This window comes from Pelmatolapia mariae, linkage group LG22, assembly GCF_036321145.2.
Source record: "Pelmatolapia mariae isolate MD_Pm_ZW linkage group LG22, Pm_UMD_F_2, whole genome shotgun sequence".
Classification (NCBI taxonomy): Eukaryota; Metazoa; Chordata; class Actinopteri; order Cichliformes; family Cichlidae; genus Pelmatolapia; species Pelmatolapia mariae.
Genome location: NC_086245.2, coordinates 30,377,110 through 30,439,661, shown reverse-complemented (window position 1 = coordinate 30,439,661; position 62,552 = coordinate 30,377,110). Strand labels below are relative to the sequence as shown.

At 39.6% G+C, this 62,552-nt stretch overlaps 1 protein-coding gene across 6 annotated transcripts; it reads left to right on the top strand.

Annotated features, from left to right (window-relative positions):
- Window positions 1-4,190: 4,190 nt before the first annotated feature.
- On the top strand, window positions 4,191-38,677 carry phactr4a (phosphatase and actin regulator 4a). 6 transcript variants are annotated; one of them, XM_065471307.1, is made up of 16 exons: window positions 4,191-4,525; window positions 5,344-5,403; window positions 9,122-9,233; window positions 12,382-12,423; window positions 22,225-22,395; window positions 22,481-22,561; window positions 22,639-23,832; window positions 26,655-27,023; window positions 30,415-30,991; window positions 31,526-31,758; window positions 32,960-33,119; window positions 33,371-33,426; window positions 36,507-36,568; window positions 36,676-36,813; window positions 37,333-37,409; window positions 37,557-38,677. In XM_065471307.1, exons 4-16 carry the CDS (start codon window positions 12,411-12,413, stop codon window positions 37,570-37,572), a joined length of 3,147 nt encoding a protein of 1,048 aa, XP_065327379.1. In that variant the 5' UTR covers window positions 4,191-4,525; window positions 5,344-5,403; window positions 9,122-9,233; window positions 12,382-12,410; the 3' UTR covers window positions 37,573-38,677. The 6 variants fall into 6 exon arrangements, with proteins under 6 accessions (XP_065327379.1, XP_065327378.1, XP_065327380.1 ...); XM_065471306.1 differs by lacking the exon at window positions 5,344-5,403; XM_065471308.1 differs by lacking the exons at window positions 5,344-5,403; window positions 9,122-9,233.
- The last annotated feature ends 23,875 nt before the right edge of the window (window positions 38,678-62,552 follow it).

Below are 62,552 nucleotides of genomic sequence, written 5' to 3'. Positions count from 1 at the left end.
ATGTTGTTGATTTGACCTTGTGATACAGGAATAAATAAAGGATCTCCAGAGTGACACAGCAATACTCTAACAGGAGGCATGCAGGTTGTCAAGCAGGACGAGGAAGACCTGGTGGTCACGGGAATATCAGGGGTCATCACTGAAGATCAGATTTGTTCCATGAGTCCACCACATCTGTGAAATACAGTGACATTACAAGTAGTACCATGATGAAACACACATACGGTACTACAATATTTAATGGTTGTAGTACCAGCTGTAAAACTGGACAACTAAAAGCTATTGTTACCTTTTGTGTAGGTGATCTAAAGAATTGTCTCAGTGATTCTGTAAGTCTTCCTTAAAGTTACAACTACAAAATGCAATTTTAGAATAATGAACAGGTTTTGTGTCTAGACTTTTGAAAAATGACATCCAGTTCTAAAACTAGAGTCAGAGTGGTTGTAGAAGTGTAAAAAGAGATTTAAAAGAGCTGAGAGAGTTTACTTGCCTGAGCTCTTCAGACCGGGAATCCCACAGTCGTTGTCCTTGAGCTGCAACTATAACCTTTAGTGATCAGATAGTCTTTGGAAACACTAACAAGGCCTTGCTGGAAAATCTCCTGCAGGGATCAGGCTCATATGGAGAAGCCTAACTGTGTAGGGCTTTAAAAACAAGCAATAAAATCTTAAAATTGGTTCTAAAACTAACAGATAGCCAGTCATGAGCTAATATGACTGATGTAACTTCATCATAATGCGCATGACAGCTAAAGTCCTCATAATACAGCTGAATCTTTTACTACATGTTATGAGCCTGGCAGTAGCATATTGAATTAATTGTAGCATGTGGTGACTGAGGACTGATGTCAGAGTAAAGAGAATTACAGTAGTCAAATCCACAAGAAATAAAAGCTGGAATAAGACAAGAATGAGTGGATTTTACATATCTGTCTGAGGTGAATGAAACAGGACTACCCAATTTCAGATACCAGCATATCGAAAGAGAGGTAGAAGTTAAAGATTACCCCTTGCAAACCTCTTTCAAACATTTTTGTAATTTGAAACCTGGACAACAGGAAAAATCAATAGAAGAGGGTGTATCATCCCTCACTTTTAGAATCCTACAGCTTTAGAAAACTGTTGCACATCTTTTGCTAAATAAGACCAGTCCTCTATGATATGACTTAATTTGGTGGGTTTTTTTAGAAAAAAAAAATTGCCCAACTCTTCAGGAGCTTTGGGATACCTATTTATATCAATGAATTACATCGGGAGCAAGTCAGGGTTCAGTACCTTGCCTAAAGATACGTTGGCATACAGACTGGAGCAGCCAGGAATTGAAGCGCCAGCCTTCTAATTAGTGGATGCATTGCTCTACCTCCTGAGCCCCTTGCATAAGACATAACTACATATTTTATAACAAAATATATAAAAACAGTCTGCAGTGTGACTGTACGGTATGTATTTCTGTGTGACCTCAATTACTCTCTGTGAAAAAACAGAGATAAATATCACATTTCTAACATCACTTCCTGTTACCTTACATATCCCTTCATAAAGTCCTCTACAAGCTACCAACACACCTACACACATCATCATTTACATGTTCACACTATTGCTTACCCACACACATCACATATGGATGGACCTTAACTGACCTCCACCACTCTTACTTTACAGGTAACACTCCCTCTCTCTCAAACTCAGGGTCTTGGCTCACTATACACCAGGGTGGAAAATCTGGGGATCTATGCACACAGGAAACACACAGTCAGAATCAAGAGATGTCAGAGGCAGCACAAAACACACAGGAAAGCAAGTGCCAAGGTTTAACTGAGTAGTTTAACAACCCAGTGAAGAATGACCCTGCTTCATGGGATAATCAAGAACAGGTGGTTGACTGTCACAGGTGTGTTTGGTCAGAGGAAGCAACCCACGATGAGTCCCATCCATGAACACAAACACCAACAAATGGGCACAGAAAGAGAAAGAGGAGAAAGAGAAAACCAAGGGAGAGGGACAGGAAGAAAACAAACCTGGAGAAGACAGCCTGGGAGCACCGAGGGACCATGACAGTCAACAAGCCAAAAAATGCTGTTTTGATAAATGAAATAAAAATGTGTTGTTAAACAATCAAAAAGACTTCTTCTGATAGTCGAGTTTTTTTAATGCACTTTTTTCAAATGAAATATGCATGATACTGATATGCAGATTTGGTTCCTAAAAGATGAAAGGGCAGAGTCTATTCTATTCATCATTTTACTGAATAATGTGTGTCTTATGAGAATTATAGATCAGCTGAAGGCTTTTCAGGGAACTCTTAGAACAACCTGATAATACTGAATTATAATAATACAGCCTAGAAGTTTTTACAAAAAAATGTAAAAAGTAATACTAAAAAGTTAAAGATAGTTTTTTTTTTTTAGCATTGGCGGTCATCCAGACCTTTATGTCTTTAACATAAGTGCAACATTTAAACATTTAAAACATTTTCAGCTATTTTCCAACTTCTTCTTCTGTTTCTTCTATGTAACCTGTGTTTTCAGGTTAAAACTTCAATTTTTTTTTATCTCATTAAAAGTTTTTTTACTTAAAATTCAGCAATTAATTCATTTCAGTGCATACATTCAGATTTAAGCACTCACACTGCAGTTTCTTCAAAAAATGCATTTTCTAGTTGGTGGTTGTGATCTGGCTTCATAGATAAATAAAGTTGGGTGTGATCTGCAAACCAATAAAAATGTAAGATGTGCCAAAGGGAAGTATGTATAATGTAAATAGAATGGGTCCCAGCACAGAGCCCTGTGAAACTCCATAATTAATTTTAGTGTGTAAAGTAGACTCCCCATTTGCATGAAAATATTGGTAGATATATTGAAAGATATGATTCAAACCACTGCAGCACAGTACCTTTAATACCTGTGGTGCATTCTAACCTCTACAATAAAAGTTGTTCAATGAAAATTTGATCTTTGCTTCATCTGTATTGTATCAAAGCAACTGGAAAAATTGCTAGTATTGAAAAATGTGCAATCTTAACTTACTGTACGTGGCACAGATGTTAAGAGGTTCAAAAAGTAATCAGTAATATACAGTTGTTACAGCAAAATTATCATTACATAGTTGTAAATGTACATTTCTTTTTTCCTTTTGTTTTTAAGGAGCCAAACTGTTTGTTTAAGTGGTCGTGAGCAATAGATATAAAGGCCTTTCAAAAAGCCTTTCACAGATTTTCTTTGGACACTGAATGCTCTTTCACTCATTATAAGTTTAGTCCTTTTACTCATTTTCATTTCATTGTTGCGTCTTTACATTTATGCTTGCACATGTTTCAGTAGATTGATGCACCCATTTCCCATTGTCTTGACAGAATGCAAAGAAATGAGGTGTAGCTCAAGACTTTTGCACAGCACTGCATAACTTACCTTCCCCTTGTTGTTCTCCCAGAGACACTGCTAGCTTACCACTGCTAGCTTCAGCTCTTGCTTGTAGTAGGTACCCAGTGCCTGTCTGTTTTTCAGCAGTAGCTGGGCCATGCTGTATATCAATAATCACGACTTAACCTTCTTACATTTTTTTAACTAAACCCACTTGCTAATTTGAGCAAACCAGCCAACTCTGGTATGTCTCTCATAAGAGTTGTGCTTTTTTGAGTATTATTATCTTCTTCAATACTTGTTGGGTGCCTCTTCACTTCTCAATCAACTCTGAGCCACGTGTGGACATTATGATTAACCTAATGTTAAAAGAACATATGAAATATTCTGATATCGAAGGTAAATAAATATATAGTGACCAGGTGTGCAAATACTTTTGCTCCCAGGTATTTAAAGGCTGTCCAGAAAATATAACATATGCTCAATTTTCAGTTTCACCAATTTCAATAATTCACAGGCAAGTATTTAAGGATTTTAAAATTACGCATATTCAAGGCAGTTATACAAATAAAAAATACAGTTGTTATTATTGTATTGTATTATTTAATCTTTAATTGTTTGAAAAATATATATTTATGTTTTCTTATCTATGGGGTTATTTTGTAGTGAAAGCGTTTCAGTTCCTAAACCTGAACCACACTTTTTCAACTTTCTCCACAAAACTGACCAAACCAGCCCCGAAAAATCACGTGGTTTCTGAGGTTTGCGTCTGCCTTTTTTTTCTCTCTGTGGGAGAGCGATCACCCTTTGAAGAGTTGCGCATGCGCGACAGTATTTAATCTCCCTTGCGAGTTAACGTGCAACACCTTTTGGCAGCAAAGTCTTAGCAAAGACCTTTCAAAAGTATTATTCGGCATATCTTAGCACTTGGAGTTAAATTCAGGCGATGCTTTCGTGCCGCATGTGTTCTGGAGCGAAAGTTAGTTTTGGGGCTCGGGTTGGTTGCAAAGGTACTTACTGGAGCTAGTTCCGCCTTGCTCACTCCCCTGTGATGGACAACAGCGACAAGTGTCAAAAGTAAGAAGGGTTCAATCAAACAGAACAAAAACGCAAAAATCACCAGCCTTTTGGATAAATACCACCTAGGCTGACCGAGTACGGGAAAAGGTGAGTCACCCTTGTACAACACATTGTATCGGTCTTTAGGAGCTTGAGCAGCAACTGTAAGCTAATTTACATTAGCTAACAAAGCTAATGCTACAGTAGGAGGACAGTAACCACCTGTTGCTGGCTCTTACTTAACTTTAGTTAGCAGCAGCCAGGGATTAGCTTTTATACAGGTGCTGCTGTGATACGTTTCTGTTTCATGGGAACATACCCAACTTTTGGTTGCTCAGGGTGGAAAGAAAAAATGCAATAGAAGACAGAAAACAACGTAAAGGAATGTGTATCGAAATAGTTTCACAGGACCTTTCCCCCAATTAGCTTCTGTTATGTAGTTTCCTGTACCTGCCTGGCGTTTACTGTACACGTAACGTTGGCTAGGGCGATGCCAAATAGCTGAAAATAACCTTCTAATAGTTTCTTTTAATGCTACTTACATGCCGTTCTCAGTACAGGCAGCCACTACTACGCCATTAGCATAACCTGTGTTTTTGTATTTTTTTGCCTTACTTTTGAATAACTTAAAAGAGATCTTAAGAAAGAAGATTAAGAGTTCTGAGTTATTATATCGCATTATACTAATGTCCAAATGGGCCCTGTTGGTCTAGGCTATTTGATTTCCATAGAAGTATTTCTCTGCATTCCATTCCCACGTCGGTCTACATGTCTTGACAGGCACCCGGTGCCTTTAGACCTGTTTGAAAACAGTAATACGCCCTGTAGGAGCCACAGTTTGTTTTTGTGCTAGATAGGCAGCTGTGCATTGTCCTGTTGTTGGGATATGCATTCAGATGGATGTTATGGATTTTTGCATTTGACAGGGACCACACTCACTGAACAAGCATATGAGAAAAATTCCATGAAAATCAGACTACCTAAAGGTATGTAACACTATGAAGTGACGTTGAGAGACTTTATAGGATAGGACTTTTTGAAGGTACAGATTTTTCAAATGGTGGGAAAAGGGATAACCACCTAATTGTTTGCCATGATTGATCTTTTGGCAGATAATCAGCTATCAGTTTTGTCACAGTTGAATTTGTCACAAAAGTTTAAAAGTTGGCTTTATAGAACTGTAATCCCTTTTTAATTTTGCCCTCTCCCCACCTTCTTGTAATTAATGCAGAGCAAGAAAAAGCTAGAGAATATATATATATATATATATATATGAAAATATATATAAAAAATGCTTTAAATTATTTTTTTTTCTCATGCTGTGAGAGATATTCTCGAGCCTTAAAAAATTGCATGCAAGTGTAAAACAGGCTAGTTTTGTAAACAGTTGTACATAAGGGTTAGTGGGATATAAATAGCTCAAAGAATGTGATTATTTTAATGTTGTGGAGCTGTGGGACTTAAATTCGAATGCATGTGGCACCATGAGCTGATGAAAGTGTTTCACTGAGAGCTACGCAGTTACTCATAGCTTCATTTAGTGATCGCCAGGCCTGCACAATAAAGGTAGCACAATGGCTGATTGTGCGCCTCTCAGCTCTGCACAACCCTGACCCTTTTTCCATGAGCTGAGAGTGAGCTAATTGGGAGCTTACAGTGAACAAACACGATTGTGTGAGGAAAAAAAATGTACGAACTGCCAGTGCAGTACAACCGCAGCATTTCAGCTAAAGATTGACTTTTCGAAGGAATCACGCATTACTAAAAAGTGCTAACAAAAACATGAAATGACATTTAAAGGAAATAATTCAAAAAATATCTTTCATTATGCAATGGGTTGCAAGTTTTTAACATAATCTGCCATCATTAAACATTGCTTTGGTTCCATTAAAATAGAGTCAGGTCGACATTTAACAAAGTATGTTGACAGCTTGAAGTGCTAACTTTATTTTTTAAGGAAAATTCTTGGACCTGGTTTATATTCATGAGAGTAATCACTGTGGATTGGGTGTGTGGAGCTGTGAGAGTCTCATGATGTGCATTTTATGAAAAGTGACAACCAAATTAGATACAAGTCTAAGTGGCTCAAGGAGTAATCTTTTTTTGTTGAAGAAGGATAATTGACACATTGAAAAAAGGCCATGCTCTTGCCTAAAACACATTTAAAAAAAGAAAAAGCCAAAAGTGGAGAGTTTTGCTGAATTTGAGATCATTTTAGGTGTTTGGAGATTAAAAACTACAGTAAACAAGAGGACAATAATATTTTGTTACGATACATTTGATATGATATATTTCAATGGTTCCTCCAAACTATAACACAATCTTTCCAGAATCAAACTTTTCCACTCAGCAACCATCTTTGTGAAGCCTTCAGGTCACTTTTTTCTGCAGTTATTTTGAAGCTTGTTTCCAAAGAAATTTTCAAATGCGTCTGGCCGGCATGTCTTTGGAGGATGCTTGAAACGTCTGTTATGAAGGAAAAGTCCTTCAAAATTTATGACTAATTGGCACAAAGAAGCTCCATAAAATTACTTGTGTAGTCACATCTGATGGAAAACTGTCAAAGTTTTACAAATTTGCTCCAAAATAAATATGTTTAAAAACAAACAAACAAACAAACTCAGAACCCTAAAGTTACATTTTTGCTTCACATGGATTTTTTTGTATAATTACGTTTTCATTAGCAACTGGCATTAGCAAAATGTCTGTGTTGCTAAATAAATGCCATGCTAATGGATTGATACCGCAAATAAAAAGTACACTTACTTTTCTACTTAAACTTTATTTTATATATATATATATATATATATATATATATATATATATATATATATATATATATATAATATTGTCATGAAAAGAAAAAAGAGAAAATATACTGCACACATTCAGAAAAGTAAATTATCTACTCTTAGGATCTATTAACAGAATGTAATATTTGGGCTAAATATTGTAGATGAAGTATTTAACAATCTGCATATTTTTCTTTTCCTTAGTTGTACTGCCACTTTTTGTTAGTTGTAATGTTTCCACAGAGTAGCAGTGAAGTATGGCTTTAAAATAAACTCCTTTCAGATTTTGTTCCACAAATGTTTCTGTTCTCAGGTAAAAATAATTGTTAGCCTTAATTAACATGTTATCATTACCTGGAGAGGCCTGAGCCATGTCGCCACGTCACAGCTCTGGTTTTGGTCACATGTTGTTTTGTTGTTTCTGCTCTCTTTCTTTTATCCTCAATTAAATTGTTTTAAAAAAAATTCATATCGCACTTGAGATTAGGTACCTCTAGCATACCACTTAACACTAACTATCTTGGTAAGGGCTGTACACAGTATTATCTAAATTAACTTCACTGGTCACTGGAATATAAAAATTGGATATACAGAATCACCAGTAAAAATGTTTTTCAATGAAACTTGATTTTAAAGTCTGCTGACTTTTCCACAAAAATAGTTTCAAAATGCTTTTTTTCTCCCCCTGAAAGTCATGCGACTATAATACTTGCTTTTGTGGCATTATCCCCCAGATTTAAATACAAGATTTTTTGAATACCATGCTTCTGAAAAAATCTGCTTTTCACGGGAATGTGAGGACATAACTTTGTTCCTATTACCAGACCTGAAAATCTAGCTGCTGTTTAAGTTGTGTGATGTGGGTTTAAGTCAGAGAGCTAACATGGAAGCACTAACTGAAAACCAAGGTAAATCAGAGGCTGGGCTATCACCTATTCAACCTTTGGTTGTTCTGTAAAGCAGTGACAAGATTGTGTGCGTGTGTTTGCACATGTTCACGTGGTGTCCCAAGGCCTCAGTCCACTGGCTCAGCTGTTCTGGTTTTCACACTCTTGTACATGCACATAAACCGGTGCACATTAACTCACCTCTTTGTTTGCTGTGCTGCCAGCCGGCACCAGTGCTCAGAGGATATTTGAGAGCAGAATTGGGTTGCAATGGTGCTGAACTTGATCTAGTGAATTATTTGTGAGTGTAACTGTGTATCAATTTCTTTCTTTACCCATCAGTTGGAAATAAAGCTTTATCTATTTATTATTGCTTATCAGGAAGAAAGTAATAAAACTATGCATCGGTATTGGGTCAGATTGAACAGATTTATTAGTAATTATTATAATAATATTATCATTTGGCATGCAGTACCTATTTTTGCATGCCATTTGCACACATTCTTACTGTTAACGGTGTGCATCTATTTATATAGTGGACGTCAGTGTTTTGAGTTAGTGCACTGTTGCGGATGTTGGGCATTTTGGGGAATACCTAGGAGTTACGTGTTTAAGTAAACATATGCTTAAGAGAAGTGGAATAGCTGAAGTGAAATACAGCGCAGCTACAGCTGTTGAGCATGTAGGCCAAGACTTGTCAAACCAGTTGGACTGAACCAAAATGGTTGAGGCAGAGGGGTTGGGCAGTTGCTGTTAGAAGGCTAAACTCAAAGTTCAAAAGCGGAGTTGGTGCTCTTGTTTCAGTGTGAGGTAATGAATGTTTTATCGTAAATGAGCAACTTGTGTTTTCCTTTTTTCATCAGTGGTGTTTGCGGGGGATCTCTGCTACAGTCCAAGGAAATGGCACAAACTAAAACTGTATCTCATAAACGGCTTACTCAGCAGGTTTTCAAAGCAGCTCATCTACAAGGAAGTTCACTTTTTGTGTCTTGCCTTATGTTCCTGAATGTTTGTATACTTGACAGGATCATTTTGCTGCTGAGGTTTTCCCCATTGGAACCAGAAGTCAAAGGAAAAACTTCAAGGTCGCTGTTTCTGGGGGAGCATTTTATTGATAATCAATGACCTTCAGTCAAAGTAAGTTGACTCATAACGGCATTTTAAAATAAAAATCTCATACAGATAACAATTATTGGCTTATTGTACATTTTCTTCATCATGACTGCAGCTGTATTCACATAGAACATGCTGTGCTTCATCAAAAGAAAAGTAAAGAAAAGAAGGTCTAATTCTCGCCTACCTACACTCACTCTTTTATTTTGTAATGTACACATTGTTCAGTCACACGGGCGGGGTTATACCAGTTTGTTCGCAGGAGACTTTTGACATTCCAAAGTGCAGCATGATACTGCTGTTAGGACCCACCTCTGTTAATGTCACCATGTAGCCGCACCCACTGTTTCTGACCAACTGGCAAGCGGGGAAATGCTGTGAATAGCTCCTGTGATGCTCCCTGGGAGAGAAAACACACATTGTCAGTTTGTCAATGTCAGCTGCTTGTTTGACCTTGTCATCTGGAACTTAACTATGATCAGTCACCAATCCATCCAGCTGCTTGGTCTTAAAGCAACATGACATTAACAACAGTGATTTGCTAGCCTGGTGACGACGATGTTGCCATTAGTCCCTTGAAAGCAGTTTAATTACTTTTTGATTTTGAACTATGATGTGTCAGCCATGTTTGAACATTAACAAGAAATGTCAAAAAAACAGAAAAGGTTTTTTTTTTTTTTTTTTTTTTTAAGACTTAAAAATGTTCAGTGTGAGTCTGAACAATAATCCTATAATATTTAGTCGGCTGTTTGATAGTTTGGTGTTAATGAGATTTAAGTAGAGCTTGTTCACATTTTTTGCACTGATACGTTTTTGTGGTAACTCATACGGGGTTTATTTAAACCTCCGGAAGATTTTCGTGAAAATACATATTGGCATAACATGCTTCACCCGACTGGCCAGCTTAACAAGTGAACTGTATATAGGTCTATATATAGGCACAGTTTTCGTCAACATCCCTTTTTTTTCTGAAGAAAACAAGAGGATGACTAAATAAAAACAAGATGAAAATGTTCTAGTGAAACAAGCTCCTATTGGATTTAAGTTGTGTAGAGAGGCGGGCCAGGTTTGGAAGTGAGCCAATCAGAATTAATCTCCTTGTGCAGCAAGGTTAGCCTTGCAATTTGACGTGTCTGTGACAAAAACAGGATGGGAGGGGGGAGAAGCTCCCATGCGCTCTGTTTTCATAAGAAAACAGGAAGAGAAGAGTGGACATATGGACACATTCACATTTGATATCAAGGAAAATAAGACACTTTATAAGCCATGTGGCACAACTTTTACCGGTAAAAACATGACAAACACTTTATATTTTACTCAACTGTGATAATGTTATGATTTTTAGCCAAATTAAAACAGGGCTCAATCTAAAAGAGTTACGATGCCTAAAATAGGACTAACACAAAATGACGTTTTAGTCAAAAGACTGCCACTAAAACAAAATCAAAATTTGCTGTCAGAACAAACACTGATACAGATTAACTACACATTTAGCTTTCGGCTACATTTAGCAAGCTATTTTTATTCAGATTTATTTTGTAGCTATTATACTTTAGAGAGCATTAAAAATATATTCAGCTTTTTAAACTTTATTTAAATTTAAAATATATTTATTTTTTAGAACTTATTCAGCTGCTTTCTTTTACAGAATTTTAGTTGTTGTATTTCATTAGGGTCTTTCAGGTTGGAGTAGTTCGGCTTGCCACTTTTATTAAGCTATTTCGTTTTTTGTGAGTTGATTACTGTGTTTAGCTGCTGTTGTATTTCTGTAGGAATTTCATATCTGCCTTTTGGGATAAATAAGGAGCATAAGTGCATTTTATTGTTTGGAATTGTAGTTGGACGGTGTAAAAAAAATAAATAGCTTGCTGGGACGACAAATGAACAGACTTTGGTAGAATGTAAAGAAATGACAACAAATGTTGGGACACCTGTTTATATTTTGTATGACTGTTTAAAAAAAATGACCAAAAAACATTGCACGAGATATCAGAATATTCCATTTTTAAATCACCAAGTATCAGTATTATGATCGGTCTTACAAATCTCACATTGGTCAGGCTGTATAAATTTGCTCCTATTATGGCAGTATGCTGTAGTGAAATGACAGCTGCGATGATGTCATTAGTTTTTCAGACTATATTCACAGCTCAAGTGTTATTGCAGTAATATTATACCTTATGTAACTTCCAGTTGGCACTTCATCAGCTTCCTCTTAAACAGAGAACGATTTATATTTATAAATTTATATTTATAAATCGCTTGTATGCTTTCAAATTCATGGTTGGATTGTCTCAGGTGGTCCTCATGATTGAAAATGTTAGTGATTGTTTTTATTACCTACACCTTACACCCTTCATTTTACATGTAAAACTTTGAAGTTATATGGCATCAGTTACATTGCATTTTGAAAACTGCCCCCATTATGCCTTCTTAAATTATACATGAGATTATGAACTCATTCAGTGTCTCACTCTGTCACACAGTAACAGTTTTTGCTTGGTTATCTCAAAGTGCTTATGTGAAGTAAAGAATTCCAGATAACTTCTCAGCAACGGAGAAAAAAGAGTATTTTATGTCAAAGGCTATTTAGTGAGCATTTTTATTTTTAATATTTGTGCCTTAGTTCCTGGGAGAGTGTGCACTCCCTTTCTCTGCAACACTACAACTGCCTGATACTCTCTTAATGGTGACTTTTTTGTGCCTTTTAGGCTTTTAGAATTGATTTTAAGTCAGTGTTTGAGTTCATTAATGCACTATGTTGTCTTGGCTAAAAGGAGAGCTTTTCTTTAGCTTCAGTGTTCTCCCCATTAGCTGCAGAGAACATCTAATCTATACGAGCAAACAGTAATTTACTGATATGCTCAGTAATAATGTGGAGGTTTCACTGACTGCTCTCACCCTGGTGTTTTTTTTGTTTGTTTGTTTTTCCCCCTAAACAATGGTTTTATTTGTTTTGGAGCTTCATATTTCAACAAAGAGGATATTGTTTCATTTTGGTTTTTTTTTTTTTTCTGAATCTCTTAAAACTTTTTAAACAAGAAATAAAAGTTATAAAGTCTAACATTTTTTTTAATGTTTGTGAAAGAAGTAAATAGAACATCTTATAATAAATAAATCTGTTATACTTGTTTAAAATGAATATTAAATGCTTAATACTTATTTGTTTCAGGAGCTGCTGACTGCTGAGTTTGCACAGTGATGGAAAATCATGGTAAGAAAACCAAATTTTATGTTACGATTAAATATTTTATTTGTTTGACTAGATTAATTTGTGTGGAAAAGGTTTACAACAAACACAAAGAAAAGCTTCTGTAGTTTAACAGAAATGCCATCTGATAATATGAGGATGCCCATATAGGGACTGTCCTTGTGACGCATAGCTCCATTTATCAGTACAGCTATCTGATTGGCTCATACCCAGAAGACACACCCGTAGGTGAGTCGGTTTCACTCACTGCAGTGTGGCCTTGTGTCTATTTTCACCACTGATCGTTTCACCCTGTAGACGTCTTAGTATCACCATCCGATTCATTTAGCCCCGAGGATCTTTTGTTCTAGACGGAATTGTTATTCATCTGTGAAAACATAGCTGGGATGGCTGTGCAGTCTGAATATAGTTGTGAGTAAACTTTTTTTTGTCTATCACGTTGATGGTAAATGCTGTTTACCTTCCTTCAAACAAGAATGTGTTTTCTGTACTTTCAGTATATCTTGTGTTTATGTTTTAGAACATTTGTGGCCATATTCTAAGAAGTAATCTCATATTACTTTAATTCATTGAAGTGCCACAATATTGCACCATGGCCCAGCTATCTGGGCCATGGTGGAGAAGATTAAGGAAGCTCGATCTACTCATCCCTGCCTGGCACTGTGGCCAAGCAGTAAAAATAAACTGCACTTCCTCCTCAGGTCTGCTCTAAAAGTGATGCTATTGAGCAACTGAAACGGCTCACGTGTTTTTATGTTTCGATCCGCAGAGCTCTTTCATCATGATGAATCATTCTACATGTTTGTGTTTTGGGGTTGTCATTGTGACAGCAGTGTGGTTTTTTTTTTTTTTGAGTCATTGAGTTAATATTTGCTCAATTTTAAAGCTTCTTGAAAACCCAAAGTGCTTGTCTCCATCTGCCACTGTGCTTCTGAAAAAGTGGGAAGTATTTAAGTACCATGATAGTACTCTACAGTAATTGCCAAAGGTGTGATCATCCTGTTTGTTTTGTTAGGACAACAATCCTTGAAATCCTAACTACTGTCCTTGTACCAATAAGCCCACTTGTGTTTGTGCATTCCACGCATTCCTGTGTCAGAGTTGTGTTGCTGCATTTTGACTGTAGAGGGAGCTACCGTGTGGGCCACATCTTGAAGTCAGCTTCTTTTGAAGTTTGTATGTCCTTAAAACATACGGATTGTTCTCTTGCTCCTCTTCACTTTAAATATTTCTTGAAAAAACTCAAGTTTAAGCTTGCTATATACAGTAAAATGGAAGTAGCGTGCTATTATTCCAATGCAGTTTTAACTATTCTTATCTCCCTATCCTCATTATGTTTGGGTTTTTAAAATCATGAACATGTTACAGTAGACTCTCTGTTCTTTGAGTAGACTTCCAACGACTTCTGCCAACTAAACTGTTTCTGAGTCACAGTAGAAAAAGTGAACATGCTTTTTTGTAATGTTTATCTGTCAGCTTGAAAGAGGGAACTCTACTAACTCTCACACAATGTGTAGTTCAGTCATGCTTCCCCATCTGGCACTTATGAGGATGGATGTGAGAGTAATGTCCTTAGACAGCATTCACTGGATTTTAATAAGAGGTGTAGCATATTAAGTAAGAAGCAAGTGCGAACTCTACATTGTTTTGTTTTTTTCCTGTAACCACCTTTGATTAATTTGAAACGAAAACATTTGCTCTAGAGAGCTGTTGGTGTGATCATTGCTTTAACGGACAATCCACAGGGAGTTACTGGACACCTGCACTGTGCCACTTCCTCTACTCTGCCACTGAGCTCCACCTTGGCTCAGCTCACCTTCCACTTCTCAAGTTACCTCACCCTGCAGATCCCGCCCCCTTGCCCTTAAGGCAGTAATGTTTTGTCACTCTGTAAATTGGTAGAAGTGGGTGGTCCCATTGCGTTTGAAATCTCTCTAGCCTTGATGTCTGATCCGGCCAAGCTTCAGAGATCTCCTGCTTTGAACTTTGCCCTCAAAAAATCAGTTGTAAGGAATGAAAGGCACTCCAGACTGCTGGATTACCTTATTGGTGTACCTTATTTATGAAGTCAGTGCTCCAAGAAGGGAGGGACCAAAGAACTGAGTGAGTGTGTTTGTGTTTTAAAGTGAGAGAGAAGGAGGGAGGGAGGGTGTGAGAGAGAAATAACACAAGCTGAAGGGAGGGCAAAGACTGTAGAGACTGAACGACGCAAGTGAGCAGTCAAGACAGTGTTGAGTTACAGGAGCTCTGTCTGTTTGGAGGAGAGCGAGGTGGCTTTAGGCTTACTTCTGCTGCCGCTGGCCTCAGGAGAGGCAGCGCCTGGCAGCCCAGGAGGGACAGAAGCCATAGCATGGGACACAGTGCTAGCAGCGAAACTGTGGCCCAGCAACAAGCCCAACACAACACGGGTGAGTCCAAGGCCAGACGCTCAGCACTTAACAGCTGTCATGAACATATCTTTGACTAGTTTTAACTGAGGAACAAATCTGGCAGCCAGAGGATATCATGTTGGATAGAGTATACAGAAACAGGTGTCTTCAAAGCAGAGAGAAACTAAAAGGCAGCAGGCACAGACAGGTGTAGAAGTATGCATGCAGATGGAATGTGGCGATTGTGAAATGTGCAAGCCACACAAACCTCTCTCTGTCTGCACTCATCTCCGAGTGGAACCTTATCTGAAAACCGAGATTTGGGGGTACAAGGCACCAGCTGACTCCGGCTTGCCGCATGTTTTAACTCAAACGACTTGACTCCTCGAGCCTTCCTCGAGACTTCACAAGTCTACAGGAAACCATAAGTCTGTCTCTTTGGTTAAGCAAATAGCAGATCAAACACTGTGAACTGGTTTTTGCTGTTAGTAGGAAAGTCTGCATCTGGACTCACACAATTCTTACTAACAATGCAGCTCATCTTTTTTTTTTTTTTTTTTTTTTCTTTTTTTTTAAATCGAGCATCTGTATACCACTGGAGTGTTTCCTTTCTTTTGAACAATATCTCAAAGCAGTGTGTCAGTCCTGGTCTGATGTGATGTGGTATGCTGCTGGATAGTTTCCCTTTAAACATTTTGTAACGCTCGTTCCTCTGCAAAACAAGTAACACGAGAACATCTTCTTTGCTACATATTTGCTCTCCATTTTTGTCTCTGGTGTGCTGTTCTGTGGAGTTGCTATTAGTGTGTCATATGACTGGCATGACTCATATGGATAGCTTGACTAGAGAACTACAGGGTATTACCTCAGAGCCAGCTAGTTAGTACAGGTTTAAGGCTTTTATAACTCTTTCAGGTGACTGGGAAAAGCTTTACTGTTCATAGCTGGTTTATTAAAGCAAATCGGTAGCTTGGACAGATTCTGACTGCTCGCTCAGGGAGCGTTAGTAGCATGCCATTTTTCCTCTTGACTGTGGCTCTCAGAGGTCACTGCCTTTAGTTCTTTGCTCACTCAGTGAGAAGCAGCCTTGTCCAATTGGTTTGCTGTAACACAAGGTCAACATGTCATATTTCTGACCACTTCAGTGATCTCCTAGTTTACTGCCACCCTGCCCCTCCTATTGAACTCCAAGTGTCAGAAATAGCTGTGAGAGCAAGCGATGAGTTCAGAGAGCACATAGGATAGGATTCCACACATCCATCCAATAGCCTGGTCACAACATACTTATCGAAATATATCAAAAGAAACAAAAAATGTATTCACTTATATTTTCAATAATTTAAGTTGTGATGACTGTAATGACTGCTGCCTGACATTTTAACTTCAAATGTCTTGTTTTGTCTGACCAACAGTCTGAATTCTGTTATTTAAGAAAGTCAAAAAGAAAATAGTCAGTCTAAAAAGAAAAAGAATATCAATATTATCCAGATTATCAGCTGGATGTGGGTGTTACTCCATATTGGTCCTGTTGAATAACTTGTGCAAATAAGATGACAGAGTGATGTCATCAGCTAGTATTTAGCTGCTGTGTCACAAATTAAAAAAAAATGGATAATGGACACAATGAAGAATAAATAAAACTGCACTGGTATCGGCGAAATGAAATGGTTGCTGTCTTACTATGATGTCCTTACATGCAACAAATGCAGAGCCACACGGTGTCACCGATGTGACTTAAAGAATGCTTGTTAATATTACTGTACGACTTCATTTGAGTTGGCTCTGTGAAGCGAAGTGTGAGAGGAAAATGCTTCTTGAAAAGGGGTCACAGGTGGAATGCTTTCCTGCCTTGTGATGGATGACACAGTGTAGTGTGGGAATATGTAGCATTGAATTAATGTTGCGATTGGTGACAAATTGTATGCATAGTTGTATACATATCAATGTAGAAGTTACTCAGTATTACAATGATTAATCTAAAACTGGTAATGTCACTGATGCTGGAAATGAGCCACTTGAGTAATTGCTGTATATATGCACCATTTGCTGTCAACAAACATTGATCCATGATTTTGTCTTATGTAGTCTAATCACATAATGGAGAATTAATAGGCTGCTCTGTGAAGATGCAGATTTTAACTTGTATTAGAAATGTCAAACCTGTGATGGCCCTACTTTCAGACTGTTGGTTGGGACTGTTATTTGAGAAAATAAATGTCTATTTTGAATTTAAATTTGAATTTTGTCCCATGATTTGCCAGAAAACCTTCGAGCGTGTGCTCAGCCTGATGAGCTTATTGATAGTCAAAAGCAGGATAGATGGGACTGAGCATGGGAAGTACTTGGAACATTGAGTTGGGTTTTGTTTTATGAGTAAAAAGAACTGTAGTAGACCAAAAAATGCTCCTTCTTGACTCAAAGCCAAGAGATGAGATATGGAAATCTACTCAGTGTGTCCAACTATTGGCTCAAATTGTAGCTGCCCACGGCACACACACCATCGTTATTCTGATGGTCAAACAAGCAGCCAAAAAGGATGGTAGGACTCTTCCACAAAGAGTGCGCTCAAGTATTCACCTAGTGAGAATGAGGCCCTCTACAAGATACAGAATGACACAATAATTACTAATGCAAATTAATTAATGCGTTATTTATAAAAGTTACACAAAATGCTCTCAAATAATGTGTTCATTTTTTCTTCTAAAATATCACCGTGGCAGAGTAGACACAATTTTTCCTTTAGAGTGGAGTCATTGACTTTGTAAATGGTAAATGTCAGTGTTATGATAACATAATATATTCTATATGAATATACAGCGTACGAAGTTTTAGCATTGAAGTGCAGTTTGATTTGCATGGAAAAATAACCTAAGAGCTTTTATTGGGAATTATGAGAGTTTCAGGATGACAGACACGGAGCATCCCCATGTTGTTGTGGTTACTCATTGTTACACATACCACAGTCATGCATATATGCCACAGTCTCTGAGGAGAGTGAGACACTGTTGTCTAAGCCTGACATTACTCTAAGCAGTATGCATGATTTCATGTCTACAATGTTATTTTTCACTGTGATCATCAGAATAACTTTGTTTTAAGTAATGACTTTTATTTACATTTTTTCTGGTCTACATGGGGAAAATTATGTGGTAAATATGTGAATCTGTGGCTCAGTGTGTCAGAGATGAACATTTTAAAAGCAGCGGCAGATTCAAATTCACCAACCTGATGGGGTCATTAAGATGTGATGGGGCTTGATTATTCAAGGCCTTGTTTGGTCAGAGGGCCCGGTGGCGCCAGTGACCGGCTGCCTCGCCTCTGTCAGTGCGCCACAGGGCAGCTGTGGCTACAATGTAGCTTGCCATCACCACTGTGTGAATGTGTGTGAATGGGTGGATGACTGAACGTGTAAAGCGCTTTGGGGTCCTTAGGGACTATGTAAAGCGCTATACAAATACAGGCCATTTACCATTTGTTTGTGAGGAGAAAGATTTTAAATTTAATTCTGGATTTAACAGGAAGCCAATGAAAAGAAGCCAATATAGGAAAAATGTGCTCTCTCTTTCTAGTCCCAGTCAGTACTGTTGCTTCAGATTCTGGATTGACTGAAGGTTTTTCAGGGAGTTTTTTAGGACATCCTGATAATAAAAAATTACAGTAGTCCAGCCTAGAAATAATAAACTAGTTTTTCAGCATCAGTCTGAGACGGGATGTTTTTGTAATTTTAGAGATATTGTGCAAATGGAAGAAAGCAGTCATACATAGTTCTGTAATATGTGCATTGAAGGACATATCATGGTCAAGAATGACTCGGTTTTATCAGAATTTAGAAGCGGTCTCTGCTGCAACTTCTATGCCTGTTCTGGTCTCCTCTGTGCCTTTCTCATGTTTTTTTTTTTTTTTGTGAAAGGGCTTTAGCTGAACTGATAACTAAGGGTGTTATCAGACTGGCCTCCCTACTTCCCATTATGAATCCTATTGAGCATATTTGGGGCAGTGTTGCATTTTAATGCCTCTTAGCATCATTAGTCACTAGGTCAACCTGCTCTGCAACAAAGCTGTTGGAAGCCCAGATATTTTTCAATGAATGCTGTTTGTCAATCCCCCATCAATCAACACAGGCAGCTTACAGGTGTGTTGGGTTGGAGCTGCTGGAGAGAGTGTCTCCTGTGAGATTGTTGGGTGGTCAGAGATGGGAGAGTTTCAGATGTGACTTGGCCTTTGATCAACAGTGACACACTGATGCCTGAACACGCCTGCCCCTAATAAACAATTCTTTCATGAGATCATTCAAAAAACATCTGGGCTCGAACCATGGATGACCAGGGTTAATAAGATCCCCCCTGAAGATTTGAGAGACAAATGGGGGGGGGGGGGGGGGGGGTTGTTCAGTTAAATGCCATTTTGAAATATTCTGTCAGTTAACAGTTTGATGGATGACCCTGCAAATATTTCATCGTTATAAATTAAATGCATACAGATCTGTGTCAGCCCTGTTAGTGTGGCTGTGGTGGATCAGGTTTTATTGATAGCTTGTGGTTAACACCAACACTAGGGCTGGGCCATATCATACAGTTCACGGTAATACTAGTATAATCTTGGGCAACGATAACAAAATGAAATATGGCGATAGAATATGGGTAAAACGCGCCTTTGTTTTCATACGCACATGGCGGTGACGGAGAATGAGAAGGGCGAAAGCGGATCGTTGAATGAAACGGATGAACTAGAATATGTAAAAATGCTGCAACTTCAGTGGTGTGGAACTGGTTTAGCTTTCGTCCGTCAGATACACAACAAAGCACTATTTTTGGTAGAGCATGCTAGCGGGCCGTGGTTATTACAGTGTTTTTTGGAAAATACGGCACACTTAAAATCAATCCTTTGATTTTTCTGAAAATCGACAGTGCCCCTTATAATCCCGTGTGCCTTATGTATGAATTCTGGTTGTGTTTACTGACCTCGAAACGATTTTATGTGCTACACGGCGCTCGAAAATCTGTCAAATGTTTTAGTACGACTTTGCTAAGCTACGAACCCGCACCACTTGATGGATTGTCGGAGCATTACGGCTATCGTAGGCAGGAGCCTCGCGGAGTGATACGTACTGTGCTTCAACATAATATTACCGTATTGTGTGTGTGTATAACCTCTTTTTAAGTTTTGTTGATATTATACATGGTTATGCTGAGGATATGTTGGCCAATTTCCACTGGAAATGCCTTTTGGTTAAACTGTCAGCAAGGAATTTGCATTTGCACTGTTAAATTTTTATATAAATTTAATGCACATAAAAAACAGCTGCTTGTTTAAGTGAAAATACATTGATGTTTGTTTTTTTTTTTGTTTTTTTTTAGCACTAATAAAGTTGTGGAGTTGTAAAGTATTTTGTCTAGTGTCAATTATATCGTCAGCTATATCGTTATCGCAAATTTTCAAATGTATATCGTGATAAATATTTTTGGTCATATCACCCTGCTCTAACCAACACAACACTTTAATTATAAAAAGAAAAAGTAATTTAAAAAAGTTAATAGTTTGTCCAGGTAGCTGTCTCTGCTAATCATAGTATAAACCCATCCAGTACTGTGCCTGGACTTCCCTCCTATGAAACAATGTTATTGTTATACGTACAGTATGTGCTGCTGTCTTCCCTAAGAAAAGACATTGTCTCGATGCGATCATACGGTGCTCAAAAACCTGTGTGTGTGCTTTTTACCATTGAAGGTGCCTTTCCAGATCTGCCAGTTTTATAGACACAAATAGACTGAGTGCTAATAACAAGAAGCATCAATGTGTTCCCAAACCATTTTAAAATTTTCATTGGTCTTATGACAGAGCAGTTTTTTCCACTTTGCCTCGGTCCATTTTAAATGAGTTTCGGCCTCAAGAATACTTTGGCGATTCTGGATCATGTGGCTTCTTCTTTCCATGACAGTGCTTCAAATTGAGGATGGCATGGCAAACTGTGGTTAGAGAGTAATTTTCCTGAGCTGTTGCAGTGATTATCGTCACAGAATCATTTCTGTTATTAAGGCAGTGGGCCTTGGTGCCCAAAGATCATGGACATCCAATACTGATTTTTCTGCATTATCCCTCCAGGATTTTATCCAGATTTTCGGACTTTTTGTCTTTTATTCCCCTCGGGGGTGGAGCACAATGTTCTGAGGACTCTGACCAGTGGCCACATTTATCTAAACCCTGTGCCACACCGGTCACAGCTCAGTTTCTCACTGTGAGGCATATTGAGATAAGAAAATTATAAGAATTTTGAATTAGTGACTAATGACTAGTTTGCCGATCTGTTAGTTTGACCTTTGCCCGGTCTGGCTGAGTATGAAATGTAACCGAAATGCTGAGTATTGCATTTTTGAGAAAATGCGATACTTTCTGGACTTGTTCCTGAAGGAACTTGTTGGGTATGTCATTGACTGCCAAAATATAAAATGAACTCATTTATAGTAGAGAGGGATGCATAAAATGTGTAGTGTAACCACTACAGCTAAATAAGCACATTTTAATATTCCTTTCAGGGACATTAAACATTGAAATGCCACAGGACTTCCTGTCACTGTCTGCCATGCTCCAGTGCAGTATTGTGTAACAGTTATAACTGCTGCCGACTCACCACCTAAGAATTATAATGGTAGATTCACACCCACTTATGGCTTTCTCTGGATTTTCAAAACACCTCCTCTGGAATGCTCCTGTTCTAGAATTGGGGTGGCTGTAGCTCAGGTGGTAGAGCGGTCACCTACTCACAGGAAAGTTGGTGGTTCGATTCCAGGCTCCTCCAGTCTACATGCCAAATATCCTTGGGCAACATACTAACCCCATGTTGCCCTCCGATGCATCCATTGGAGTGTGAATGCGAGTGAATGCTAGATAGAAGCACTAAAAACCTTAAAGTGCTTGTGTGAATGGGTATGATTGGGTGAATGCACAAGTTGTATAAAGCGCTTTGAGTGCTCAGTGAGAGTAGAAAAGTGCTATATAAGAACCAGTCCATTTACCAATTCTGACTCAGATATGTACCTTTTTTTTCCCCCCTTAAAGCCAAGAATATTTCAAGTTTTCAGTTTGATAGTGGTGGTGTGACAAATGGAGGAGATACCACATGGTCTTGAGTCCCCACTGTCACCTTAGTGGCAAAAAAAAATCACATTAATTCACACCACCCTGTAAATAGTAGGAGGTGGAGGAGTGGAATTTGGACTAGACTTGTTCAGAGGTTAGTGCTTTCATTATGGCAGTTAATAAGGCGGCCCTGCCTTACATTTGAAATCTAACTGCACTGGTGCAGCCTGTAAAGACTGTTTAGTTTTTACATTAGACGGTTGTATGTTCTCAAAATAAGGGATGAGTGTGACACTGGATTAATGTGTGAGGGTGTTGTCATGAGTTGAAATTGTTTTTCTGTGTCCTGTTCATACAGATGATGAGGTTGACCTACAACAGAGCACAAAAGGAGGTGAGGAAGGCAGCTCTGGTGGAGGAACGCCTCCAGCTAAACGCAAAGGCAAGTTCTCCAAAATGGGAAATATCTTCAAGCCCTGGAAATGGAGGAAGAAGAAGCCAAGTGACAAGTTCACAGAAACATCCATAGGTATGCTTACTACAGGATTTTGTCACGTTTGCATGTTGTGTAAATCATTACATCGTGCTTAATGTGTTTTTACTTTTTGTTTTAGTTTTGGAGAGGAAGATTTCAGTTAGGAAAAGCCGCCAAGAGTTAATAGCAAGAGGCGTTCTAAAGGACGACCCAGAGAACGGTAGGTAGACCTGTAATATGCATTCTGTGGCTAAACTGGATCCAACTTTAATGACACTTGTTTTACTGTTTTGACAGAGAGTAACGAAGTGAACCACTCCAAAGCTCCACCAGTTAAAAATGGTCACCCTGTGCCAATGGATGTGGACAGGGTCTCAGAAGCGGGGGTGCGAGTGTCTCGAGGGGAGTCGGACATTAAGGTGAATTCCAGGCTACCCCAACTAGATGAACGTCGTAACAGAGTGCCGTCTGACGCTTCTCGAAGTAACCGGGCACCGCTGGATGTGGACACTCATGCACGGCTCGCTGTTGATGTAGACAAACGAAGCCGTCTGCCATCAGATATTGATAAGAAAGGAGGAACTCTACCTCGAGGGTCTCAACAAGATGATAGATACCGTAGAGATGAGAGAAGAGACGGCAGAGATGAAAAGAAGGACAGGGAAGAAAGAGATAGGCGAGAGGAAAGAGAAAGGGATGGTGGAGTTGACCGGAGAGAAGATAGAGACTACAGAGAAAGGCGAGAATGGAGGGATGAAAGGACAGATAGAGACAGAGAACGGCGGGACAGGGACGAGCGTGAGAGGCGGGACCGGGACGAGGACAAGAGGCGGGACCGGGACGAGGACAAGAGGCGGGACCGGGACGAGGACAAGAGGCGGGACCGGGACGAGGACAAGAGGCGGGATCGCGACGAGGACAAACGGAGGGATCGGGAGGACCTTGAAAGGAGGGATCGGGATGAGAGGGAGCGTCGAGTACGCGAAGAGAAGGACAGGAAAGACAGAGATGAAAGAGAACGACGAGAGCGGGATGAGAGGGACAAGAGGGATAGGGACGACAGGGAAAGGAGAGACAGGGATGAAAGAGAACGCCGCGAGCGGGAGGACAGAGAAAATAGGAAGCGTGATGAAAGAGAAAAAAGGGATGACAGAGACAGGAGAGAAGAGAGGGATCGGCGTCCCGAGAGAGACTGGCGAGAGAACAAAGATGACAGGGACAGAGAAAACCACGAGAGGAAAGATGCTCGAGTAGAGAGGGAGGACAAACGGGATAACTGGGCCAAAAGAAATGAGAGAGAGAGGCCAGGACCCCAGCGGTCTGTGGACAACTTTCAGCCTATCATCAGGCCTGCCTCTGAGATTGACTTGAGGCCTCCTCTCCAGAAGAGCTCCTCAGAGGAAAGCAAGAAAGTTCGCCCTGCGTCAGAGTCTGACCGAAGGAGCACCCTGCCCAGATACGCAGCCCCTGCAGAGTTCAGAGAACGATCAGGTGAGGTCTCTCTCGCAGAAGCCTTTAGTGATACTAGAGCTGGGCGATAAAACGATAACGATATGTATTGCGAAATAACTTTTTCTCGATAGAAAAAATAAACTATTGCATAGACCTTGCTCTCTTAAAAAAAGAAAAAGAAAAGAACAGCCAATCCAAATTAAGTAGCGCAGAGCCGAACCAATCACAGCCGCAGCGTCACGTCACGTGACTTGTTACGTACAGCACAAGTGCCAAGCCGCACATGTGTAGTTGTTGGGAAGCAGCCAGCCGGGCTGCCTAGGTAATGGAGGAAATGAGTGTGCCGACTAGAGAAAAATCAACCGAGAGCGTGGGTGACCAGGTTACCGAAGAGAAAAGAGATGATGGTTCCAATGCCGGAGAGATTGTCGAACGGAAGGGCCATAGAAGTTCCGTAGTGCGAAGATATTTCGTAGTGATGTGTCCGTCGCGAACGAAATGGCTCTAGAGCCGGATTTTTGACGTGAACGACGCGAGCCAGCTCCTTATCGCGAGCCGTGGGGTTTTTTTTTCTTTCCTTCTCTCACCCTCTCTCTCGCACTTTTTTTCCGCTTCACTCTGCACGCGAGCCTTGTGCTTTGCGCTGGGAAGAGGGGGGAGGGGCGGGGCGGTAGTCGCAGTAGCACAGGAACAGAGCGGGAGGGAGAGAGAGAGAAAGAGAGCCAGGGACAACAACGTCACATTAGAAAGGTATAGTAATCATCCACAACTATTTTCAGTTGCAGATGATAAAGGATTCAGAAAGTTCAGAAAGCTATACAACAAGGAGAGATTGAAAATTTCCTTTTAGTTCTCAGTTTATTTGATATTGACAAAAGTTAGTCAATTTTGTCTGTTCTTCTGTAAAACAAACTAAGATTTATTTTTAGAATTAATATTTTGTTTCTAAGTGGAATTGACAATTTAGTAGTCTGTTTTGTTTGTTCTATTTTGAAACTTAAACGCTTTAGCGGCTGCCTTTTGTGTAGTTTGCAATATTTGCCTTTATTTATCTGAAAAAGTCTCATGTTCCTTAAGTACATCTACCCTGTTGAACTTATTATGGGAAATAAATATTAAAATCAAGACAAGCTGCTGATTATTTCACATTTTACTTGTGAGCAACGGCACATTTAAATCTTACAAATATAGTTATTTGGCTTATATCGTGATATATATCGTTATCGCCTGAAATGAAAAAAACATATCGTGATATGAAAAAATCTTATATCGCCCAGCTCTAAGTGATACCCAAGTTGTTTGATCTGCTTTTTGATAACTCACTGAAGGAAACTTGAAAAAGTGCATTTTGGACAAACTGAAAGTTTGTCTATATCACCATTTGGTTTAGGTGGCTGGCCAGAACATGTTACAGTAAACGGATGGTTTCCTTTTAACCTACTTTTTGATACCAGTCTCGTCTTTCAGCTTCCTTTTGTGTCAAAATATATTTCTTACATACTCACCAAATGTTAATTTGACCTTCTACTTGCTCAAGGAATGAAAACCACAATTCAACACAAAATATACTAAGGTGTGGTTTGCAGGTTTAATTTCAACCTTTTGTCATGTTATGAGCAACATGGTCATTTTTGACAATTGCGATGTCATGAAAATGTGACGGCACTAATGTGCTTGAGCTTTCTGTGTCAAGTAAAGAGCAGTCACTCTGGACATGAGCCAGCACACAGTGATCTGATCATGAAAGGTTTACCCACAATGCATCTTTTGAAGTTGTCTGCAGTGAATTATCAAAAATACATCCTGAAATTGTGCAGTTTTGCAGTACAGATGCTCAGCTTTCGATGAAGTTTTGCCTTTTTTTTTTTTTTTAAATATACTAAAGTTATTGTAAAAAAGACAGCTGATTCACGTTGTAGGCATAACCCTGTAGGCCTGTGAGTGAGTAGCTGTAAGGAGCGCAGTAGTGTGCATAGCACACGTTTGGATTTCACAAGCCGCAAGTTTTCCATATTGTGCAAGAACAACGATTTTGCTTCACCCAGCCTTATTTCGTCTTAAACAACTTTTTGCTTCTGCATCAGTGTAGTGGCACTTCCAGAGCCACTGTATCTGCATTTCATGGAGGGAAAAGGAGTTACTTACTAAGCTTGTAGTGACTTAAATGTTTCAAGTGGACTAATACCAAGGCAGTTTATTGTAATCTAAGCATTTTTTTCTGCAAGTTAAATTATCTGTTAAATATCTGTTGGTCGATAACAAAATATCAACCAACAGATACGATTCTAATTTGCTGTCGTATTTGTTGTTTACCTGTTTAGTTGGTGAAACCAATTTGAATCTGCGATGTAATTTCTTGTGTCTGTGCCTGTTTTCTTAATCAGTGGATGCTTAGCTATGATGAAACCGCTGCTAATCAGTGTCCTGATGGTGTTGCGAAGGCATTTTTAGTAGATGACTAAACCTTCATTTTGATGGGCTAATGAAGATGAACCGGTAAATGCTGAGCTTTGATACATGAATCTAGGTGAACACGAAAAGCGGGAAAACAAATCATTAAGACCCCTCTGTGCATCTTTGATCCTCCTCCTTGTCTGTTGTGTGTGATTTTTACATCATGTGATTCACGTTGCCTCTCATCCTCTAATAATTGCAGAACCTTGATCCGAGTTGCCCTCCCTCTGGTTAAGCTCTCGGTATTTTATAAGCCTGACTCGGGCATCAGCTTCTCCTTCAGCGTTCCCTTTCATGTTTCCTGTTTATGCAGCAGCATTTTGTGTTTATGCAGCACCTTATTGTGACCTTATCTTTAATGTGTGTATGTGTGTGTGTGTTTGTGTGTGTGTCTACCCCCTCTGTAGAGTCCGCTGGTGTCCGCTTCACCCCTGACACTCCTCCAACACAGGACTCACAGCAGTTGCCTCCCCCACCCAAACAAGCTTTGCTCCCCCCCAAGTTCCTCGCTAGTCCTATCTATGAGTCCACCAGGAGTCCGACCCCCTCCTCGTCTTCATCCTCTTCGTCTTCCTCTTCCTCCTCCTCTGCTGCTGTACCTATAGCCAAACCCCCAAGGACGGTGTCCCTAATTGTAGATGACGCTTCCCGACCTTCCCTCACTGCTGCTTCCTCAACTGACTCTGACACACCGCCCCCCATTCCTCCCCATGCCAAACAACCTCCTGTCCCCCCACCCAAACCCACCAACCGCAACAGCAACCCTGCACTGCTTGGTGAGTTTGTTGCCTGCTTCTGCAGTTTTACATTGTTTGTTTTTACAGAATTCATCAAACAAAATCCCAAAATGGCCTTTTTAGGAGCAAGTACAAAGACAACAGAGGGAAGATGTTTTGGTTTTATAGAAACAGAGGCTATTAAATGACATTTCAATGCTGGGTTTAAATTGTCGCTGACTGTAGTAGTGGTAATTCTGGTGGAAAAATAGAATAATGGAAAAATTTTCTAATAGAAAAGCAGGTGCAGGTGGACATTGTTCCTTAGGTCATAGGTCAAACTCTGGAGATCAGTGAGTGTTTCAGAGTTTTTCCCCTGTTGTTTATGGGAAAGGTATGTTATGCATGACCAGATAAGTCTTTCTGCAGACTTCAGCAAATACATGGTGCTGGACAGTTTTAGTTATTTGGAATAGGACAGGGCCCAAGTCTGGTTTTTTGCTGCTAGAAAGGAAATGTTTGCAAAGTCTTTGTTTAATTCATCATATTTACATGGAATATTAGGTAAATACTATTTACCTTAGTAAAGGCTCTGCCTTCATAGAACCAATCTGTCATTAAAGTCATTATTACAACTGTAGTTCACATTAAAATAGATGCTGTGAAAAAGGCCTTGTTCAGTGAGTTGTATATGAATAACAGCGTGATTATGACTTTGTTTCATATTTAGATCTTGCAGGTTTGACTATTAGAGAATTCAAAGACATTGTGATTCTATCTGAAAGAATTGAATAGAATAATCCTTTAATTGTCCCACAAGGAGAAATTTGGTTGTAACAGCAGCAGAATAAAAGCACATATACAAACAGAACAGAAACATACACAATTTTTACAGAAGAAAATATTTACATCATGGACAATAGTTACAAAAACAGAGTACTGTACAGTTTTTAAGATTAAAGTATAGGTACTTTTTTATATATGTATAAACTGAGAAAAGTAATAAGTAATGTGGAAGTAAAAATAGTCCATATAAGTAGACAGAAGTGCTTTTTTTTCTTTCTTTCTTTCTGTTTTGGTCCTTACAGAAAAGGTTAGCTAAGCACGTAGCCAGGCCAGCCTAGAGCCAAACCTCTTGCTGCAACAGAGAGCTACAAATAAGGAAAACTGTCTCACAGTAATCACATGCTCATCCAAACACTGATTGTTGTTTGGCAAGGTCATTCTTGTTGCCAGCTTGACTTTGACATTCAAGATCACACAAACACAAAACAATACCTGATCAGTGATCTGCATACAGTCATGAACAGACATGTTAGTTAACTCAAATTATTCCTTTACATCTTTAGTTGTTGTTCTGAGCTGCTTGTCTGAGGTCACAGATCAGCTTTGTGCTTCATCCCACTTATACGAGAATGACCACAGAACTAAGTTGTCTCCATTTATAGACATATTTCAATGGGCTGAATGGAGACTGATGACTTCAACCTTTTCCAGCTAATTTCTCTCTTTGGTGAGGCATGCTTTACATCAGCAGATGATTGTTGTTAATGTATTTTCTAAGTCAGAGCAGCTCTAACCCAAACCTCCAAGTCTTGTTCCATTCTTTAGACGCCATATTTGCTAAACCCTTACTACAGTCAGCTTTTGTTGTTATTGGCCAATGGGCTCGCATAGTTCAGAATCAGAAAGACTTTATTTGTCCCCAAGGGGCAATTAAGATAGTTCACATAGTGATATGTGCAATTAAAGATAAATTGTGACTTAGATACAGGTGTTTCAGACTTCATTAAAAGTATTAAAAGCCCACAGTAGTAGAATTGCTCTTTAGTGGATTTGAAGTTGTAAATATGCTGCTTTTACTTGTCACCATTTGAACATGATGTAATCCTGATATACAGAATATCCATACTTGTTCACAGATGTCACCGATGTGTGTGCTTTCCAGTATGTCGCTAGTTGTGAAGTTTCGGTGTTTCCGCCACTCTCAGTCGAGGAGACACGCACGAGCTTGCTCCTTTTATGCAGCATTAGTAGTATTGCACTACAAGGCAGATTTATGGGAGGGGGAAAAAAAAAAGGATTGGCTTTTAGTATTAATCTCTTTGTCCCAGCATGCCACAGCTGCTCCTGTTTACAGCGCTGTATCTGAAACTTGCTGATTCTCTGTGGCAGTGACACATTCCACTGCCTTTTGTCAAGCGTTGCGCGTTACTGCAGTATATGATTGTGATAAAGAAAAGGTCTCATCTTCTGTTTTCAGTTTTCATTTCTGTTCCCTCCATGATACTTTGTTCCTACTTCTAAACTTTTTAAGGCTGTGTTATATTAAAAACTATGCTGTGTGATGTGTAAATCATTTAATGACCAGTATTGTGCATTTGAGACTGATACTTACATTTGGGGTTTTAATTTAGACCTGCAATAAAAAGGCTAAAGGAGGATAATAATAATAATAATAATAATAATAATATGTGAGTATGTATATGTGATTGTAGCTGCTGCCGATGGGCCAGCCAAAATGAGAAAAAACATAATTTCCCTGTGATTTAATTCCCTTAACTGTCAGGAATGTGTACCACACCACACTGTAGTGTTTTTTTTTTTTAATGTAACGAGGAAAGTGCTTATCTTTTGCTCGGAGATATTTTTCCACAGAAGTTGTTTACTGTGTAATGATGGATGTACACTCTGCTTCTGGCAAAGTAAAGCCAAGAAACCATTATCTGAACCCCCTCCCTCCCGTATTCATCTCTCAACTTGGAATGTAAACCCAGCCATATCCCTGACATCTCCACTCATTTTTGCCAGCTTCCACATTGAACAGGGGCTCTAAGGTCAGACAGCCTTGTTACTGGACCAGCTGGAGACGCCAGAGTGAGCTCGGCCTCTACTTTTCTCTACCCTTGTACCTGCGTCACAGGGCTGGCCAGTGCTGCTCAGGTACCCAGAGGGGCGCCACAATCCCGGTCTGTTGTAGTAAAGCCTGGAGAGAGGTGGAATAGAGCCACAAACTCAATACAACAGGGAATACCTCACCTTCATTTAACCCCAGACCTCCATCGCATGTGTTTTTGTAGCGGTTGGAGTTGTTTTTTGGCTCCGCTAATGTATGGCAAAAAAGCTCTGCATGGAAATGTGATGGGCATTTTATGTCTCAAAATGCCCTAAGCGTGTTCATCACACTGGAATGTTCATTAAAAGCCTGCTGATACAGCTAATACCTGTGTGTTACCCTCCACTGACTTGGCAGCCAGCTCTGAATTAACAGGAACATCTTCTCTCCCTCACTAAAAATGACAGATTTGCTTTTTGTTCATTTTTGTTAATAAAACTAACCATACTCATTTACAAATTGAATGTGCGTCTTCACCTGCTCATGATACGTTGTATATGTTATCATCATGCTTTATAACAGGTACTGACTTGTTGTTGATTCTCTTTTTAACAGCAGAGCTTTCACAGGCCGGCTCTGGTGTAGGTGTTGTCCTGGCACCAACCAAACGCTCTCCGCCAACCCCACCAAAGAGGACAACCCCTGTCATCAAGCACCTTTCTGTGGATCCTTCTCCTCCCAGTCAGACCCCAGAGTCTCCCACCCGTGAGCCCTCCCCCGCCCCCATTCTGGTGCCCCCTGCTGTCCTGAAAGGAAATAACACAGAGGAGAAGACAAATGGAGCAGTTCCTGAGACCTCCACTGAGCCTCTGCTTTTACCGCCCTCCCACATACCTCCATCTCCCCCCAGGGTTCAGTCGCTCCAGCCACCCAGCATCCCCTCAACAGGTCCCATCCCCACGACGCAAATTAACCCCCCGAGCCCAACCACCGAGCCACCCAGCCAGCCTCCACTCCTCCCTCTACATGTTCGCATCTCTAGGGCTCTGGCCAGTCCCGGTCCACCTCAGCCAAACCCAGACAGTTCCCAGAGAGCCCACTCACTTCTGTTTGAGATACCACCAGAGATCCCCACAGAAGTGGGGGGTAACTCACGGCACTCTCTCCCCGTCACCATCGAACCACTTAGGCTGTAAGTGCTCCATATGCTTCACATTATGCACTCATTATATAGTGACCAACACTGGGTAGGCACAGGAGCATTTGTTGTTGTTTTTGTTGTTTTATTTTTATTTATCTATTTGAATATGCAGATGCATAACAAATCAAGAGGCACATTTGGCTTTATTTTGGAAACATAGCTTCATGACAGAATAGTTTGATGTGGGTTAATGTGCTTAAACCACATCATAATAATAAAAAAAACTATTCAAAGTTTGAATGAGCTGCTGCAAACATAGTGTGTGGCTAAACTGTTATATCAAAATTTAACACCTTTGAGTCTTCTATACAAATCGGTACAAACAGATGTTGTTTGATGGAGGCAAACAACCTGTTTTATTGCCTCAGCTGCGCACCAGGGGTGGGCATTTCAAGCAAAAGTAGTTTTCAAATTCACAGCGAATATTTTATAATAGCACCCCACCCAGTTGCTCCCAAATGCAGTGTGCAGATTTGTGACAGGGTGGGTTTATTGCTCTTTAACAGCTGCTGTGTTCCTTCACAGGCCAGAAGACGATGACTTTGACATTGAAGAGGAGATGCGCAAACTTACCCCTAAGCCGTCCAACCAGCCGGAGCTGGAGCCGCGCAGCAGGAGAGGTTTGATTGGAGACCCCAGAGTGTCCGTCATCCCTGAGGGTGGAGGCCCTGGAGACAGCGAGGAGGAGTCGGACTCAGACGGCCCCATCCTGTACAGAGAAGACGAAGAAAGTGATGAAGACGAGGAAGGCCCTCCAAGTAAGTTCCACTTGTAAAGCGACATTTAAAAATCCCACTTATGCATTAAGATGAATAGAAAATAGTTTTCACCTCAGCTCACAGCCAAATTAGTGTCTCTCATTTCAGGAAATTGTTGTTTTCGATAAAAGCAAGGAATGTGACTTTGAAAAATCATAAGAAGAAAGTGTACATGAAGCAAAGTCTCTCTTTTTTTCCTTTAATATTCTCTTCTGAATGCTTTGCTTTGCACACCATTTATTCTAGTAGTCTTCAAGGGCTTTTTACATACACGGAGCAGTGATTGGCTGCTTTGCTTTCACTCTATGTTCCAACTCACCACACTGGCACAGTTTCCTGCTTTAAAACTAATGATGATCTCATTAAGGTCGAACCAGCTATTAAATCTGGTTAGATGTTTCCTTGAATTCTGAATAAATTTTCCATGCCTTCTCCATCTATCCACTGTGTTAACCACACACAGTTACCATCCAGTTATTTTTTTTTCCTCTTTAGAAAAAAAAAACTATAACCAAAATTCCCACATTCTTACTCATTAGTCCATATTTCTAGTTGTCAGATGTCCTGAGGTGTCTCTGCTGCTTTGACATCTTAGGCTGACAATTTAAATTAATTTAAGCAGAAGGAATTTTGCTTTTCCTCTAAAGACAGCTTCAACCTTGACTGTATTTGAGGAAACATGAAGAAGTTACTGGACTTTTCTTCATGTCTTACAGTACAGATGGACCAATAACAGTTTTCTTCGCTGATTCAGATTCCTTAGATTTCTTTTGTCTTTCTTTTTTTGGGGGGAAATCATAGTTTTGTCGATTCAGATTTTCTTTCTAAGAACTTTGACTGACAGAATATAAAACAATATCATTTTGACAATAAAAAAAATATGATTAATTGTAAAAACTGAAAAAATTATCTGTCGCTTGTAGAAATTTCCAACATGTTTATAAATTCACCAGGTAATTGGAAATGGATCCTTTTATCTTTTTGGGGAAACTTGTCTCCATAATTTTCCTTGAAACTGCTTTGATCCTTTTGCTTCTCACACCGAGGATACTGGCTCTGAGCTCTTACTAACTTTAGCTTTAAGCACTTGGTCTTTATTAGCTTCTTTGAAATGTCCATGTTCAGCTGTGTAAAGATGATTCAGGTGTAGGCATGTTGGTGTTGTTGTTGGATGTATAAACATGTCTCTTGTGTGTAACAGGTGGGCTGGCGAGTCGAGTGAAGAGGAAGGACACGCTGGCGCTGAAACTGGAGCGACAAGAGCGGGAGAAGGAGAATCAGGATAACAATGATGGCATGAGCTGGAACAATAAGGAGCAGTGGGAGGAACTGAGGAACAAGATCGGGACCACACTGACACGGTAAAGGTTTTTAGGCACTGAGAGTAAAGTTAAGACAGTTTTGGGAAAAAAATGGCCTGAATAGTTTTATTTTTCGGTTGGCTTCACATTAACATGCAGCAAACTCAAAAAAGTAGACTGAGATCGATATCTGCAGCACTTCACTTTCTTCTTCAAAACACACCCTCTCTCACTTTCCTGTCTACTCTTCACTATTTATCTAATGAAGGCAAAGAAAAATATGCTCTGTCTGAAATATTGTCTTCCCTCAGGCGGCTGAGTCAGAGACCCACAGCAAAAGAGCTGGAGCAGAGGAACATCCTTCCAGGTGAGCCTATTCCTCCATTTATTGCTCTCTCCATCCTTCACGTCTCCATTCAGCTGTGTGTTTACTTGCATCTCATTCATCGGCGCTGTAATGTTAAGAAGCCCACTTTCTATTTTCTCATCTTTGAAATCAATAGAGAGCATTAGTCATTCACTCATTTGTAAAATGTTTTTCCTTTTTGCCTCAGGCACCACGAGTGTCACTAAACACACAACAGTTTGTACGTTATTGGGTCTGAGGGCACTTCATTACAAGTTTGCGTGTGATTTGAATAAATACACCAGTGCACGTTAGAGAGCCTGAATCAGTTATTTATCCAATGTTCCTTTAGGCTCTTCAACTCGGCGCGTCTGCTTGGTGTCCATATTGATGTTGAGTCTAAATTACTCATTACCTTCCAGACATGGCAGTGAACATGTGCGATTAATGAGTCACAGCCACTACATTTACTATATCAAGTCCATCTGTCTCATGGTCAGTCACCAGGCAGCTCTGTCAGTGCTGCTTAGGGATGGGTATTGATAAGATTTTCACAATTCCGATTCCATTTTAGATTCTGTTTAACGATTCGATTCTTTATCGATTCTTATTTTTAAAAAAGGAGAACACTAAGGTCGATTAGCTTAGAACTTTGTTTTATATCTTCTCTTTGAACAAGATAGAAATTTAGGAGTAACATGGCCTTACAAACCCAACAGTGAGATCTTAAGAGATCCACAGCCTATGGCTCTTCAATGGGGTGTCACAGGGTCCCCAGGAAAAAAATTGTAAATGTAAAATAATAAAATAAATATTCTTCTGTAGCAATTACACAAGAATATCCAGTAATGTCCCTGCCTACAATTAAACACATTCACTTACCGAAAATCGGGGGCATCTGCTGTGGCAAATGGGTGCAAGCCTTTTACCACAAACTTAGTCACTGCTCGGTGACACTCGTCTATCCTGGCCTGAAAGGAGACGCTACCGGTAGACTGCAGCGAGAACTGCCAGCATCTGAGCCAGCCAGACTCTGTCTGTCTCTCTCATCATGGTCACCTAAATGCAGCGCACAGTAATGGCAGGTTTTGTAATAAGGCAGATCGCGCTAACATAATATGCACTGTTAGTTGATTATTTACCTGCCGCATTAACGGGAGAGGACGTGCAAACGTTACCGCTGCTGCTGCGTTGAGATTCACGAGTCCGGAGCGGAATTAAAAACACGACATTCATTTAAGGTCATTGCGTGTTTTGTGAGCAAATGCTTTTGCATAGTCATAGTGTTTCCTCCCTTAAATGAAATATCTACTTTGCAAGTATTGCAAGTTGCCCTGTTGCCATCCGTTCTCGTAAAGTATAACCAAACTTTTTAGCGTTTGAGCCGCCATGTTTCCTGCCAGGTAAATGACGCTCCGCAACGTGGTGACGTCATTTGGGGCGACTGGAATCGATAAGGGAATCGTTTGCAAAAATGGCAAACAATTCCAAGGAATTGAAACAGTGGGAACCGGTTCTCAACAAGAACCGGGTTTCGATACCCATCCCTAGTGCTGCTGCTCTGCTTTAGTTAAGAGACTGTCGGAGGTATTCAAATTCAGGCCTCAAAGCAGATACTGAACTTATTAAGGACCTCGGGTTGCTACCACATGTGATGGAAATAAATTAAATTCTCATTTGTTTTTATGGTTTTTTCCCTCTATGTTTACTTCACAAAAATAACATTTTGTGTTCAGTTCAGATGAAAATCTGTAGATGGAGCATTGTTGTTCTGTATGTTATTAGCCCATCATTCTGTGGTTGATGCCTTCTGCTGTGTAGTTCCTGAATCTCTGGGCTGCAGTACAAATTTGAACAAGCTTACCAAGGACTGTGTACAAATCCCCACTCTTTGTTAAGAATTTAATACAATCTGTCCTCGTTATCCAGAATCTGTGCGATGGGAGAGAAATCGCATGCAGTAGTGAAGTAACTGAAACACGTGCAGTATAGCTGCACAGCAGAATTCCAGAAGCTGTACACAGTGTGTTATTCCTTTTAACCATTAACCTGAAATCAAAGTGATGGACTTTCAACTGCCGGTGCTGGAAAACCAATGTTCTGTAACCGGCATACATACTGATATTTGTTGATTTAAAAAAAAAAAAAAAATTTTCAGACAAACGAAACAAACTGAGATATTTGAGTCCTTAACTACGATAAGATGATACTGCAGTTTAAAATAATCTGCTCTTATTGTCACAAGTTTACAAGTAAATACTTGTTTTCACTCTGCTCGGATCAGAGGCCTGTACTATGAAGCAACTTCAGTATTCCTAGGGTATCTTTTTGTTATCTAGATTCACTCACTCTTATGTTGGCGAGCTGCAGCACTCACAGGAGTCCTGTCCTGTGGAAGACAAGCTATAGGATCCGTGAAAGATTGGTCAGATGCTACCATCACCACGGCTTCATGTGAACATGTAGGGATTAACCCTGGGTTAACTTTGAGAGTTCATACCTCTGTGTGACTGCTTGTCCTGATCACTACTGTTAGCTTAAATGAACCCAGAGAGCCGATCGATGCCCAGAGCCTAGTGAACTCAGTACAGGCCCAAACCTGTGGTGGTTGTTCCCAACAGGGATGTTGTAGAGTGAGTGCTCTCTGATGGACAAACTGAGGTCAGCCGCTACCCTCAAGTATTTCAACACTTCTATATTTTTTGCCTGAATTACCAAATATATAACCCAGGTTTCTGAAATAAGAAACCATTGCTTACATGTTAAAACACAAGAACGGAAAGTTCAAAACTATGAGGAGCAGATTATCTGTGGTAGATCACTGATGCAGCATCACTGTGATGCTGAGTGGGATTCCAGGTTTAATACTTCTCAGAATCTGTCAGCAAGTTTTCAAGGATTCATTCTGCCCCGCTGCAGCTCGCTTGTCCTCAGATGACTCTACAGAACTGATGCTCCTCAGCGTGCTAAAAACAATGCAGTGCCTTGTGCAGAGCCAGGCAGTGATTAAAGATTCCAGTGAGGGCAGTGTGCCGACAGCAGCTCAGGTGAAATCTATCTGTAGCGTTTCCCTCTCATGGAATGTGCTCTCCTCCCCACAGCCAAGAACGAAGTGGACCGACGGCTGGAGAGAAGCGAGATCAAGCGGAGGCTCACCAGAAAGGTTAGGATACAATAAAGTGACTTTATCTTTAATGTGACAGCTTGTTTTTGTTGCTGCTGTTGTTGTAAACAAGAAACTGACAGCAGCCTTGTCCATTCTACCATCAGCTGTCTCAGAGACCCACAGTGGCCGAGCTTCAAGCCAGGAAGATCCTGCGTTTCCATGAGTACGTCGAAAGCACCCACGCTGAGGACTACGATCGCAGAGCAGACAAGCCGTGGACGAAGCTAACACCTGCTGATAAGGTGAGAGACTTCACCTTCTAACGCATCTGATGCCTCTCTTTATCGTAACAGGCCTCCTGTGGTTTGGAGCTTCTTAGCAGTGGGTAGCTTAAACATTGCACGTTTATAACAGTATTTTACCACTCTGAGAGGATTTGCATTCCAAGCAGATTTGGTATCAAAGAAGGATCCCTGGAATGCAGCACAGGTACTGCATAATGGCTGGGTTTAGATTTACCAGGTGAATTACCGAGCCAAGTGAAGCTCATTAAATGTGTAGGAACAGAAAATAATGCATGTTAGGGAGAGAGGGGAAACTGGAATATGGCATGATATCAAATACAGATTGAGTTTGTTCAAAAGGGCAAGTGTGTGTGTGTGTGTGTGTGTTATGTTTGTGGAGCATTAAGAGTTGAGGAATCATCAAAATACATGAAGCTTTGATCCGTTGCTGCCTTTCTTCTCCTGTGCTCTACTGTAAACGGATAAAAGCTGTTCCCACTGAAGCGCTCTCTCTTTCATGTCTCCTCCTCTTCTCAGGCTGCTATCCGCAAGGAGCTCAACGAATTCAAGAGTTCAGAGATGGAGGTCCACGAAGAGAGCAGGATCTATACCCGGTCAGGCTCATATATAGCTCTCATTAAACATTCATCCCAGCTGTTTTTCGGCTTTATTCAGCACATCATCAATTCTTTATGTGCTATTTGCTATTTTTGAGTAGCGTCTAGACTGACCTCTTGACTTTTCCTCTCTCTTTCCTCCAGGTTTCATCGGCCTTAGTTCTCCGTGCCGACCAGTATAGCACTTAAACTGGGGGGAACGAGGCGGTACAAACCCCCACCTCCCCCTTCTCACTGCGAACTGAATATGTGGTCCCCTTTGGTCCATTTTATGTATGTATATCTTTTTTAAAATCCATGCCTGCTAACCTGCTGAAGACGGCGTCACTAAATGGAACAAGGACTTAAGGAGCCACACATCTGTTCACCCACAGTGAGGTCTAAGGCAGATCTGACACTGTGGAATTCAGGAAAGGAGGAGTTTGTCGGTGCATCCATGTTGGAGGCGCACGGTGCCAACACTAAAAAGGGCGAGCGCCACGTGCGAACATCCCCATTGTATTGGGGACTCAGAGACTGACCTTGAAGGGGGTAAATCTCTTCCTGATGTCTTGCCTTCATGAATATATTCTCCCTTTCTTCCAGAACAGAAAGACTGTGCACACAAAGCAGTTCATATTAGCACTGTTGATGGTACCACTAAACTGACTAGTTTAAAAACTGTTTATTTGAGTGTACTCAAAGGTGCCACACAGCACCTGCCTTACTACTGAAATCATCAAACACCTAAAATAATGAAAGGCTCAGACAAAATGTGAAAGACTTCTTTACAACTGAGTCGTCACTTTGTTTGAATCAACAACATACTGATACTTACTGACAGTGACACATAATATCCTAACGTGTGCATTTTACTGTACTTTGCTGATCATGTAGTTGATTCTCATGGGACATATCCCTAGATCATTTTTTAATAAGGCACCTTATGTTCCTTAATCAGGTATATAGAAAACTATAAAGTTTTTGAACCTCTAATTAAACTATGTTTATAACTGAATTATTCACAGCATGAAAATGTACATATTTTTATTTTCCTGGCTGTTTTATGGTACTTTGTATATGCCATAGGTGGCTGCTATTGTATAGATCAATTGTGTAGATTTGATTTACTTTGTATTGTAAACTACTGACATGCAACACTGACATGTTTTAATTCTAAAGTATTTCTCAGATATTATCTCCTAGTAGTAATGGTACTTTTTTTTTTTTTTTTTTTTTTTTATACAGAGACTATTAAACTGTTTTCCAACAACACTGAATAACTGTACAATCTGCTCAGAAAATAAAATGTGATTTTTCATGCAGTCCAGTGAGATTATTTAAGTCTCTTCATGCCTCTGTCTGCTGATGACATGGATGCAAATAAAGCAGAAATGTGTGAATGGGAGGGATATAGCCTTTTAAAATGACCAGATGAGGGCAGTGTTATAAAGATGTGGTATATAAATAAGTCACCACCATCTGAGCCTAAAGACAACAGACAGTTAAGCCATGATTAGAATATTTTCTTCCCTCCAAGTAGTGGATCTGTCTTTAGAAAAGTGCAGCTGATGTCTCTTTGACAAAACACAATTATTTGTCTCTAACCCGTGATAACACCTGTGATAGCAGTTTGTAGTAAATGGACAGTCACAGTAGCAGCTCTATTCTACAGTAGAAATACTGAGTGATTGTCAGAATGAACTGACACAGTAAAAATCTCTTGTTTCCAACAAAAACAGCAGTATATCCTACTTAACAGTAAAATGTTTTCATGTACACAGGATACACTGATCAGACATAACATTATGACAGGTGAAGTGAATTACACTGATTTTCTCTTCATCATGGCACCTGTTAGTGGGTGGGATATATTAGGGAGGAAGTGACGTGCTGGAAACAGGGAAAAATGAGCGAGCGTAAGGATTTTAGCGAGTTTGACATGGGCCAAGCTGTGTGACATCACAGTTTATTGTGTTGGGCATGTTTACATCAGAACTGGACCATGGAGCAATGGAAGAAGGTGCCCTGGTCTGATTAATCATGTTTTCTTGTAAGTGGATGGCCAGGTCCATGTGTATCCCTTACCGATGGAAAACCTGGCACCAGGATACACTATGGGAAGAAGGCAAGCCAACAAGTGGCAGTGTGATGCTTTGAGCAATGTTCTGCTGGGAAACCTTGGGTCCTGCCATCCATGTTGATGTTGCTTTGATATAGGTGATACAGTACTATGAGGTCTTTAAGGTAAGATGGGGCCTGATTATTCAAGACTTTGTCTGTGAGGAGAATGATTTTAATTTAACAGGGAGCAAATGAAGAGAAGCCAATATGGGAGGAACATGCCCTCTATTTTCAGTCCCTTTCAAAAAGAGAAACCTACTTATTCCATATTGAGTTATCTTCTCAGCAGAAGGTGATGTTATTGTTGTTATAAGTTAAAAGAAAACCACATTATTGTCACACATTCTTTCATCATGACTGCACAGAAATGAGATTAAAAGTGCAAAGTCATTTAATGTATACAATATTCAGTATGCCTGAATAGTTAAAGTTGCAGTTAACTGAGTTCTTGATTCTGTCTCTGACAGAAGACTCGGGCCAGACGTAACCAATCATTTCAATGTATCTTTCACATACGGCCCTATGAAACCACAGCTATCGCCCCCTGGTGGCCATAGTAAACTATTGTGTTGTTGTTAAGGCATTCAACTTTTATACTGTCTACAGCAGGGGTGTCAAACTCAAATACACAGTGGGCCAAAATTCAAAACTGGAACAAAGTCGCGGGCTAACGTTAATATTTATTGAAATATATTTATTCCTCCAGATATAAGAATGAATCTTTTCTTATGGACTCAAACACGTTTTGCTGAAAAACTGAATATGGAACAAGCAAAGCTTAGTACTAAACAATATATATATTAGCTGTATAATACCAGTAGGCCAGCTCTAATAGTAATTTGGTATGGCTTCGCGGGCCAAATGTAATTAGGCTGCGGGCCAAATTTGGCCCACGGGCCAGAGTTTGACACCTATGGTCTACAGTGTTGATGTTGCTTTGATATGTACCACCTACCTGGGTATTGTTGCAGACCATGTACACCCTCATGGAAACGGTATTCCCTTCAGCAGGATAATGCACCCTGCCACAGAGCAAAAATGATTCAGGAATGGTTTGAGGAACACAACAGTGAGTCTGAAGTGCTGACTTAGACCCCAAAATCTCAACCGTAGAGACCTGGGGATGAACTGGACAAACAAGGCTGATCCATGGAGGTCCCACCCTTCAACTTACTGGGCTTTAAGGATCTGTTGCTAGATATCACAGCACCCATTCAGCACTCCTCTATGGGTCTAGTGGAGTCCATGCCTTGACGGGTCAGGGGTGTTTCAACAGCAAAAGGGGCACCGACACAATATTGGGCAGGTGATTCTTTCTATGGATCTTCTAACCTTGCCAAAAAGTACAGAAATTTGAATGCATGCAATACAACGTTTTGCTAAACATTGAACACATCAGTACCAAATAACTCGATACAATATGAGCAATATTATCATATTTGGACCACAGATCATATAAAACGAGGAACGCAGCCACCCATTGGTTGGTGAATTGTTGATCTGACGGCTCAAGCTCAGCATTTTCACTGTCCCCATCTTGGTGTTTCGAAACCGGGTGTAACATAGAAGCATCTTATTGCAGGCTCCCTGGCAAATGATTTATCAAATCAAGTCATTTGTCAACAAACATACCCTGGATAATCCTCCTTTCTGACACTTACAATAACAAAATTTATAAAATGATGTTTTTATTCAATCTGACCTGAAATGACTGAACCCATCAGGACTGAGGTCAAAGTCGAGGGCTGTTCTCACACTTCCATCAGACTGAAAGTCTTATTACTCTAGAGTAAAACAAAGATAGCAACCTACTTGTAAATAAGAAAAATTGGTGATTGCACTGAATTTTTCTGTTACTGCTTTTGGCAACCACATTGCAACCCTTGGGCTATCGCTTTCAGTTTGTGAGGTAATTGCACTGTTCACTTGGTGGGAAGCAATCTGTCTTTAGACAATCACAGACCAACTTGGACTGTCTGCAGTTAATCACAGACAGACTGGCAAAAGTTTGCAAATAATTGCTTTCTACCTTACTGCAGAAAAACTGCCAACACATGAGTTAATCACTCTATCATCACAAACACATTGCATTAACTGCAATGTGTTAATGCAATATACCCAAACTATATGCTTAGCTCCACCACACAGTCACATTATTTTGCCTAGTGTGACTATAGTGCACAAATGTCCCTGCTCTGACTTGGGAGGTATAAACACAATAATCAAGCAGACCCAAAGGACCTCTGCATCACTGGCCATGCGCTCAGCACACGCTGTTGGTATTCCTAACAAAGCGATTGCAGAGCGTCTCAGATGTAATGCAGTTTCTTGTGACTGAGTTATCCCATAAACAGTCTGTAGGTGTTATTTCCTTTGCAAGTTTAATTAGCGTGATCATGGTCACAAGTAGTTTCAAATGCTGAGAATATATCTCTCATTAAGAAAGAATATTTACTGTAACCCTGATATTATATTAGTAAGATCATGTTTAAGTATTAGTTTAACTGCAGCACACATACTGTTCTGCAATAATTCTACCCAGATGTATTAAAAATTAGTCAAAGCACTAATTTTTGACTATTTTTTTGCTCTGTAACTGTTGCTAGTTTTGCAATCTTTGTGCCATACTATTAGCAACCCTGTAAGCTGCGAGCTGTGGATGCAATTCAAGGTCTACACAGACATCTTGTGAACATTCAGTTCAGTTCAGTTCTTTATTTATTTATAACGTGCAAAATCACAGCAACAATCACATCAAGGTACATTATACTGTAAAATAAACCCCAATGATCAGACAATCTGCAATGAGAAAGCACATGGCGATAGTGGGAAAGAAAAACTCTCTTTTAACAGGAAGAAACCTCCAGCAGAACCTGGCTCAGGGAGGGGCGGCCATATGCTGTGACTGGTTGGAGGTAATTCGAGGAAGATGGGACAAAGATGCTGTGGAAAAGATTAATAATAACTAATTATTAAATGCAGAGAAGTTTATAAACACAATGAGTAAAAAGGGTGAGTGAAGGAGAAAATCTCAACATGCTGCATCATGGGAAGCCTAGGTCTTTTTGCAAAGTAACAAAGGGATGATTCAGGGTCACCTGATCGAGCCCAAACTATATGCTTAGACATCTTAAAAGTAGAGAGTGTGTCTGTCTCCCATATTGGGGTGATACAGTACTATGAGGTCTTTAAGGTAAGATGAGGGCTGATTATTCAAGACTTTGTCTGTGAGGAGAAGGATTTTAATTTTAATTTAACAGGGAGCAAATGAAGAGAAGCCAATATGGGAGGAACATGCCCTCTATTTTCAGTCCCTTTCAAAAAGAGAAACATACTTATTCCATATTGAGTTATCTTCTCAGCAGAAGGTGATGTTATTGTTGTTATAAGTTAAAAGAAAACCACATTATTGTCACACATTCTTTGATCATGACTGCACAGAATTGAGATTAAAAGTGCAAAGTCATTTAATGTATACAATATTCAGTATGCCTGAATAGTTAAAGTTGCAGTTAACTGAGTTCTTGATTCTGTCTCTGACAGAAGACTCAGGCCAGACATAACCAATCATTTCAATGTATCTTTCACATACGGCACTATGAAACCACAGCTATCGCCCCCTGGTGGCCATAGTAAACTGTATCGTGTTGTTGTTAAGGCATTCAACTTTTATACTGTCTACAGTGGCAACCCCAATAATCACATGAACCCACTCTGTTGGCCTTTAAGCCCAAATTCTCTGTATTAGCTGTTGGATACCAGTGCTGCTGCTCTATGATTTGATCACTCAGCACAAAAATGTAACTGTCATTTGCTGATTTGGTATTACCTTGAGTTTTTATTTGCTGTCACTGCCACAGAGAGTGTTGCTGTCATTGAGCCTCACACACTGGCTAATAGCAACGTCTTGCTTTTGTGAGGGAAGGCTAACCTTAAATCAGCTGTAGCTAAAAATCTTCAGGTTCAGTTTACTGTTCCACTCTCAACACTGCCAATGCATTTATTTATTTTTATTCCCAGAGCAACAATTTACAGACAATAAAGTTCCAGAATGTCATTCTACACCAAGCCGGCAAACAGCACACTGAAACAGTTAAAGACTAGCTGTTGTGAACATTGTGGAGCATTTATAGGTAAAAATTTCTGTGCACATAAGAATTTCATAAAACAAACAGTTTGATCACCTGCTAACTCAAAGCATTCTTTTTCATTTTAGAGGCAGCTGGTTCGATGAACACCGCACAAGATAGAGCTGAAAGTTCTTTATCAGTTAGTAAGTGCCTCTGTGTGCTTTGACACAGATCAGAATATGTCAAAGCACGGGGACAACGAGTCACCCTGTGGGTTTGATAAGTCTGCAGTCCTTTGCAGGAGGACTTCAATAAATCCTCTAAAGACATTAGCCTTGAGCGTGTGGGTCCTTATCAATAGGCTGTCATCAGTAAATTGCTTAGCTAGTTACCACAGCGTCAACCTTTGTGCACACTTTGACGCCATGGCAACTAGAGTGTGCATGCATAGGACTAATTAATCTGCTGACATCTTGGCCAGAGGTCAGAGAAGAACAACAGCAGTATACTGTTGTTGTTGTTGTTTTTATACAGCCATCATCTGTTTTCTAGCTTCATGGGATGGCAATGAGTCGTCTATGAAGCACTAATGTTCCCCAAAGAACAGACAATCTCAAATCTTCACTGTACTCAAAATGAAGGAAAAAGTCTTTGCTTGAAAATTTTATTCAAAAAACATAAACAACACAGGCTGTTGGTTATAAACAGCTAATGCTACCCAGTCATAATGCCAATGCTGTGGTTGGCTTTGACATGTCATTATCATAATTCAAGCCAATCTTGTCCAGTTGTATGAAGCAATAATATTAATAATAAAGTAATAATAATAGTACAATCCATTGACACACCTGGGTATTGGCTGACACAGCATTTTGGAAACCCCGAGCTACAGAAGAGTTATATTTACCATTTAGTAAGTATGAATATTTAATGACATCTATTTTGCTTATCACAGTCTATTATAACTGACTCCACTTTCCCTATAGAAAATAATAAAGTGAGAAAATGGGTTTTATTTATATATTATTTCTTTATTTACATATTTATTTATAACTGTACATAATCACTGTAAATGGAGAAAACTGTAGGAAGCAAAAATAATGCATCTTGCAGCTGCTGTATTTCTGAATAAATAACATTACATTTTAAATGAGAAGGTTTGTTTTCAATCTTTATATTATGATGATTATGACAATTCTACCTGAAACTGGTGTAAAGCAATTTCCATATATTAGACTGGATAACCTTTATTGTCTACCTATCTATGAAGGGAGACAAACTCTACTTCGTTTTTCAGAAAACAGTGAATGCATAATTAGCTGGAGCGCTGGCAACTGTTTATTGCTGAGTTATGATGCGTTCATCTAGACTTGGGGGGAGAATGAGCTGAACCTGTCCTCCTCCTGGATGATGCTAAACATGGCTGCTGCAGGGACTATGAAAATGTCCAGTTTTGTCTTCCTGGGGACCAGTCGAGGCACTGAGTTATTTTGGCAAGCAGCAACATTTAGACAAAGGGACAAGTCATAATCTAACCACAGTCCTAGTGCATCAATGTCATCTGGTTGGAATTAGTTTTCAGTACGGGATTTGGGATCTTAAAGATGAAAGAGATTATTTTTCATTTATGCCCCAGATGGAGGCTTCTAGCTACCAAATCCCAGGTTCTTTCAGCAAAGGGCTCCATCCTGATCACCTTGTGTTGCTGCAGCTGACAAATCATAAATGAGGACATTGCTCAAATGACAGTAAGGCTGCTGAGAAGCTGATGGGAGGTAATAATTACATTTTGTGAAAAATAACAAAGCCTCGTGCCACTCTCGGTCACCTCAGCAGAGCTCACAGTGCTCATGGACATGGATCATTGGGAAAATGTGTTCTGTGGTATCATGAGGTGGAACATTGAGGCTGAACAGCAGCACATTTCTGTAAAACATGCTCTTGGTGTCTCGCAGGTAGACTATGCAGTTCTGACCAGGATGCACTTTTACAACCTCCAAGGTTGTCTGACCACACTGATTTCTGATGATGTTCTCAAGTCCAGTGCTGATCTGTGCAAAGTGGGAGTAAGAAACTCAACAGATGATTGTTACCACCTTAAACCACCTTAAAAACAACGCAAAGGGGCAAGAGTTGATCAAACCTTTTTCTTGTTTCAAACCCTTGCGTGCCAATGCTGGTGTTACCTGTTTTCCAAAGGTCAAATTTGTACCTTAGCTAGAAATCTGGACACATGATACCACTGAAGTGCAAACTCACCCATCTGTTGTCAAGAGCAGTGAATGGGGTCGGTCGTAGATAAAAGCAAAGCGCTTACAACCTCTACATTTTTGATTTGTGTTTCTTGACTCACACCTTCCCATTATTTTTGTATCCATAAACTTGATATTTCACCTCTTACATACTTATAGACAATAAATATTTCCTTCTGTTAAAAGGCGAAAGATTTGGAGGTTGAGAGGGGATTTATGGTGGAGGGTATAATTTCCCAACTCTCACCAGAGACACATACATCAATAATGTATGTTTTTAAATTTATTATCAATTCAGAATGTTTTACCTGGTCAGGTTTAGGCACTAAAAACAATTTGGTCAGAGTGAGGAAAAAGTCAGGATTTGCCTTCAAGTGGCTGCTACTTCAGTGGCACGTCCCCACTGTGGAAAACATGTGTGCTGCAGACATGAAATAAACTTCCTAATGACATATATGAGTTCCAATTTGTGCAGACTCATTTTCGCACACATCCTCATACACCTCCCACTCACTCTATAAACAAAGTTGACCTTGAAGACCGTGCTGGATATAAAGCAAAATTTAATTGATTGTTAACACGACCCCACTCTACACCCTACAAAGTTATATCTCTTTGTATTATCAGATATCAATCCATTCTGTCTGATAATATTTAGAAAGTACATGGTGAATACAAAAGTACAAAGGAGTATTAGGGCCACATTAAAGAAAAAAAAATGCATTACACTTAAAAACAAAACAAACAAAAAACCCCATTGTGACAATAAAGCACCAGTTCACAACAACAGTTACCTTGAGAGGCTTTGCATTGTAAAATAAGGAACCTCCAATCATAGAGAGAAAAGCCCAAAAGTCCGATGGTTCCTTGTGAGTGAGAAATTTGCAACGGCAGAAAAGAAGAACTCCCAATCAACAGGAAGACCTTTGTCAGGAAGAGGCTCAGGGAAAGACAGCAGCAGTTGCATTGTTATTCATCAACTCATGTAATTGACTCTTGTTCATTCACGCCACATTCCACTGTGGGAATTAGGCCGATCCTTAGAAATATCCTTTTCATAAAAGAGAGGCACACAATCAAATCCGACAGTGCTGAAAGCTTTTTCTTATCTATCCAGCCAGACTGAAACCAAAGTGTATATCACACAAGGTGTTCCAAATCTCTATTGTGAGCCTTCCATTTGCCTGAGCTTTCATCTGGCTGCTGGAAACTTCAGTACATAAGACTGAATGGGAGCCTTTTGGACTGAGAGCCCTTGTGGAAAAAAAGAAAGAAAAAATGAGTGTAACAGAAAGAATGGGAACTGCTCAGAAAGACAGTGAGAGCATAGCACTGGAGTCAGAAAGAGTGAAAATAGTATGAGAAAGTAAGGAAGTAGAAAAATATGGGTTCAAGCTTGTGTGTTTATATAGACCCTTTCCCCATAAGGGCTGACTACTTCTAAGCAAAATGGATTTCCAATGGCAATGTATTAGATATTGCATTAAGCGGGGAACACTCTGTTACCCTGCTGCAAAAATTGAATATATTTTGCAAAGTGCAGGAAGCCTCCTTCACTCTAGCCGTGCTTTTCACAACACAGCCTGCTATTTTGTGAGAAGCTTTTTCATGCCTTTCTTTTCTTGTGTGTGTTAACTGCTTACATTTCAGCGTCCTCCTGTCCTTTTTAAAAACTCCTGGGGAGCTTCAGGGAGGAAGTGCTCAAACAGGCGTGACAGTAACTGTGGTGTAATTAGAGGACTGCTGGTCCATGCTGAGCAATCTAGACAAATTAGTAAAGCTTTGTTGAATTCTCTGTCCTCAGGGGCCCCATAGGAAGTAAACACATAATATGCTGAACTCACTTATTGCTGAATCACAGACTATCTTGTGACTGACACGTGGGGTTTCCTTTGCTCACTGAAATACGACAGCTTTGTGATAAAAAGAAATAGAGCTTTGGCTTGAAGTGAAAACACAAATATTCAACGTAGCAGTGATGTAAATGTTTGTGTATTTGTTCCAGACTGCTGGAATTATCCTGGTTTGCTCTGTGATTCAAACAATTGCTGGCTGGAATCTATGTCAACATACTTAATGTCCTAAAATCGAGGGTCTTGAGCTTGAGTGCCATCTAAATTCTTTTAACAGACCACCGTATAACACGATAGCAGAGTTAGCCTGCTATCTTGCTAGCCTGGTTTAAGCAGATTCAGACTCCCTGAGGGTGGCATGAGGTTCTGATGTCCTTCAGTTGGACCTGTTCTCACAGACCAGTGCCATGTAGCTCAATTGGCATTTGTAAGAGAACACTAGAAGTGGCAGAGCAGCCACTAATGCCCATTCTCTTTATAAATGAGAGCAGGTTCACACTGAGCACATCTGACAGATGTGAACCACTCCAGAGATGATGAGGTTATGCTGTCTGCAACATTATCTGTGAAGGGAATGGGGCACCCTGTTGCAGACCTGCCAGTCTGATGGCTTCCCTGTCTCTAGTGTGTGTTTATTTTAAGTACAAGATAAATCAAGCACCATGAAAAATAATGATAGCCACGACACTCATGAAGTCTGGCTCTGACAGCCTGGTCATACACATGCACATGAGCAGCCTGTGTGAAGTCCTTTTGTGGGGTTCTGGCAGTGCTCCTCCTGATCAGCTTTGCACAAAGAAGCAGATACTGGCCCTGCTGCTGGTTAGTTGCCTTTCTATGGCCCCGTCCAGCTACTAATAACCATTCTCAATGCTGGCGGTCTGTAATCTTTAAATTTTATTGTTATGACTCTACAATATCTTAATGGGCTGGGACTTAATAATTCAAGGAAAACCTTTTACTCAGAGTATAGCATCAAGTCAATATCTGGAATATTCATCTAGCCAGTTAAGTAGCAGAGGGGGTTCCTAATCTGTATCAGCTTATTCAAAGTAACATCATGTAATTGTTGTTTCATTAGGGTCAGTGTAACTGCTGATAGCATGAGGCGATACCTGGACCCTATGAGAGGGATGGAACATCAATACGTGCTATTGCCAGAAGGTTTACGGTCTGCTGTGTGTTCCAGCATCGTCTCAGGAGCATGGAGGAGTTCGCTTGGTACCATACAACATTTGTGATTGTGCACTTTATTCATCTTCATTATTAGTATTTCAGGGAAAATGGTTGTGTTCTTAGTCTGTGCTACTGTAACTGTCTAGCTTTACAGAGAGCAATTTCTCCCTGGACACAGGTGGGTAGCATGCTTAACAAATATGAATATTTCACTGATTTCACAACACGAGTTTGGTTTAGACATTGAAAGTTGCCAGGTGATGTAACCCACTTATTGTCATTATTTCTGTCTCTGTTCTGTAAATTGCAGCTAAAAACATATATCTTCTTCATCTACATCTATTTGCCCTTTATATCACTCACATCTTAAAAGCAGCAAAGCAAATTACCCATGAAGTAATCTTGAATTCACCTGCCAGCTCTCAGCATCCTCACATAATTTACCTGCAATGACGAGACGCTAAAAGGATTTGGTAATATACTAGGAGATGGTTAGGCTTTCAGTTAGTAAGAACACTATTTATGTGAATGCTTGTTAGTAATACAACATTTTCTTTAGTCAGAGAGAATAAAGCCATCATCTTACACACTGCACTGTCATGTGATATTTCTGGCAACTAATCCAAAATATCAGCATTCCAAAACTAGACATTTTCTATGGACTGGATAGTTCATTGTACCATTCAATAAAATATATATAATGTTCTCCTGAAAGATTATTTTGTCACCTGAACTCTCTGAAAAATCGAGTCTGAGAAACTGCTGAACCCATATAGTGCTGTGAAAAAGTATTTGCCCCCATTCTTAATTTCTTAGTATTTTGTATATTTTTTACACTTAAATGTTTCTGATAATCAAACGGATTTAAAAAATTACACTAGGATAATGTCACGCTCCTGGGACTGTAGTTTGTTATAATTTTTTTGCAGTCTGGAGTTTTAAACCTTTTAGAAACATGTTGACATTCTCTCAGTTGTAGCTATGTGGGTTTTGTCTGTGAAGGTTCTCAGTCATCCAGGTCATCGTAGTCAAAGGAGTTTGCAAAGAAAAGCGTCTGGACTTTAGGTATCAAGGTATCAAGCAACTTAAAGAAGTCCAGACGCTTTTCTTTGCAAACTCCTTTGACTGTGTGGGTTTTGTTCACAGTGTATTCTATTCTGCTCTGGGTCTCTGACCCAGAGTTTTGAGTTTGTTTTGGACTCATGATTCTTTCTAATGCATTAGAAAGAATCATAAGTGCTAGCTCTGTATAGTTTAGCTTTCTCTCATGCAACTGAGTATATTTCTAGTTTCTGGCTTTCTTTAGTCCTAGTGTTTTGTTATTTGGTCTGTCATGTACTGCTCTGACTGTTTTATCCCTTCAGGTCAACATGTCTGTTTATCCCCAGTCCCAGTGTCAAAAAGCAGTTTTTTGAGTTTAACATTGTGCTCTATGAGTCCTGCATTTGGGTCTTCCTTTGCCTGTAGTGATGGTGTGATGAAGCCCTGTGAATGTGTAGAATCTTTCTGGCCAAATGCTTCAAATCGTGGTGATCGTGGCTCAAGTGTTGGCAGTTCGTCTTTTAATCGGAAGGTTGCCAGTTTGAGCCCCAGCTCGGACAGTCTCGGTCGTTGTGTCCTTGGGCAAGACACTTCACCCGTTGCCTACTGGTGGTGGTCAGAGGGCCCGGTGGTGCCAGTGTCCGGCAGCCTTGCCTCTGTCAGTGTGCCCCAGGCTGTGGCTACAATGTAGCTTACCGTCACCAGTGTGTGAATGACTGAACGTGTAAAGCGCTTTGGGGTCCTTAGGGACTAAGTAAAGCGCTATACAAATACAGGCCATTTACCATTCAAAAGGAAGATCACACGAAGCCCTGTTCGACAGTATTTGAAAGTACTCACACCTGCTGGACAATGTACAGCATACCCTGCTGTGATAATACAGGTGGGCTACATAACAGTTGATATATAAACATATAAACATAATGATGTATCATTTGCAGAATACCCATATGAGGTCCGGTATAATATAAATGTATGCACACACACACACACACACACACACACACACACACACACACACACACACACACACACACACACACACACACACACACACATCCCTAACTAACAATCCTCTCTGTGATTGATTTAGGACTGATCATTACTGTGTTTTCTTTGAAAGTAAAATCTCAGCCCACACAAATATACCAACAGCAGTGATCACAAAACGGTGTATAACTGAACACAGTAGTGAGATCTTTAACCAGGTCTTCCCATTAACACCTGACCTGTCCAGAGGTTCAGTCAATGAGCTCGTCAATAGCTTCAGTGCTAAAATGTTAAATGTAATGGACACTATTGCTCCCATTAAGGTGAAGGTTATCTCTGGAAGGAAAAAGTCTCCATGGAGAAACTCCACACTGGTGAAAAATGAAAAAAGAGAGTGTAGGAAAGCTGAGTGCAGATGGAGAAAAACAAACCTCCAGGTTCATTATGACATCTATAAAGAGAAACTTCACAATTATAATTTACAACTGAGGAGTGCAAGGAGGTCCTACTTCTCTGACATCATCACTAAAAACAGTCATAACGCTCGGGTCTTATTTTCTACAGTTGACAGGCTAACAAACCCTCCTGTGTCAGTGGCAGCTGAACTTCATTTGACCATGGCCTGCAATGACTTTGCCAAATTCTTCACAGAAAAAATCCAAAAGATTAGACAAGCAATTGGTACATCAACAGCAGATCCAGGATATGTACTGTGTCCACCGAAAAACTGTTTAAACACCATGAAACAGTTTCACCCTATTAACAGCAAAGACCTGGAGGACATCTTAGGTCAGCTGAACTCCTCCTCTTGCTGTTTAGATGTCCTGCCAACAAGTTTTTTCAAAAAGGTCTCAAAGGACTTTGGAGTCAGACCTGTTACAGATCGTCAACTTTTCTTTAATATCAGGTGTGTTTCCAGAATCACTAACAACTGCTGTAATAAAACCTATACTAAAAAAGGACAATCTTGACAAGACACAAATGAATAACTACAGGCCGATCTCAAATCTCCCATTTTTAAGTAAGATCATTGAAAAAGCAGTTTCTCAACAGCTCAATTACTTCTTAAAACAGAATAACTGCTATGATACCTTCCAGTCAGGTTTTAGACAGAACCACAGCACTGAAACCGCTCTGACCAAAGTGTTTAATGACATATGTCTGAACACAGACAGTGGAACAATGTCAGTCTTAGTTTTACTGGATCTCAGTGCAGCATTTGATACAGTTGACCACAACATATTACTCAAACGACTGGAGAACTGGGCAGGTCTTTCAGGAACTGTACTAAACTGGTTCAAAACATACTTAGAAAACAGGAAATACTTTGTATCAATAGGCAACTTCACATCTGAGCAGACAAGTATCACATGTGGAGTTCCCCAAGGTTCCATCTTGGGACCCCTTCTGTTTAACATTTACATGCTCCCACTGGCACAGATTATAAAGAACAACAAAATAAACTATCATAGCTATGCAGATGACACACAAATATATATCACAATGTCACCAGGAGACCGAGGCCCTGTACAGGCTCTTGGTAAATGCATTGAGGAAATTAATGACTGGTTGTGCCACAATTTTCTCCAGCTAAACAAAAACAAAACTGAAGTAATAGTCTTTGGTGCCAAAGAAAAACGATTACAGGTCACCAGAGAACTTCAATCTATACACCTAAAAACCACAAAACAGGCGAGAAATTTGGGTGTAGTGATGGATGCAGACCTAAACTTAGAAAAACACATTAAGACAATAACAAAATCAGCTTACTATCACCTCAAGAATATTTCAAGGATAAAAGATCTGATGTCTCAACAGGACTTGGAAAACTAGTCCATGCATTCATCTTTAGTAGGCTTGATTACTGTAACAGCATCTTTACAGGTCTACCTAAAAAATCAGTCAGACAACGACAGCTCATTCAGAACTCAGTCTAAGACCAAAAAAGTGGACCACATCAGTCCAGCTCTGAGGTCTTTACACTGGCTGCCTGTCCGTCAGAGGATAGACTTTAAAGTTCTGATGCTGGTCTATAAAGCTCTGAATGGTTTAGGACCAAAATACATCAGTGACCTCCTGACCCAGTATGAACCTTCCAGATCCCTTAGGTCATCTGGATCCGGTTTTTTATTAGTTCCCAGAGTCAGAACCAGACATGGAGAAGCTGCATTCAGCTTTTATGCTCCATATATCTGGAACAAACTCCCAGAAAGCCTCAGATCAGCTGAAACACTCAGTTTATTTAAATCCAGGTTGAAGACTCACTTATTCTCAGCTCCATTTGAGTAAAGCACCAAATCCGCACTTAAGCTTAAATTTCAAAACTTACATTTTAACTACTGATTTTATCTACTGTTCTGATTTTATATACTGTTTTGATTTTTGATTTTATATACTGTTTTGTTTGTTTGTTAGTTAGTTTGTTTACTTTTTTTAATCAATTTCAAATCATGCTTTTTATTTGTTTTTGTTTTTAATGTCTCTGTAAAGCACTTTGAATCACCTTGTTGTTGAATTGTGCTATATAAATAAACTTGCCTTGCCTTATGTTTTTATTGGGGATAGGGAGCATTTTAACATACTACTTGCTGACATTTTTCGCCTTTTTGGTTGCTCTATAACGAGCTTACAATCTCCTTGCAAGCTGGTGATAAACCTTAGAATCACCTGACATCCAGTTCACTCAAAAAATGAATTCCTGCGTCTTTTCAACAGCTCAAATACAAAAAACGAGGCAGTCAAAACATTTCAGAGAAAAGTCACATGATACTCTGCAGAACTCTGAAGCCTTGACACGAGCTTTGTTCGGACACGGACCCTTTACTTGACACGGGCCTCGGGTCTTCAGTGTCAGTTATCACTACTTGCCTGCTGCACAGCAAACTATGACACTATTCCTTGTTTCAGTTATGATGCATCCCCTGTGTTCTGAAGTCTTGTGTCTGGAGTGTGTTCTGTTTTCCCCTTGTCTCATTAATTAGATTCTGTTCACCTGTGTCTTGTTTTTCCATAGTTGTGTCGTCTCGCTCCTAATTGCTCCTTGTGTGTATATAAGCCCTCAGTTTTCCTTAGCTCTGTGTTGTGTTGTACTGTTTTTTCCCCCTGCACCACTGTTTGGATTATTGGACTTAATTGGTCCAGTAATCCAAACTCTGTCTCTGTCCTCTGTGTCCACACCAAAAACTAATAACTAGTAGGACCACCATTACAGCCAGCAACAACTGCAATCAAGCATTGGCAATACCTGGAGTCTTTCACATGGATGTGGAGGAATTTTGGCCCTGACTGTATTTTATTTTTTTTTTAAATGTATGTTTAAGATCATGCCAAAGAATCTCAGATTTAAGTCTGGACTTTGATTAGGCCACTCAAAGCCTGCGTTTCGTTTTTCTGAGCAATTCAAAGGTGGATTTGCTGGTGTTTTTTAGATCTTCCTGCTGTGTAACTCAAGTCCGCTTGATCTTCAGGGCACACATGATGGCTAGATATTGTCCTCTAGGATTTTCTGGTAGAGAGTATAATTCATGGCTTCATCAATTATGGCAAATCATCCACTTCCTAAAGCAGCCCCAGACCATCACACCTGCACTACCATGTTTGATTGTTGGGATGATGATCTTATGAAGAAATGCTCTTAGTTTTACACCAGATGTAACGGTATGCAAACCTTAGTAAGAGTAAAAGAGTAAAAGTAAAAAGTTCGGCTTTTGTCTTGTCAGTCTGCAGTATCAAAATATCAAGACGTTTCTGTAGTTGGTACTCTTGGGGGCTGTGGATGACCCAGTTCTCCTGGATCCATCTCTGTCTACCTCTGGCTCCTGGGGTCTTATAGCAGCTTCCCACCCCAATTTTCAGTTACATTTCTAGACAGACACATACATACTCACAGTGGATTCTCTCTCTCTCTCTCTCTCTCTCTCTCTCTCTCTCTCTCTCTCTCTCTCTCTCTCTCTCTCTCTCTCTCTCTCTCTCTCTCTCTCTCAGACACACACATACACATGCCTGTCCTGGCCTCAGATATTGTCATACTGTATACCACATATAATGTGATAACTGGAATAACACAACATGAAATGAAGAAATAAACTGAAAAGAAACACCTGAACAAGAGGAGTGTATAGAGAATTTATAGAGCTGATCTTGGAAAAGCAAAATGCATTTGGAACAAGTTCATTCAGAAAAAAGAAGAAGATGTTTTTGAGGCAAATAAGAGATGAGAATTTGATCTCTTTTGTTAGCAGTGGTTTTCACCTTGGAACTCTCCCATTGGTTCTATTTAGTCCCAGTTACTTTCCTATTGTTGAATCATGAAAACCAACCTTAACTAAGACAACTGAGGGCTGCAGTTCTTTAGATGTTGTTCTGATTTCTTTGTGACCTCCTGGATGAGTCATAAATACGCTCTTGAAGTCATATTGGTAGGCGGACAACTCCTAGGAAGGTTCACCACTGTTTTCAAAGTTGTGGCTCTCACCATGGTTTGCTTCAGTCTTAAAGCCTTAGAAGCCTTAGAAGCCCTGGCTTCATAACCCTTTCCAGACTGACATGTCAATGAATTTGTTTCTCAGCTGTTACTTTGAATCGTGGCATGATGTGTTGCTTTTTGAGATTTTTTTTTTATTCTACTTTACTTTTTAAAACAGGTTCTATTTAAGTGATTCTTAGTAATAAGGCCTGGGTTGAAATATTGAACTCGCCTTTCTTAAAAACGTGGCTTATCACAGTTATCACAGGCTTGGATATTTTTTTCTCTTTCATAAACGAAATCACTTAAAAACTGCATTTTGTAGAAGTTTTACATATTAGCAAGCAATAAAACCCCCCATCTGTCTCTTTGAAGACTTTAACAAGTCTTAAAATTAAATACATCCTTAAACTGAGAAACATGACATATTACGCTGTTATTATTTATTTAACAACTCAAAATGCAAAATGCAGCAGCAGTGTGTGGAAAAGTGCTCACTTACTCCAACCATAGTAATTAAGAAGTTAAGTAGCACCCAGGTGCTGCTAATCAGCGGAATAATTGATCATCAAGAAGTGAGCACCTATAAAAGGAGTTTTTTTAACACAATGCCAAGAAAGAAAGACAATAGCAATGATCTTAGAGAAACAGTTGTTGTGGCTGATTAATTTTGGAAGGGGTTATGAGTATTTCCAAACTGAAGTCAGTCGCTCTACAGTGAAACACATCCTTCACAACTGGAGAACATACAAGACAGCTGCCAATCGTCCTGGTGTAACATGGGGGGAAGTAGAACAGACGACGCGGCGATGAACAAAGGAAGACTGAGGACTTAAATACACACATGAGGTGATCAGGGGAAGTGGAGACACATGAGAACACAGCTGACTAGAATGAAACATAATGACAATACAGGGGAGAGTAACACTAACTACAATGAACAAAGAACACCAGACTCTTCCAAAATAAAACAGGAAACACAAAGACATAGACATGGCACGAACTTGACAACAAGAGCCATACAGACATGAAACATGACAGGTAGACGCACGGACCAGGGAGAGATGACAAAAGGGACTAAGAAACCAAGGACTAAACTGCAAACTAGAAAACAACTAGATGCGTTAAACTACAACATGTGGATACAAAAATATGCATTAGAACTCAAACACTGGGCCTCACGGCCCAGTACCGTGACACTATGAAACCGTGTCTTAGGATTGGAACAGTGGACCACTACGCTCCCATTTTCCTAAATAAGTAAACAAGTTTACCTCCAGAGAAAGTGGTGTAATTGGATAACATGGTGAGAAAAAGAAAGTGAAAGAATTCCACAACTGAAGAAATTGAAATAATTGTTTCCGAGGTGGAAGCAAGAAAAGGCAAGAGTGTTTCCAAAGGTGTGATGATGGTAAAAAAAAGACGAGGCTTTGTTGCAGTAACAGAGGCAGTCAACGTATCTGAGACGCGGATTGTGGCTCAGGTAAAAAAATATAAAACTTGTTTGACATTAAAGCAGATGCAAAAAGAAGACCAAGATTAGAGACTTGCAGCAATTATTGGGCAATCATCCTTAAGTGGAATATTACCCAGACACGAGGGTCAACATGACTTTCGGCAAAATATTTTAACTACAGGTAAAGTTGACCTCATTTTGTGATTTCCAATTAGTGTGAATGCTGATTTAAGCATTCACTGTATTGAGATGCTATTATTATTCTGTGCATTTTTTATGGGTTATCTCCTTCAACACTTCACCTTAGAACAACCACTCAGGCACCATTACATTCCTCTTCTTTTAGACATGTGTGCTTCTATTTTTGTCATTTCTAACTTTTATAATTTTTAATATTTAACTTTATTCAATAAATATTAATAATGTATTTGGGGAGACTCTTTAAATTCTCATTCAATGTACTCCTCTTTCAACTCTAACTGCCTCCACATACGTTCACCTACAGACACTATTCGAACTTTAAAACGAAGCCAAGGGATTGAACTATTCAGCTTGTATTTATGTTTTTAATCTTTTATAGTTTTTCTTCAATTTCAGTTTAAGTTTCATGAGTTTTTTAATGGGTGTCTATGGGACATAATGTTGGCGATTTCAGTGAGAAGACCAACTGCCGCAGTGGCAGAAACCAAAAGGTTTATCTTAAAAATGCATCTTTCAACTGCTGCTGTTTCCACAGTTTTCACTCTACAGTCATCATTTTAACCTCAAGACGTAGTCATCATGGTCCACCTTCCAACGACATGTCTCTCAAAGCTAAGAAATGTAAACTTTTTAAATTGTGTGGATGCAAATGAAGGGAGTACCTTCTAACTGACCCATAGAGATCCATTGCATTTTCTTTTAGGAGTTTGTCTCAACAGCAGAAAAGACTGAAGTCTTTTTTTACTCCTGTGACCAAACTTTTGACAATAGGAACATTAAAAACACACTGTTCTGAACACTAAAGTCTTTCTGACCCTCATGATTCAAAAAGTATTTTGATAGGAGTCTTAGATTTAGAAGCAGCTTTTCAGCAGCACTAACACAGAGTGTGTGTTAAAATGAAACCAAGTAAAACAGTTCAAGATTAAAAACTAATTTACCTGTTCATTTGATGCCAGTTTCCTTCTTTCTCTGTATGTCACTACTCGCTGGTACTCACAGACATACACAGAAGATACTCTTCAAATATTCTGGTTTTTCCCACTTGAACTTCAGCTTTGAACAGTTCTGCACTTTGGCTTTCGTGTGAATGATTCATTGTATTTCAGCTTATTTTCACTGTATTTTCTCGAGGAAATGCATTCTGTAGTTTTATATACCAGTTTCATTTACTGTTGTTAATATGTTAACAGTAAGAATGAAAAGTTTTCTTAAAAATAATAACACTAATATGTTATGTTAACAACAGTTACTGGACTTGTGGATTTATTTTGAGAACCCTAAGAGATGCTTATAGACAATAAAATATTTTTTAAATATAGATGCAGACTCATGCAGAAATATTGATGAGTTTTTGATTTTGATTTTGTAGAGTGAGAACAAACAGATGGGAGTCTCAAAGTCAGTCAGTTTCTCTGGGTCTGACACGACAACACCACAGTTTTTTGAAGAAGCCCTTTTCTTTATTCTTTTTCTTTCTGATTGTATGGCCTTGAGCTGGCTCAGACATGGATGGAGTTTCAGAAGAACATCTGACATTGGCAGACTTTCAGAAAGAGGTTCTTTAACCGGAGGAACATCAGATACTGGAGGACTTTCAGAAGGAGGATCTTCACTGGGAAGAACATCAGATACTGGAGGACTTTCAGAAGGAGGATCTTCACTGGGAAGAACATCAGACTTTGGCAGAATTTCCAAAGGATTTTCTTCAACTGACGTAACGGCCATTGGCAGACTCAGAAGGAGGTTCTTCATTGGAAAGACTCTGGGAGGCAATGTTCAAGAGAGGGTGAGGAGGAAGCTCCCAGAAGCCCTGCAGGATGCAGGGAACTACCTCCATCACCACTTCCTGAGCGATGAGCAGTTTGGAGCTATGCTCTACCTGCTGCTTCTCTTTAAGGATCTGAATATAATTTCTCACTATGCTGAGGAGTTAAGGTGTTCTGTAGAATAAAGTTATAAGAATGATCTTTTATATATATTTAAAACATCACAGAAATATTGAAACACTGTAGCTGGACTACTAATAAATGTATGCCATGTGTGACCGACTGAAATGTAGGATGTATGGCCTCTGGAAATGCCTACACCTGAAACAGAAAACACATTTACAATGCATTTTTGTTTCAATGTTATGTGAACCTAATGTTATAAAACACTTGTGAGTTTTCTAGTCTTACCAGATTTGGAAGAGGTTTGGGTTTTTTTTCTTAAAAATTCTCCAATTCAAACTCCCAAAGCCTTCAAAAGAAAACAAAACAGAGGTTTTTCTCTCAGCATTTACACTTCATCGCTGACATACTCTCAGGTGTGAGGTGGATAGTCTGTAGGTGTCACAGTAAATCACTGCTCTCTGAGTGTCTTTGTGCTCTTCTCCACAAAAATATCTCTCAGATCTTTAGCAGCGATGTGTGATAGGATTTTGTTTTCCTGCTGAAGTCTAAGGAGTGCCATCATCATTGCAATCTAAAATAAATGGAGATATTTAATCACCAGCACACTCAGGTCCTCATATATCACCTGATATTTTATGTCAGTTTTTCATTTGGATGGCTCTGGGTCTTACCTGAGCCCTGTAGCCTACAAGATGCCAGCAGATCTTCACAGCTGTGTTGTAAATGGGTGTGTTGAACAACACCTTTTGAAGAAATAAGGAGTTACTTATTGTTACTCGATTTTCAGTTTGTCAGCTTTTAAAATGCATCAAATTCTTTAAACTGTTGAAATGCAGTAAAACAAAAACTGTCACATACCCTGATGGGTCTGTAGATTCCTCTACTTGCTTCCATTGAATTGTTGTTGTTGTATCACAGTTGGAACAAAAACTGTCAACAACAAAAACAAAAACAACTCTCAAATGACCTGAAAACAAAGATTTTTCAACATCATGGTTTAGGGGAAGAATACAAAAAGCTATCTCAGAGATTTCAGCTGTCAGTTTCCACTGTGAGGAATATAATGAGGACATGGAAGACCACAGACACAGTTCTAGTTAAAGCCCGAAGTGTAAGGTCAAGAAAAATCTTAGATAAGCAGAGGAGAAGGATGGTGAGAACAGTCTTAGGCTACGTTCACACTGCAGGTGAAACTGCATCAAATCCAACTTTTCTGACCCTGTGCGACCCATATCCGATCATGGTATGACAGTGTGAACAGCACAGATCTGATATTTTCAAATCTGACCTAGCTCACTTTTGTATGTGGTTCTGATTTCGATACATATCTGATGTTTTAGAAAGCGACTGCTGTTTGAATGGTCATGTCCTATTAAATCCGTCTTTTACGTCACTGACACAAGGCAGACGCCAATTATCAGCGCAGGAGAAGACAAACGAGAAAGCATGGTGGCAGAAACTGGAGACAGAGCGAGTCAATGGACAGAAACTGAGGTTTTGGACTTGATTAGCATATGGGGAGACAATTTTATTCAAGCTAAACTTGAAGGGTCGTATCGTAACCGGGCTGTGTTTGAGTGCATTGACAGAGCGCGTTGTGTGTGACGTCTTCTTTTGCGCATGTGGGCCGCTTTGAGGGCTGTGAACCGTTCACACTAGAACGCGTTTGCTGTCACATTTTATTTGTAGTGTGAACAACCAGACAAAAAAAATCGTATTTGATCAAAAAATCGAAATTGAGCATTAAGACCTGCAGTATGAACGTAGCCATAGTCAAGCCACAGACCAGCTCCAAAGACCTCCAACATCATCTTGCTGCAGATGATGTCTCTGTGCATCGTTCAACTATTCAGCGCACTTTGCACAAGGAAGATGCTGTATGGGACAGTAATGCAGAAGAAGTCTTTTCTGCGTACATGCCACAAACAGAGTCGCTTAAGGTATGCTAAAGCACATTTGGACAAGCCAGCTTCATTTTGGAATAAGGTGCTGTGGACTGATTAAAACTAAAATTGAGTTATTTGGACATAACAAGAGGTGGTATGCATGGCGGAAACAGAACACAGCATTCCAAGAGAAACACTTGCTGCCCTTCCTAATTTAGTTTAAGTAACTATTGCACACTTTCTGTAAATCCTATAAACTTCATTTCACTTCTCAGATATCATGGTGTTCATCTGCTATATGATTAAATGAAATTGCTGATCCAAACAACCAATGATTTATGAAGGAAAATCATGAAAATTATCAGAGGTGCCCACACTTTTGCAGGCCACTGTAGAGTATTTGGTGATTGTATGCATCAGGGGTTTTAAAGAGAATAATTGAAATGTACAACATGAGACTTTCTAACAAATCAACTTTGACATTTTATTGAACTACCCATCATTAGAGGCACTGAATTAAGCCCTGGCGAGCCTAAATAGCGGCCACCCTCAGGAGGTTCCATGATTGGTTGTGCATCTTCAGTATGTATACACATGCATGTGGTTGTAGCACACCTCTTCAAGAGTGATGCCATGTTTTAGATCTTCTCTTCAGTATCAGCACAAATGGAACCAAGTGTTTCAATTTAATAACTTGCATATACAGAAGGATCGCCAACAAACCATCCTATTCTCACTGCTCCTGCATCTAAAAATATTCTTACTGTGCTGTTTAAAATGGATTGGTGGCTAACTCCTGGCAACTGGGTCACAACATTAAGTATCTGAGTATTGCTCACATAGTGTTTGGCCTTCCATTCCTCTCTTGGCAGTCAGAAACAACTGATAAGCCATTCATCACTCTCTTTAAAACATAGTAACTCTGTCTCTGAAGATGGCAACACCTTCAAGCAATGCTAAATCTGCCATTTTATTACCTGCTTAACACTAATAAGCATTTGGAATGTCTGTTCAATTTCTACTAATGAACCAGCTGTCCACTGTTTAGTGTGTAATTCTGTAGTACTGCAAACTGGATTTGGAAAGAAAAAAATTTCTATCTGTATGAGATACTCATTTTTGAGAGTTTAAATACTTTAATGATAATTCATGTATAAAGTACATACATCTAATGTTTTAGCAGTTATTCTTTTATTTTTTATTTTTAATGAGGGCAGTTATAACTTGTATTTATTAAAACCTGTGTTTAAATTTCACAAGACAGCAAGGCCACCTTTTGTTCATTAGTATGGTCAGAGACTTCGACATTTCTTCAAGTATGAACACATTTGGGCACAAAAATGTTAATAAACCATGGATTTGTATATGAAGTGTCTGTATGTACGAATTAGGCATAGATTTGTGGGCACGCACTTTTATAAACAGTGTCCAATGTCCTTTTGACAGGCAAGACCAAAGTGGAGATTTTTGGCCAAAATGCACAGTACCATCTTTGAAACCAAACATGGTATCAAACAAGTTCTAATCTACAGTATTTGTTAGGTTAGGACTTCATTGGGAATTTAAATATCTGAGTGCGGTATGCTTATTTCTCTAAATCTAGATGTTTTATAAAACTTTGTAGCACATGAGGACCACTTAAGCATTAATGGAAAATGATTGATACATTTATCACTTACCTTGTCGGTAAATTAACTTCCAAGAAAAATGACCACAATGAATAGCATAATCTTAGCTCTTAAATCTGAAGAA

Coding starts and splice junctions, on each gene's coding strand:
- phactr4a (XM_065471305.1), top strand. CDS start 12,807: ATGGCTGTGCAGTCTGAATATAGTT. Junction 30,992..31,525: donor ACCATCGAACCACTTAGGCT/GTAAGTGCTCCA, acceptor GTTCCTTCACAG/GCCAGAAGACGATGACTTTG. Junction 33,120..33,370: donor ATCGGGACCACACTGACACG/GTAAAGGTTTTT, acceptor GTCTTCCCTCAG/GCGGCTGAGTCAGAGACCCA.